At 44.3% G+C, this 60,948-nt stretch overlaps 1 protein-coding gene across 1 annotated transcript; it reads left to right on the top strand.

Annotated features, from left to right (window-relative positions):
• Window positions 1–1,674: 1,674 nt before the first annotated feature.
• On the top strand, window positions 1,675–21,341 carry LOC311060766 (heparan sulfate glucosamine 3-O-sulfotransferase 6-like). The gene is made up of 2 exons (XM_084079091.1): window positions 1,675–2,554; window positions 19,678–21,341. The coding sequence occupies exons 1-2, from the start codon at window positions 2,016–2,018 to the stop codon at window positions 20,294–20,296; spliced, it is 1,158 nt and encodes a 385-aa protein (XP_083935217.1). The 5' UTR covers window positions 1,675–2,015; the 3' UTR covers window positions 20,297–21,341.
• Window positions 21,342–60,948: the final 39,607 nt, after the last annotated feature.

Genomic DNA, 60,948 nt, shown 5'->3' with positions numbered 1-60,948 from the left:
CGAGAGTGGAGGTTAAATGTTTGTGTCATGACTGGCTCCATGGGCTGTGTGGCACAGGAAGGTTATCAGACAGACAGGTGGCTCCGGCCTCTATAGCAGTGGTTCTCAAAGTTGATTCCATGGACACTCTGGGTTGCTTTAGGGGGGTCTAAATTGACCCATACAAGTCCGTAACTCTGACAGTATACAAATGGTTGAGTTAAGGGGAGACCTTGAAATTTGAAGGGTTGAAGAACCATTGCCTGCCATTTACAGCACACAATTAATTTATTTTATACAAATGGAACAGTATACAAATGGAACCAAATTTGGTTCCATTTGTATACTGTGAGAGTTAAGGGGAGACCTTGAAATTTTAAGGTTTGAAGAACCACTGCCTGCCATTTACAGCACACAATTAATTTATTTTTCCACTGCTATTTTCTGCTCACAACATTTCCAAATTCATCTTTTAGAAATAAACCTTGCAGGTGTCCTCCCTTAGTCCTCCATCAACCTTGATGGGGCTTGTTGTTGTGTGTTTACTATTGTTGGTCATTTAGGTCGCATGGTTTGTGAAATGGAAGGGGCGTGTGTTTGATCGACAGGGCGTGGATTGTCACCCAGACGGAAAGGGGTGTGTCTGCTCAGGACTTCCCACGACAGACGTCGATGCCAAGGGAGAGAAGGCACCAGCGTTGCCATGTCCGCTTATTATAAGCGACTTTGGGCTTGTCTTTCTGAAAAGTTTCTTGTACATATTGGTGGTAGTTTCGGGTTGCGTTTGGGCTTGTTTCTAAAGTGTAGTTGCTTATTTGGGCTTGTTTCAGAACCACTGGTTTAAAAAAAAAAAAAAAAAAAAATATATATATATATATATATATATATATATATTTTTAAACCAGTGGTTCTCAAATATTTCCATGAATCCTTACTTTCCTTCAAAACAGCTCTAAAAGAGGACTTACAGGTGGCTGCAATTCGGAACTGGCCCCAGTAAAAAGTCCACGTCTGTCACCAGAAATCCCCTCCAAACTGTTTACTGTACATATTTTTTATTTTTTATTACTTCTGGTTTATATGATGTTTTTGCATAGTATTGTATATTTGTCTGTCATTAAATGTTTGATGAATTGATACACAATACACATGGACACCAATGGAAACAAGCTATAGTGCTTTCTTGGGTTTTAATCCTTTTAGCAGACCTTGTATAGAACTGTAGTAGTCTACTTTGTGCTTTTTCCCCCGCAAATTGTTAATAAAGTATTCAATCAATCAATCAATCAATCAATCAATCAATCAATTAATTCCAAATTAATATGTATGTGTCCCTAAACCCCATCTGAAAATGTTTTGTGCCAGGGAGCCCCACATACTAGATTTGTGTTGTTAGAATGTTTACAAAAAATAATATTTCAAATATTCCACATTTTATTACAAGAGTTTTTGAAAATAGCCGATCTACAAGCTCACAACGCGTCGCATCGCAACACATTGTGAGCTTGTAGATCGGCTATTTTCAAATAGCCGACGCTTTTAAAGTGCTCATGTTGTGGCCTAAGTTGCTTCTTTTGGGCTTGTTTTCCTAGACCTGGTTGCTTATATCTCTCACAAAACCTGGCAACACTGCACGGGAGCGCACAAGTACCCCTCCCTCCCTCGGAGCGCACGCACCAGAATTGACCGCCGGGGGACATAAACTCACTCACACAACAATATATTCTGAGTAACGGCGAACCTGATATGATGAGACTTATTTGATTTTTTCTTTTCTTTTTTACTCCCTTTTTTGAGGAGTTTCAAGACAGGTAAAAACAAGTAACATTTTTGAAGATTTGCTTATAAATATGAGTGGATATTTAAAGCGCAGTGGGCACGTTTTGTGCCACTTGACGCCGTGGCAAGAGCACGGCGAATTCATCATCCACAATGTGAACAACTTTTAAAAATCAATAAGTTTGGAATATATTTTTTTTGGATGATAAGGCTATGCTTCCTAGCGTTGTGTCCTCTAGGCTCAGGGATAGCGACTAATGGGATGTAGTAATAAATGGAGAGCTGGGTTCAACTTTGGACACCTGAAGGTGCAGTCCAGGCTGTCGTTCTTCTTTACCATGATCATCCTCTTCATGTACCTATTCTACTGCCTCACGGGATACTGCGACTCTCTGCCTAGACCCATATATGAGCAGCAAAGCAACTTTCTCAAGAGGATCCTCACAAATGATGGACAAGAAGAGGCATCACAACAGCGTGTGTCGACACGCGCATCGCAGCAGCCCGACGCGCACAAGGACGTTGGCCGGGAGCAGCTCTCGGACTTTTTGGACAATTCAGACAGTGATTCGACGAACGAACTGCTGCAGCCGGTTCCGGTGGGTGCCAACAACAACATCTCTATAGCGAACAACTTCGGGGGTAAAAAGTTTCCCCAGGCGATCATCATCGGGGTGAAGAAAGGAGGCACCAGAGCGCTGCTGGAGTTCCTGCGCATCCATCCGGATGTGAGAGCCGTGGGCGCAGAGCCGCACTTCTTCGACCGCTTCTACGACAAGGGCCTGGAGTGGTACAGGTGAGGAGGATATATAGGCTACCTGGGTTTTATTTTAATGTTGTGTAAAAAATGTTAAGGACCCCTAGCTGAGAGAGAGATTAAGCAAGCAGGGACGTTAGCCCCCCACTACATATTGTTTAAAATTGTGTCGCAGATTAAACTTTTTCATATAGATTTCATAGCTTCATAGACTTGTTTGGCAGCAGTATCATGTTGGATTCATGTTAATGTGTGTTTCAGACATTTAACAACTTAACCCCATCAAACGAATATAGCCGATCTACAAGATCACAATGCAGTGTGTGGCGTTGTGAGCTTGTAGATCTGCTATTTTTGTGAGGAGGAGGTGAGGAGAAGTTTTTTTTGTATGTAGTGTAAAACAGTGGTTCTCAAACATGTTCATGTCTAGGACCCCTAAATTGATATATATTATATTTGGTCGCGGACCCCTATCTGAAAATCTTTTGTGTCAGGGACCTGGCCCCAGAAGAGAAGATTTATGTAAAAGAAATTCAAAATGATTCAAAATGTTCCAAACATTTTTTATATTTTTCGATATTATTCAAAAACCAATGGTTTTACACAATATTTGATATAGCCGCTAAATTATTTATCAAGTGTTATTTCAACCAGACTCATATATGCGTTCCACAAATTTGACCACAAGCGTGTATAGTTTTACTGTGACAAATTAAAAGAAAAATCTGAATAAAATAGTGGAGAAACATGCTGCATAGATCTGCTTCCATACAGGTGGACTGCATGATGCAATTAAGCAATTCATATAATAAAAACTATCATACTCTGGCATACAGTATAATGTTGAGCAAGTCCAGTTGACATCATTGGATCAAGATGGTAAGAGCACAATATCTAAGTGAATGTGAAAAATGGCAAATTGTTGGTGCATGAATGGCAGGAGCTTCAGTCACAAAGACTGCTTAACTGGCCAGTGTTTCAACAGGAATCGTGTCATCTGCATTTGGGAAAGACATAATTAAATACGGTTGGAAATTGTGGTATGAAAGAACACACTCAATGACTGTGATGCTTGTGTATTAGTAAGGAAAAACAGAAGAGCAACTCCTCCTCAGATGACTGAGAATGTCAATGCTGGACATGATTAGACTGTGTCTGCAAGAACGGTTTATAGACAACTACATTGAGGGATGTTAGATAGGGTCGTTGTGCATCAAGCCCAAATGCAAATGCACAGTTGAGAGTTCACTGGTGCAAAAACCATAGGCACTGTACAGAGATGTGGAAAAAGTGATATGGTCAGATGAGTCACCCTTCACCGTATTCTCAACAAGTGGGTGAGTTCATGTGTGGCATAAGAAAATGGGACAGGCCTGAATGCTTGACCCCTACAGTGAGGGGATTTAGTGCACTGTTATGCTGTGGGTGGGTGGGAGGGGGGGGGGCATGGTCTGGGTCCACTTGTCCCCTTCAGGGTAGGGTCACTGTAAATCAATACAAAGTTAATCTTAGTGATCACATTTATCCTATGATGAAACACTTCTATCCTGATGGGAGTGGTCTCTTCCAGAATAATGCACATCCATCATTTTCATATTTCATGAATATGAAAATGACGTGAATCATATGCTATCACCAGATCTCAACCCAATTGAACTGAATTGGGCCATTTTTGGAGGGAATGTTAGACAGCGCTCTCCATTATCATAAAATACCAAACGAGGGACTATCTTTTGTTGGAATGGCATTCCATCCTTCCACTAGAGTTTGAATATATGTCAAGGCGAAATGTGAAATGAAGGTGTTCTGGTGGCTCATGATGGCCCAACACCTTACTAAGATACATTGTTATGTTATTCCTTTAATGTGTCACCCGTTTATATGCTATCCCAATCCTGGTGTGCACAATTCCTATGCGCTCTTCTCCTCTCCACAACTCATCAATATCCCCTGACACCAATAATGAGTGCCACAGAGGTAGAGGGGTATTCAGTCTGCTGCCAATAAAATGCTGTTTATTGAGCTGACACACTCCTTCCCTAAGTGTCCATGTGGGTCCCCAGGGGACTTGCTCCCTTCCTCCCCTGATCGCAGAGAGATGTGCATGTGTGAATGTGTGTGTGCGTATGCGTGCGATGAGGGATGCACGAGTGTGAAATGACTGATCAACGAGTTGGTCAGGCTTTTGGCAGAGGATTAGGATGAGGGTGAGTGAGGAATGTGGTTGTAGGAGGGTGATAGAGGTAGGGAGAGAGCAAAACAAAGGAGGGAAGAAGAAGGGAGAGAGACATAATAAGAGAAAGAGGGGCATGAAGGGGTATGTCAGAGAAAAGACGGGTTATCTGGGACAGTGATGGAGAGAGACTCCGAGAAACAGGGACAGGGAGAGATCAATACAGCCTGTTAATGATGAGTCCACTATGCAGCTCAGGTGTCACACGAACAGCAGTCCTCGACTCCATCAAACCCCAAAGCCTGTGGGTGTGCACAAGCATACATTGGTTCCCTCTCTTTATATAGGTGGAGATCATGTTTTCGCCCCATCCGTCCATGTGTCCGTATGTCCCTCTGTGTACAGCTAATCTCGGACACCCTGTGGGAAAAGGAAAATCCTCCACCCCCAATTTTTCAAATGTCTCAGGTGACGCTATAACATTTTGATACAATCAAAACAATATTTTCATTGGACCATGACAAACTCCCTATAGGCCATGCCCATTTCTGCTAAATAGATTTTCAAAACAAACGTTTTGCAGCTACTCTTAGTCCTTTGTCCAAAACTCACAGAAATTGGCACAGATTATCTTTGGAGTCATCTGATAAACATGTATTATTCAGATGTTTCATATTCCATTCCGATTGGCTACAATTGCGGGAGGGGCCAAAAATCATGCTATTCCACCCCAGGTTCCTCGCACCTTGACGGCCTGGTGGAGATATTTCTGGTGGAGATATTCCCTCAGAGGAGCCCACTTTTCTAGTTGTTATTACTGTGATTGTTTTTGTTGTTGTTTTGAGATGAACGGTTTCCTCTCTTGGTGGGGAAAACGTTCCTCACGTAGAAAGTAGGACTTTTCTTGTAAAACTAAAGTCAATCATTGACTTTGGGACATCCAGATGGTGTAAAGGTAAAACAGACTTAAAGGTAAAACACTCGCCCTCCACTACAAAGGCTCAGGTTCGATTCCCCAATGAACACAAATGGTCTGACTGGTTCAGGGGCAGAGAGGTCCGTTCAGCTGGGAGGGGAACTGCGGAAGATTAAGCAAACATCTGCGAGCGTTATGCTCTCCCTGTGGAACTCCTAACTGTCAGGTGAGGAGAAGCGGTTGGTTGTGTACCGGAGGAGACGTGGCTCTCTACTTCCTCCCCGGGACAACAGCATGGGGTTGGCAGTGACAGGGACCAGAGTGGAGAATTGGCAATGACTAAACTGGGGAGAAGATGAAAACAACTCAAACTTAAAGTCAGTGCCTCATTACTGTGCAGTGGCCATATTGCATTCTCCAATAAATAGAGGAGACAAATCAGAGAGGGTAATAATGGTGCAGGTCCTGTAGCCATTAGTTATCCCTCTCCAAGCTCTCTGTGATACAGTAGCTCTCTATTGAGCAGCGCAGTCAAAAGCTGCATAGTTGACATTTATGCTGTTTTTTAATACTTGCTGCTGATAGGACATTTGACCTTACCCTGTAGTCTTTTGATGTAGATGTGATATACATAGGTTTCTCTCTCTCCCCCTCCCTTCGGTCTCTCTGCCCGCTCCCCATCTCTCATAAAGGCCTAATGAAATGTGTGTTTTGTTCTGTCTTAATCTGCTGACAGCCCGTGTCAACGCTGCGTGGATTGGATCAGAGTAACGACAGGTCAGGCATTAAAGTGGACAGCTCAGGGACATGTAAAAGGGCCGAGAGGGATTAGAGCCCATGCCATGGTTAAATAAGGCCTTATGAAGTGTTGGCCGGGGCACAGGAGTTTATTTTCTCCCCCCCGAGTGCTATGATGCGCAGGCCAGTGGTTCTCCTTCCTTGGTGGTGTTATGGTTTGTTGGAGGAGAGCGCTCTGTAGTTCACTGGCGTATGGACAAGCAGTATAACGACAGTTATAGACAGTTTTATGGCGTAGCGCTGAAGACGCCAGCCGTCTAGAACAGGGTTAGTCTGTATCTCTGTCTTTATGTCCCTACAAAAGTAGACCAATCACAGGGCAGCTAGCTCTGCCACGTGCATACAGGGAACCACAAAGCTCAGCTGACACTGCTACAGCAATCACAGCTCAGTAAAATAAATTCAGCATCATTGGTGTCACCAAGATATTATTTTAAAGATATAATGTATATCACTGTAGCCCAATGTAAAAGGATGAATGAAAGCAAATCTCCCACTACAGTAAGACTGAAGACTGATTTTTTAAATTGCCATTTTAAAACATAGGCTATTGGGAATTCAAGACAGTTTATCTAGCTAGCTGTCCTTTTCAATTTCACAGGGAAGCCACACCATTAGTAGACTCTGTGGCTTGTTCTATGAGTGCTCCAAATATGACTTTGTTCGTTCTGTGCTCCCCTCTTATCTCCAATTACGTTCTTTTTCTTCTCTTTTCACTTGCCTTTTCATTCCCCTCTACCTCACCTTCCCTCCCCTGTCCTTTCTGCACATACAGTACAGTACATACTGTATGTAGTTACTAAAATATTATTCATTTAACGTAATTACACGTTAAGTACGCAGTAATTCACATATATCAATTTGAAACGGGACCTCGCTATGAGAAGCCAACAAAAATCATACGAGACTGGACTGGAAAGTATCACTTAAACATTCATCCCCTTGACAGAGCTCTTCATTTCAAAGCAGTCTCCATGTCTTTGAGCTTGGAAAGAGCCTTGGCCCTCTGTCTTCAGCTGGTAACCAAGTAAAACACATGGACATGCTTAAAGGAAGCATTTGGCAAATTGTTTTAGAAAAAATGCTTATATGTGGAAAAGTCTTGGCTTTGCCATCCACTGGAAACCATTCTGTGGTTGTATGGTGGAGAGCGAGCATTTAGACAGGCAATAGTGTGTGTGTGGCGTGTGTCCATACTGTATATGTGTGTTTCTGTACACGCAAAGTCATATGAATGCACGTGTGTTTGTGCGTGCGTGTGCGTGTGCGTGTGCGTGTGCGCGTGTGCGTGTGTGTGTGTGTGTGTGTGCGTGCGTGTGCATGCACATGGGTGTTTCAGGTATATCTGATCATTCAAGCTCTACCAAGCTTTCTCTGCATCTTCCCGTTGAACCGCTTCTACACCTTTCCTTGACACCATAAATATTCCACAGATATAAATGTCATTTCCCATATCGATCAGCTAAAATAGGTTCTCTCTATTGATTGCTTGTTCTCTGCCTTTATCAGGCCGTTGCAGCAGAAGTTAATTAACTCTGAATATTCAATCTTGTTGACATGGTGCTGTTACTGCCTTAGTGCCTTCCACCCATGACATTGATGCCCCACACTCCCCATGCGGCTCTAATGGATTTATGGGCTCAGTCAGGTCTTTAAAATAATGTAATGTACAGCCATTAGAGATCTTTTTTTATTTATTCTTACATTTCTCTCTTCTCATAGCCTCCATCCCAATCAACCTATGGTTGCATAGTTCAGTAGAGTGCTGAACACAGTACGTAGACAGGAATGTCCAGCTTTTATTTCCTGCTCAGCTTTTCTGCCAATCATCAGAGGGAATTCTCTTGGATGCACATTTAGGACTCTGTTCAATGTTAGTTTTTCTTTCTTTCTTTCTTTCTTTTTTGGCCCAACGAAAAGGTTTTTGGAAAAGAGCAACCTTTGGAATGGCCTTTGGAAAAATGGAAATGATCAAATGTATAGAATTTGAGTGAATCAAAGAGGGCTTTGTATGGTGTACACTAGAGTCCAGTGGATTTTCCAGTCTTTGTATAGCTGCATCATTGACTTTGTTCAATGACACAAACAGCAATAACTACCAAGTATGTCTGCCAAAAGCAATCTGCATCAACATGGCATTTAAGGTACTGCTATTTACATGTAAAGGGATTTTGGTTAAAACTGATACTGATATGGAAACTAAGCTGAAAATACTACATGAACATAATCAAACATGACTTGACTGATGAATTGGTTTGGGATAGATATGGATTTTTACTCCACAGAAAACAGGCGCGATCCAACTCAGTCATCTATATTTTGACAGCTCATCATTGAAAGACCTTTCCCCCTCACAGCACAACATGTCTTATCCAATCAGATCACAGCTAATTAAATTTTATGGAATATTAAGCCAGGCTAGAGTTGTGAAATAACAAGAGTGGTGGCATATAAAACCTCACCACAATCCTATCACAGATACTTCAGGTGCTATAGAAAGAGAAACACTTGTGCACGCCCGCACACACGCCCACACACGAGCACACCTACCTACACACACACACACACACACACACACACACACACACAGACACAGACACAGACACAGACACAGACACGCGCACGCGCACACGCACACGCACGCGCGCGCGCGCACGCACGCACGCACGCACGCACGCACGCACAGTCAAATGACATGTTTTACCGCACGCATTCCAGAATGAATATAATGAATATTGTTACTTTCACTATTAAATAAGTAGGAGTGAATTAAAGCAATTTTCAAATTTAGTGTATTGTGAATTAAAGTCAAATACTGAGACCTTCAGTCTAAAGCAGTACACGGTAAAATCATCAGTGTTAATTTATTTGAGAGAGAGTAAAAAATAAATGAACACTGAGGATTTTACTGTGTACTGTTTAACTTTAACACACCACTTCAATCGAGCCACATGCACACAGTTTACCATTTTCACAAGCCTGTCTGGAGAGCCTGGTAATCATTGACTGTGTGTGTGTGTGAGTGTGTGTGTGTGTGTGTGTGTGTGTGTGTGTGTGTGTGTGTTTGCACTTACTGTACAGTACATACTGTATGTGGGTGCGTGTGTGTGTGTGTGTGTGTGTGTGTGTGTGTGTGTGTGTGTGTGTGTGTGTGTGTGTGTGTGTGTGTGTGTGTGTGTGTGTGTGTGTGTGTGTGTGTGTGCGCATGTGTGTGTGTGTGTGTGCGCGCGTGCGGGTGGGTGGGTGGGTGGGTGGGTTGGTGTGTGTGTGTGTGTGTGCATGTTTGCACCTCCATCTGCCAATGTGCTGCTGTCTCAGCTGCAGACCCCACTGCTGTCCTTCTCTGTTTAATGTCTGACCGAACGGGTGAGAGGTTGAGAGAGGATGCGAGGCCAAGAGGAGAGAGAGAGAGAGAGAGAGAGAGAGAGCGCGTGAGAAGCTCTGCTCACCCAGGGGGATTCACTCAGAGGAACACACCTTTCTTTGTCCATCAGAAATTTAGAGGAATTGGTTAATTTGTGCGCACGGTCTGAGTGGGGGGGGGGGGGGGGGGTGACGGCTGTGCTCATTTTGTGAGGAAATGAGATTAATTAAGCCTCAATGAGAAGAGCTGGGGAGGGAGGAGGCAACTGCTCAAGTCGAGGGCGAGCACAGCTTCAAACATAAACAATGATGGGAAAACTCTGAAAACCAATACCATCGCCCGGCAGTATCCTGTCAAGAACTATTAATCTCTCCCGTCTTCTTCTATTCCCTCGCTTTTCCTTTTTTAAATTTCAATTTACGCAATTTCCTTTAACATTATTTTGTCGTATTTTCCTAAACAGTGTTTCTGTTTATTTTCTCAGCTAACCAGTTCAGCTGTCTTACTCATGGTCATCCCTATTTAATTTCTTGTTTATCTCTTTTATTTCCGCTGAGGTGAGACGTAATTTGTTTACGTACTGTCGTATATTGGTCCATTGATCAGACAGGAAAAACACTATTCCATAACTATTCCCTAAGTGCAAGAAGAACAAGGATCCAGTTCGAAAAGAGGGTTTGTCCACAGAAATGCTTTTATTTCCACAGACGTTGACACCTGCATTGCCAATCACAGAGTGTACCTGAATCACTAAAACATTGTACTTTATACAGACAGACATTTGACTTAGGACCATCCTACTATCTCTTTCTTGACCACTCACAAACTGATTTCCAGGAACAAAAGATTTCTTGGGGTGGACCTTCTCAGTCACATAATGGATTACAATCTGTCTTGGTTTTAACACATAACATGTATCTATCAAACTGTACTTTTACACAAGCTCATATTATGAAATCATTGTTTATCATCTTATTACCTTCAATATAAGCCCACACATGTATGTATTCAACCTTGTATGAATGAGTTAAAAAAGAGATGATTTAAGAGGATTTGACATTTTCCTTAGATTCAAGAAGAAAAGTTTACATGCAACTATAACTGATTTCTTCCACAACCACATTTGTTCACACTTGTGTACTTACAACAAAATAAGCTTTTACCTAGAGATAAGAATAATACAGTATGACTTCAATCTGAGTCTGCATGACTTTACCACAGGTTTTTTGAAGAGAGAGAGACAGATGCATTTCACCTCTGCCATCACCCTTGCATAAAGACAATAGTATTGAAATCAGCCTCTTGGTCACAAAGAACTTGGCTCTGTGATTTGTTTTGAGTTCACACTCAAGACCTGGGATCTCCTGTTCAAGGACAAAAGGCAGGATCTTCAGGGTGTGACTAATTTAAATCAAAATGCAAACTCAAACCTTGCTTTCTCAGCCTCATCTCCAAAAGGTCACAGCTTTCACCTGAAAATCTCATACTGTTATTAACTAATAATACATTATATAGTTCTGGATATACCATAGTACGTCTTTATCTCACAGCCCATTTTGTCATTGTGTTGTGTTTAATAACCAAATGTTACCACACAGCTTTTATCTTTTACAGTATCACTGAGAAAATCAACTGGACTGAACTGACATCTCTGTCTGTTAAGTCCACACTGAAGAGTCTAGTGGATCGTGCTATATAGCAGACCACACCATGGACCACTTCCAACCATAAAGTCTGCTTCCAGCAGCACTGATTTCCTCTCTCTGTGCTTAAGACACTGTTAACAATGAGCTAAAAAACCACAAGGAGTGGCTGACGGTAACCGGCTCAGGAAGTGGGTTTTCATGATAGGACAGTATCGAGTGTTGTCATTGGTCGAGACTTGGGGCGTTGCCAGACGAGAAGAGCTTCCAAGTCCATGTTGAGACGATTACAGTGTTTTCTGAGGTGTGTGTGTGTGCGTGTGTAAGCACGCGCGCACACACGCATCTGAGAGTGCGTTATTTAGAAAAGATGTTTAATTACTGGAAATGTGGGTGTTTTCTTTTCCCGTCTCTGCGATGAGGCTAAACGATACAGTATGGGATGTCTTGGGTTTGATCTTTAACTGGACTGAAGGCAAAAATGGATAACTGCACATCAGAGGAAAGAAAAACAGCTCTTTACAGTATAAAGTTCACCCACCCCCCCAAAAAAGGAAATAGAACACCTTGTCAAAAGTACAACGTGTAAAATATTAATCTGAAACAGCATAATGCGTGAAATGACTTTACCCAAAGACCCAATTTGTGAGGCCTTTACCGCTTGAGATGAATTTGAACTGAGCCAAATTTCAAGAGACTGCCTGGCAAACTTACACTCCTGAACCCCCCCCCAATCTGAACGACCTCATTAGGCAGCTATGAGGAGGAAGTCGTGACATCACCGGGGTCAGGCTGAGGCAGAAGGAAGGAAGTGACCCCCCCCCCATGCAATCTGTCCATCTCGCCACCCCGTCCCCAACTATCTGCCCATCCTGTAGTCAGGAGATCAGATGATGGCAGGGTGTGGGCTAAGGACCCTGGTTACCCCTAGAGATAAATCTACACAAGTAGCTCCACTGTGGTCCCGGCAGGAACTCAGCGTGAGATTTTCCCATTTGATAAGGCGATGAGGATAAGGATAATTAGCATGAGTACACATGCGCGTATGTATGTACATACTCTCATTCTGTCTCTGTCTCTCTCTCTCTCTCTCTCTCTCTCTCTCTCTCTCTCTCTCTCTCTCTCATACACTCCCACATGCATAATACATATCTCTGTCAAATAACAGCAACGCCCACGTGTGCACTTGCATACATACGCTTTGCTCTGCGTCTGAGGTTTCTGTCACTGTAAGACGAATAGAGTTGGACCATATTTTCTGCACTTCCTCTCTTCATTCACCAGTCGTTTTGCTTTAGCTGGAATGGCTTTAGACAATCTAGAAATACATTATGTTCATATGCACGCACATGTACACATGAATGAACACACACACACACGCACGCAGCCACGCACGCACGCACACACGCGGGGGCGTGGATCTCCCTCTGCCATTAAGTGGTTCCTGGTTTGTCAGAGGAAACTTTGACTGACCACTTCTCACTCACTCAGACCTGCACCCAGGCACTCCAATAGGTCCTCTGATGTCTCTATTAACTGCCCCGGGTCCGTTTTCCCCTCTGCTAGACACATTCTTTCAGCCCTTTCCTACCGACCTACCCCAGTGATGTAAACCTTCTCAATGAAAATACCTCTCACCACTCTGGTGTGTGGGAGCCAGCCACACAGTAACCTTCAGGCCATGCGCGTCGTACGCCACACACACACACACACGCACACACGCACACGCACACGCACACGCACACGCACACACACACACACACACACACACACACACACACACACACACACACACACACACACACACACACACACACACACGCACACGCATGCGTGAACATATACAGTCAGCCACAGAGCATACTACACATACTAGTACATGAACGCACGCGCTTGCATAGATGCCTACTGCACTGCTTCCTTCTTATTGAGCCGCTTGTAGTGTTCGCTGTCTTCTAATCACTCCCTCGAAGCGCTTCAGGCCTCTATTTACTGTCAGTAATGACAAGCCTCTCTCTCCACTCAGTACTGTCGTCACCAGTTAGTTAGGATTTGACTGGGACGAGACAGACACAGCTTAAGTCCAGCAGATCAACAGATGTATGTTACTAGTGGTCAAGTGTAGAGTTTGGTGGGTTTGCGGTTATTTTGATGTCTCAACTATTTAGTGTGCATAGTTACAGTACATCATATGCATTGACCTAATCGCAATGCTGTAGATTTGAAGCATACTGTATTGTCGCTGTCAGATGGAAACAAGAACCTGTCCCAAACAAGAACCTGTGTGCCAATGAATCCAGTGTAGTTATTATTTAGTAACAGGCTCTTGTTAATACTTTTCAGTGGTTAAATATTTATAAAACCCACGTACAGACTTTCAACCTGGCATACCGAAAATAGTGGAAATAGCAGATCTACAAGCTTGTGAACTATTAGATCATCTATCTTCACTACATTTGTGCTACACTTTAATACGATTAAGAAAATAGGGCATTCATTTTTTAAGGAAAAAAAAGAAAGATACAAGGCTTCTGCCTGACAGCGACAATGTTGTCTTTTGATACTGTACTAGCTATGCTATTACAAATAAAAATGAGGTCTGTTTCATTTTATCATGAAAATAAATGAAAGCGGGGATGAAGAGCGCAATGAGAAGGAAAAAACATCTGATATTGGAAGAAAAAGTAAGAGGGAACAGAAACCAAACAATAGTTTTTTATATATATCATTTCTTATATACTGTATATTTTGGTTTGTTTTGCAACACAAATGAGTTAAATAACGTATGGCATGCCAGCAAAGCACAGTGAAGTTAGAAATTTAAAATTTAAAAGAGAGAGATATCCACAGAATATGACTTCACATGACCCCCTCCCACTTCCAGTGATCTCTGGTGGTCTCACCCTGTGAATCATAACCATCTGCTCTGACCTTCAGGGTGGAAGAGACCATATCCTCCCAGCAAGGGGGGTTTGGGTTGGGTTGGGTCGGTGGGGGGGGGGGGGGGGTGGTTTGTCCTGGGGCACGGAATAATCTTACATATAGAGTCTGTATGGATCACGGCACTGAGACCTGGGGGACACTTCCTTCCTATAACCTAGAAGAAACACTTCTCTCATCTTCTCCATAGCTCATATTTGTGCTCGCACACACAAGTGTGCAGAAAATGCGCAAACATGAATGGATACACCCACACATACACGCACACACACTTCATTGCTCCCAGATGTGCGTCCACCCTGTGCTGTCAGTAGTCATGTTTTTTGCATATATGTGTGTGTGTGTGTGTGTGTGTGTGTGTGTGTGTGTGTGTGTGTGTGTGTGTGTGTGTGTGTGTGTGTGTGTGTGTGTGTGTGTGTGTGTGTGTGTGTGTGTGTGTGTGCGTGCGAGACAGACAGACAGACAGACAGACAGACAGACAGACAGACAGGCAGGCAGGCAGGCAGGCAGGCAGGCAGGCAGGCAGGCAGGCAGGCAGACAGACAGACAGACAGACAGACAGACAGACAGACAGACAGACAGACAGACAGACAGACAGACAGACAGACAGAGACAGAGTGAGAGAGATGGTCGTATAAACAGAGCTGAAAGCAGCAGTTAGTTCACAGTGTGTGTGCGTGTGTGTGTGTGTGATCTAGTCTCCTCTCCTCAGTGGACCAGCGATAATAGCCACTGTGTTTACACTACCTGCAGGTGCCCTTTTTGTACTGAAACACACACACACACACACATGGTTTTTTATGGGCGAGTCCTCTCATTTACCACAGAGATGGAAAATGCTGTGTAAATATTTTTTACTTGTCTACTAATTCCACAGTTAAGTGCCGTTGTGATGTTCTGGTGATTCTAACGTATGTCGGTATATATACTAGGTGACTCATACATCCACAGAGTTGAGTCATAAACAGTAGCCTATTAGCCTCTAGTTGTTTTACCAAGACCTAATAAACCTTAGGCCACCCATACCGCCATGTACGTGTGCACGTTATGTGCGTCCGTACCGTATCTGAGAATGGTCTTCACGTGTTTTCTGTGCGCGGCTGATAAACGCACATCTGCGCAATTTCAAGTCCTCCACATTCCTGTGCCAGCTGCTAACGCTAAAGGTGTGATGAAAACAAACACAGGGTCGCTAGGGTTTTGCCAGCCTTTCTTCTGGAGGCTTTGCAGGGGCCAGTGTTGTTGGCTTCACACCCACAGCCACACGCAAGCAGGCACGCACACATACGAACACGCGCGCGCGCGCACACACGCACGCACGCACGCACGCACGCACGCACGCACGCACGCACGCACGCACGCACGCACGCACGCACACACATACACACACACACACACACACACACACACACACACACACACACACACACCAATGGCATCAGATAAGAAGAACAAACAGTTGGTTTTAACAGTGTCTTTCATCTTATGAGAGAAGATAGATTTCCATCAGGTTTTTGATTCCTGTGTTCAGGTTAAAAGCAAGGGGTGGGCAGGGGGGGCTCCTGTCTTGTTTTCTTTCTGTTCTCTTCTCACTCAGGTGGACAACACTCTAGCGTTGTCTCCCCTGTTTCTTTCTCCAAGCGTGCTCCCTCGTTTCTCCATCACATCGTCCCTTTTTTTCTCCTCCACACCTCTATGCCTGCATGTCTCTCCCCTCTCTTCTTCTTCCCTTCCCTCTGTCTTGACCAGTGGTGGAAAAAGTACTGAAAATGCTTTACTTAAGTAAAAGTACCAATACTGCAATGTAGAAATGCTCTGTTACAAGTAAAAGACCTTAATTCAAAATGTACTTGAGTAAAAGTACAAAAGTATTGGCATCAAAATGTAATTAAAGTACCAAAAGTAAAAGTACTAAAATATTTGAAAATAGCAGATCTACAAGCTCACAACGATTTCAAATAGCCTATGTATAAAATAGGGCTGAAGTGTTCAATGTATGTTTCATAATATAATAATTTATATCTGACAAGTAACTAGTAACTAAAGTTTTCAAATAATTGTAGTGGAGTAAAAGTACAATATTTGCCTCTGAGATGTAGTGGAGTAGAAGTAAAAGTATCGGCAATTGGAAATAGTCAAGTAAAGTACAAATACCTCAAAATTGTACTTAAGTAAATGTACCTAGTTACTTTCCACCACTGGTCTTGACCCCACCCTCCACTCAACCCCACGCTCCACTCTACCTCCTCTCTCTCTCTCTCTCTCTCTCTCTCTCTCTCTCTCGCTCTAGCAGTGTGTGGCCTGCTCCTGGGCCCTGTGTTGTAGCCAGGCAGCTCTGTGATTACAGGCCAGCATTCCAGAATGTAAACACGATGTCAATGGAAGGCCGAAACGGCCCAGCACGGGACAGCATGGCTTCCATTAGACTGATTGGGCTAAATTAAACATCCACAGTGTCACACACACACACACACACACACACACACACACACACACACACACACACACACACACACACACACACAGCAAGAGCAAGCCCCATGGTGCAATTACTAGAAAGCATAAAACATTGTTCAGCAAGTGCAAGAAAAAACTAAACAGGATGTTGTGTCCCAATATAAAGCCAACTCTACACTGTTAAAAAGTAGGCTAGGAATGAAGTACGATCAGGCACCTGAGAAAAATAATGTCTCTGCACCATGAGTAGGAGAGAACTATTACACGGTTATAGTGTTTTTAATGAATACAAGTTATTAGACCAATCTGTATGGCAGAGTATATTAATACAATATACTTAACACAACTGCGGTGGTTGCTGTTGCTCTCCCTACTCTTCTATTAACCCATTAAGACCTGAGGCGATTCTTACAAATGTTTACAAACAGTTTTTTGAGGAAAAATATGTATATATATATATATAATCAAGATTTTTCAAAAATAGCAGATCTACAAGCTCATAGCACGGCACTCGGTGCCGCGCTATGAGCTTGTAGATCTGCTATTTTTGAATAGCCAAAGAAATCTAAAGTGACACAGATGCGTTCCAGGTCTTAAAGGGTTTTAAGACATACTGGAGACCCTGTGATCAGGTAGGAACACTATTGATTGTGGTATGATTTGACTTCTTGCCTGAAGCTCAAAGAGTAATATCTCCCCTGCCCAGGTGGGCGTTCTGTCTTAGTTCATCAGTAGAAATTTCAGCTTCCTTGCAGGAGATCTGGGTTTGAATCCCGGGTAGGACATACATCTTATGGATTGCAGATTTAAATACAGGGGTCCTAAACTCAGGGGCCCAAATAAGAAACGTACCCTCTTGTCCTAGGATTCAGACATACCGTATATTGCTACTCATGTCTTGTGGGCGACCCGGCAGACAAAGACCCCACAACCAGTTGTTTTAAAACATTTGATGGGTTGTAGTTACTTACTCTCTTTGGCCTGTGACACTCATTGTAAAACATCATATATATATATATACATCATCCTGTTGAGACTGGCCATAGAAACAATAGCGTTTTTCATAAACTTCTCTCCCGAAGATATTTGTCTCATTTTCCCCCAAATTGTGTTTTGTTCCCCAGCCCTGTAATAGAAGTCAGAGGTCTTTTATGAACACCATAAGTTATGTTTCTGGTGTCACCCTCTTAGCTTCATGCCAGGAGACACGCCAGACTTGAAGCCGAGTGTGGTTGCGGTCGTGTATATATCTACGTGTGTATATGTGCTCATGGTTGTGTGTGTGTGTGCTCGCGCGCACATGCATGCCGCGAGAGTCCTTTCCATGCCTCTGCTACAGAGCTAAGAGCCCCATAAGCCCTGAAGTTAAAGACCAACCACGACGACTTAGGCCCAACCATTGCCACATGGCTACCGAGGGGGGGTGGTGGGGGTTTGCATGGGGGGGGGCGGCATGGAAATTACATGAGGGAACTTTTTTGAAGACTTGGAACATTCCACTGCGCTTAGATTTCGAAAACACGAAGCCAGCGTGAGATTTGAATCTGCTCTTTGTAAATTAAATGAAGAGGGGAGGGGGGGGGCATATTTTGCGTGTGTATGTGTGTTTTTTAGGCAAAAGGAAAGTTGGAGGGATATATTTCACCACTTTGTATTCCATGATGGAAGTTATTAGATTCCATTTTGGAGCTAACAGTAGCTGCGATGGAATGAAATAAATGATACGAGACAAATGGCTTTTTCGTTTCCTTCCCCGGATTTCATATAAAATGTCTTCTGGCATGCTATCAGGATTTTCTATTAGGGCTGCGGATTTAATCAGAAGAGAAATCAAAAACACAATATTAACAAATGTATATTCCAAATTGCATGAGGCTTTTTTTAATCCAATGAAAAGTGCACAAATCAGCTTCCCAAATAATTGACTGTATTAACATGCCATTTTGCTCTTATTTCTAAATCGGGGGATGGGGAACCCCCAATTATGAAACAGGGGATTGGAAACCCCCAATTATGAATCAGGGGATGGGAAACCCACTCGAATGAAATAAAATACTAAATTTGACCCATGTGTGAATATGGTATAATATATTCTGCTGAATCTCTTTATATAAATCAAGTTGCATCAAATATTTTAATGTGTCCAGTCAAGCTCACCCTTATCTATTTGTGTTCAACAACAGTTAGAGAGAAATTTTGTTTGAAAGTTCATGACAAAAGTTCCTGATAAGATGAAAGTGTTCATGGCATCATTATGATAAACTTTTCAATGTTTCAAACCAGTGTTAATTTTGACAGCAAATTTTGAATAACACACCATTTAGTGTTAATAATCTTTCTGTTGAGTGTCATCCCGTTCCTCTTAATGAACGTTGTTCTATGCACTGCCAGATCTGAATACAATGGCCAGCCTACAATTAAATGTAAGTTTATGTAAACATTGACCAGCCTTGAATCACATGCAGACGTTGCAAATGTATGCAGAAACTGTATGAAGAGTGGAAGTGGAAGGCATGGTCCAGGCTGTGATGAGCCAGTTTGGGAGTAGGCGGATGAAGGGAAATGAATTCTCTCTGTGGTTAATACAGCCTTGTGGGTTCTCCTGGTAGACATAGACGGTCCTAGATTCCCTCCCTGTCTGGTCGGGCATGACTGCTTGACCATCGCCAGCACCCAAAGTCATGTTTATGTTCCCCTTACACAGAGATTGACGCCACTAATTACAGAGCAAAAGTCAAAAAACCTTCATGGCATCATCAAAGGGTATAATCCCCCGATAACTGGAATATCAGGGGGAAATATTGCCGTCTTTATAGTATATAAATGTCCTTTTTTTAATGGTACTTTCTCTCTCTCATTCCCTTCCTCCAGGAACCTGATGCCTCGCACATTAGACGGCCAGATCACCATGGAGAAGACCCCGAGCTACTTCATCACCAAGGAGGCCCCCCGCCGCGTCTTCTCCATGAGCCGCAACACCAAGCTCATCGTGGTGGTCCGCGACCCCGTGACCCGGGCCGTGTCCGACTACACCCAGACACTGTCCAAGTCCCCGGGGCTGCCGTCCTTCCAGAGCCTGACCTTCCGCAACTCCTCCGCGGGCCTCATCGACACGTCGTGGAGCGCCGTGCGCATCGGCATCTACTCCAAGCACTTGGAGAATTGGCTGCGGTACTTCCCTCTGTCGCGCTTTCTCTTCGTCAGCGGCGAGCGGCTGGTCACGGACCCGGCGGGGGAGATGGGCCGCGTGCAGGACTTCCTGGGGCTGAAGCGCGTGGTGACGGACAAGCACTTCTACTTCAATCAGACCAAAGGCTTCCCCTGCTTGAAGAAGCCCGAAGGGAGCAGCAGGCCCCGCTGCCTGGGGAAGTCTAAGGGCAGACCCCACCCTCACATCCCCAACGACGTCCTGCTCAGGCTCAGAGACTTCTACAGGCCCTTTAATCTTAAGTTCTACCAGATGACTGGTCATGACTTTGGCTGGGACTGAAAACGCTTAATCACCTAAGCTCTTAAAGGCTGCTGGAACCACAGTTGTCCATATATCCATCTGTTCTTTCTGGAAGCCTCTGTGGAGTCCTTGTTCTACCCCAATGACGATGGAATGGAACATATACGGTGTTACCAAAGCTTTTGCTGTACAGAATATGCCTTCCTTCATGTCCTCTGGTGTATCATTTCTGAAACTAGTAGAAAGCTGTTTTGCCAAAGCTTTCCCTGCCAGAGCTTTCATTTAATAAAAAAAAGTCTACCAATCACCAATGTCTCCATGAGTGAACTGTGAGACAGCAGCTAGCTAACCAAGCTATTAGAGCTTTATGGTTGACCAGTCTTACCTCAAGTTAAAACCAAATGACAAGCCTTGAGACAGGTACGCCTTGAAAAAAAGGTGAAGCTTTGGTAAACCAAATGACATATTGGACCTGTGAGTAAGAGGCAGGGGCTCTGCTACAGGGAAGGAGCTAACGACCAGATGTTGCTGTATTATGCACAATAACACAATCAGAATCCAGGAAATTAACATGTAATGTCCATTGTTGAGATGAAATGATTTCAGTATGATGTAAGGAGTAGCTCATATCAACCTTGTTCTGTCATTAATCAGCACACAATTGTAATCACCACTTGAATACATGTCTGGATCATTCTTGTACTTTTTATGAATGGTGTTTTTCTACTTGCATAAATTGTAGTTTCTACTTAGAAAAAACAAATGGAATGAATACAGATGTAAATTTTGTCTTATACAAAACAGGCACCAGAGCAAAACAAAAATGCTGGATCATGCGCTGTAAATTTGCCATTATTTATACGTTGCCAGTGTAATGATTTTTTGAAATGACTGTATACAGGCCATATCTGTATCTGTGATTGTTTTCTACTTTGTTTGATTGATACTGAAACTTCATAAGCTGTACGTCCATTCAACTGTATATTTCTGAAATCCTAATTTATGAGATGACAAAATATTGTTGAAATGTTTTTTCTCTGACACTTTGTATTTGAATATACTGATATCCTGACTAAAGCTTTTATTCAGAAAAATGCTTTTGTTAATGAAATATTTCATTTTATGAAATCAAGTCATCAGTTATGCACGCACGCACACACATGCACACACCATTTTAAATCCTCCAAACCATAATGGAGAAGAAACGCTCTTCATATTAGGACCTTCAGTCACTATAAATGACGGTGAATCAATCAGTGGGTCCATAGTGGAGTTATGGAGGGAAGGAAGCACTGGAGATGTGGGGGGTGGAGAAGGGTAGGGTCATGTGACCCCCAGCCCCTCCAGGGCTAAATTTGAAGTTAACGCAGGGAGGACGCTTTCCTGATGTGTAAGCAATCAATTCACTGGGGTGATTGGAGACCTTTTGGGGGATGGCAAATCTTTGACCTCTTCACTCCCAGCCCTCGACCTGTGAGCCGGCTGGTCATAAACTGCTGACCGCTACCACCATATTGGTTAATGGAGCCACCCTGCGAGGGCTACACATGCAGAAGTTACATGGTCACGCGCATGCACACACGCGCATAAGTACACACACACAGACGCAAATACACAACACACACGCGCATGTTGACATGGATGAACACGCACACATGCACACGCGCACACACGCACACGCACACACACACACACACACACACACACACACACACACACACACACGCACGCTGAAATGGATGAACACGCACACATGCACACGCGCACATGCACTCGCGCACACACACACACGCGCGCACACACACACACACACACACACACACACACACACACACACACACACACACACACACACACACACACACACACACACACACACACACACACACAGAGAGAGAGAGAGAGAGAGAGAGAGAGAGAGAGAGAGAGAGAGAGAGACACAGAGAGAGAGAGAGAGAGAGAGAGAGAGAGAGAGAGACCTTTAACCAAGCCTTAGCCCTGAGCGTTAGTGAGTTCTCTCTAACGCCCTGCCAGGCGCTGGGCTCTGCACTTGTACAACTTGGAATTCCACTGCCCTGCGAGGGCTCCAACAGTAGTGAAAATAAACAAAACCATTTCGCTACACACCTAAACAAAGGCTGTTGTGTTTGTGCAAGACACCTTCTCTGTATAGTACACTTTTTGGCCAGAAAAAAAAATGTCACCGGAAGGAAAAAATGTTTTTGGTTGCTCCACACGGGCGCCGCTCATAATTTACTCAAGTACTTCAGTACAATTTTGAGATATTTTTTACTTCACTTGAGTATTTCCAATGTTCAGTACTCTTACTTCTACTCTCCACTACATCTCAGAGGCAAATATTGTACTTTTTACTCCACTACAAGTACTTGTAAGCTTTAGTTACTTTGCAAGGCTTAAATTATTATATTACAAAACATATACATTAACCACTTAAGCCATATTTCATACATGCTATTTGAACATAACCATGCAACGCATTGTGAGCTTGTAGATCTGCTATTTTCGAAAAAGACTTGGCGAGAGAGTATGTTTTGTACCCTGTCCGTCCTTCCGTCCGTCCGTACGTACGTGGACAGCTAATCTCCGGCACTGTTGGCATGATGGCAGCGAAACTGTGCACACACACTCCCTGGATGCCAATTCAGAACCTCTGGCCCAAATTTTTTACATGGGCCTGTTATAGCACCACTAGGAGGCCGCTTTTAGCAAAACACATATTTTGACAGTACTCCTACAGATTTTGTCCAAACATCACGCAAATCGGTACACAGTATCTCTGTAGCCCCAAAACGAAACGGGTATTTCAGATATTTCATTTTCCATCCTGATTGGCTAAGAATGGCTTCCAAAGTTTGCAGGAGTGCTCCATTTTGAACAAAATGCCTCAAATCATGAACACAGCATGCAATTTCCGTGAATTCTTTTTGTTTTCAAATCAGCCTCATGGTGGCGCTTTAACAGGCCAATCTGTGTTTTTACCTATAACTGCACCAATCTATGTAAAACTTTGTATGTACATTCCCTAGAGGCCAAGGAAAAACCTTTGCCCTGCATTTTTCACATATGCCCTTCATAGCGCCACCAGGAGGCCGACTTATGTAAAACACATTTTTGGATATTACTCCTTCAGATCTTCTCAAAATTGTATGCAAATCGGCACACACAATCTCTATAGTCATGTGATCACGACGGATCTTTTAGATACTTCATATTCCATCCCGATTGGCTAAGATTGATATCTAACGTTTGCAGGAGTGGCCCGTTTTGAACAAAATAACGCAAATCATGAACGCAGCGTCCGATTGCGGTGAAACATTGCACACACATTCGCACTATGTTGAGGAACAAATGCCATCTTTTCAACATTGCCCTATTATAGCGCCACCATGAGGCTGATTTTGGTGCCTTTGAGGCTGATTTTGGTGCCTTTGATGAGCCCCGTATTGATGTTGTCATCAATGTTTGTTTATTGGACAGACATACATACATACATACGGACACACGGACAAAGTCATGTATAGGAGTGGTTGGCACCACTCAAAAATGGGCGTGGGCGGTGTGGTCATCACAGTGGTCATCACAGTGATGGAAGCTCACTTAAAAAAAAAGTTTTTTTTTAAAGTGCATAGTCCTATTTATAGGTTATTAATTTCATCATGTGTCTCGCTAGCCAATCACAGTGCTGAATAGAGTCAGCCAATAGAGTCAGCAGATCACAGTACAGCTAGGGGTGTACTAATGTAGGGGTGTACTAATGTATGAGCTAATCACAGTACAGCAAAGGGTGTACTAATGAGGTGTCCCAACCCCACTTATAGGGGCGGCTACACCGTAGTAACTCTGCGGACCCCTGTTGAAGAGTTCTTCTCCAATAGAATAAAACAAATATATAAAAAATATTTATTTTATGCCGAGTCCTCCAATTCTCCATCAGTCATGGCTGCCAGTTCCCACCTGATGTTGTGTGGGAGTTCTGACTGCTCCAGACCGTACTCAATAACCGCTAGCTTGCATCGCGTCTTAAGACTAGGACTTAAGTCTAAGATGTACAGATGACTATTGGGTTTGTAATCTTTAGATCCTCCAAAGACGATGACACGATCTCTCACCATGCAACATTTGCCGTCAGTCATAAAAAACTGGTCATTCACCTTGGGCTTAACCTCCTTCCAGGAAAAGGTCTCTGGACTGAATCTCCACATATCATTGCAGGAATAACTTTTATAATCTACTTTACAGTTCTGACCACCAAATATGTACAGCTCTCCATTGTAGGCAAAGGCTGAATGCCACGCGCGTCCTTTTGGGTGAAGCTGTGCAGCAGGTGTGCTCAGCCAGCAGTTGGTCTCTGTGTCAAACACACTGATATAGTTGTAGTTCACCCCTTCCTCATAGCCCCCAAACGCAAACATCTTTGTCCCGAAGATGGTGGCAGAGTGACAGTATGAAATAGGTGGCAGAGTGCCTCCGGTGTTAATTGAAGACCAGACAATTGTGGTGGTGTCCAACTTGTAGAAGTCATTACTGCCTTGCTGCTGCTGGGTCTCTCCTCCATAGACATACATGACCTTCCCCAAGGCACAGGCCGAGTGGTTCCGCCTCGCCTCTGGAACGGTCCCAGAAACCTTATGATTGAGCCATCTGTGGGTGTCGACATCAAAAGCATAAAGCACGTTGGTGAAACGTCCTCTATGCGTACCTCCCCAGATGTAGATGATATTTTCAATGAGCACAGCTGTATGGTGCCAGAGACTACAGGGTACCTCAGGGGGAAGTTCTCCTCTTGTAGTTGTCACTGGCGGCAACTTCATCCATCTCAGAGACACTGTGTAGAAGACGTACACATTGAGCTGGTTTCCTGGATTACTTCCAAAGGCGTACACTTTGGGTCCAACTGCTACAGGTGCATGTGGATTGGTGATATTTTGCGGAACCCTTAACTTCACTGTACAGTCCTCGAAGTGGACTTTCTTCGATTTCTTCTTCTTGGTTGGAAACATGAGATCAACGGTTTCCCCCTCCATAGCCTCCGTCTGCTCATCTTCAGTGATATTCAGCTCTTGTATTCCCTCCTCAACTTCGTTAAACACCTTTGGTTTCTTCTTTTTTTCCTTCTGATTGAAAATGTTCAGATCATCCAGATCCAGCTCATTGTCTCCTCTCTCTGGTTCCACCTCCTTTGCCTCCGTCATCTCCTTGGACTCCTCTCCTTCGGTCATCCCCTCTCCGTCCTCCTCATCCAGCATGAAAGGCTTCTCCATTTCGTTGTTGGTCATGTTGGGATGGAAATTCATCTCGTCTCCTCCTTCTCTACTATCGAGGAGTCTGATGCATGGCTCTCTGGAAGGTGTTAATGTCTCTCTGGGTCGCTGTTGGAACTCTACCCTTACCAAGGCAAGTCAAGCCTTTTTATTCTGTTGGCTGCGGCCATGTCACTACGGTGAGATCAGGTAGTGTCGGGCATCTCCATATATGGAGTGGCCTATGTTAGTTATGCCCAAATCTGGGACTATGACGTCAGTCCTAGACGTTTCGGTTATCTCCATATATGGAGTTCCGGGCGGGGTTCTCAGATGTCAGAGCTAGGTATGCCAGTTATCTCCATGTATAGCAGTCTAGGGAGATTCTATGATGTCAGACTTGGGGAGGTTGGTTGTCTCCATCTATGGGGATCTCCATATATGGGAAAGTTGGGATCGACTGGGTCACTAAAGGTCGGGACTGAATGGGTCATTCATCCCCTTATATAGGTTTCTGGGCATCGTGCCATGATCCACCTTGCGGTGTTATCCATCTACTGTATGGCTAATACTGGCAAATATGCTACAACAGCTCTGACAATCATTATGGACATCTGTGCATTGATAAAGATCACAAAGGCTATTCAATGGTTCTAAGCTTTTCTATTTATTGTTTATTTGAAAACTGTGTGAAATGAGTGATTGTTTGTCACCTGTCTCTCCTCTGCAGTACTGGCAATCCTGCTTGCTTGTGAGGTGAGAGAGAGAGAGAGAGAGAGAGAGAGTGAGAGAGAGAGTGAGAGAGAGAGAGAGAGAGAGAGCACACACACACACACACACACACGCACGCACGCACGCACGCACGCACACACACACACACACACACACACACACACACACACACACACACACACACACACACACACACACACACACACACACACACACACACACACACACACACACAGAGAGAGAGAGACAAACACACACACACACACACACACACACACACACACAACCTCCCGTGCCGCGGGAGGTTGTTGTGTGTTGTGTGCGCTATGAGCTTGTATATCTGCTATTTTTGAATAGCCAAAGAAATCTAAAGTGACACAAATGCGTTCCAGGTCTTAATGGGTTAAATATTACTCCTACAATGGTGTTCAAACATCATGCAAATCGGTATTAACCCTAACCCTAACCCATACTTTTTCTCTTATTCCAGCCTGATTGGCAAATTCTGAACATTAACAGAATGAACACACTGACCTACCTGACCTGGCAGAGACCTGTGCTCCGAGGAGCACTTTTCCTAGTTATGTGTCGAAATCTTGCATATTTAAAAATAAAATGTAGTAACTCTGCGGACCCCTGTTGAAGATTTCTTCTCCAATAGAATAAAAAATATTTATTTTATGCCGAGTCCTCCAATTCTCCATCAGTCATGGCTGCCAGTTCCCACCTGATGTTGTGTGGGAGTTCTGACTGCTCCAGACCGTACTCAATAACCGCTAGCTTGCATCGCGTCTTAAGACTAGGACTTAAGTCTAAGATGTACAGATGACTATTGGGTTTGCAATCTTTAGATCCTCCAAAGACGATGACACGATCTCTCACCATGCAACATTTGCTGGCAGTCATAAAAAAATGGTCATTCACCTTGGGCTTAACCTCCTTCCAGGAAAAGGTCTCTGGACTGAATCTCCACATATCATTGCAGGAATAACTTTTATAATCTACTTTACAGTTCTGACCACCAAATATGTACAGCTCTCCATTGTAGGCAAAGGCTGAATGCCACGCACGTTCTTTTGGGGCAAGCTGTGCAGAAGGTGTGCTCAGCCAGCAGTTGGTCTCTGTGTCAAACACACTGATATAGTTGTAGTTCACCCCTTCCTCATAGCCCCCAAACGCAAACATCTTTGTCCCGAACATGGTGGCAGAGTGACAGTATGAAATAGGTGGCAGAGTGCCTCCGGTGTTAATTGAAGACCAGACAATTGTGGTGGTGTCCAACTTGTAGAAGTCATTAGTGCCTCGCTGCGGCTGGGTCTCTCCTCCATAGACATACATGACCTTCCCCAAGGCACAGGCCGAGTGGTTCCGCCTCGCCTCTGGAACGGTCCCAGAAACCTCATGATTGAGCCATCTGTGGGTGTCGACATCAAACGCATAAAGCACGTTGTTGAAAGGTACATGCATTGTCTCACCTCCCCAGATGTAGATGATATTTTCAATGAGCACAGCTGTATGGCGCCAGAGACTACAGGGTACCTCAGGGGGAAGTTCTCCTCTTGTAGTTGTCACTGGCGGCAGCTTCATCCATCTCAGAGACACTGTGTAGAAGACGTACACATTGAGCTGGTTTCCTGGATTACTTCCAAAGGCGTAGACTTTGGGTCCAACTACTACAGGTGCATGTGGATTGGTGATATTTTGCGGAACCCTCAACTTCACTATACAGTCCTCGAAGTGGACTTTCTTCGATTTCTTCTTCTTGGTTGGAAACATGAGATCGACGGTTTCCCCTTCCATAGCCTCCGTCTGCTCATCTTCAGTGATATTCAGCTCTTGTATTCCCTCCTCAACTTCGTTAAACACCTTTGGTTTCTTCTTTTTTTCCTTCTGATTGAAAATGTTCAGATCATCCAGATCCAGCTCATTGTCTCCTCTCTCTGGTTCCACCTCCTTTGCCTCCGTCATCTCCTTGGACTCCTCTCCTTCGGTCATCCCCTCTCCGTCCTCCTCATCCAGCATGAAAGGCTTCTCCATTTCGTTGTTGGTCATGTTGGGATGGAAATTCATCTCGTCTCCTCCTTCTCTACTATCGAGGAGTCTGATGCTTGGCTCTCTCGAAGGTGTTAATGTCTCTCTGGGTCGCTGTTGGAACTCTACCATTACCATTTTTATACTGTTGGCTGCGGCCCTAATGTCACTACGGTGAGGGTGGGGTTCTCTGATGTCAGAGCTAGGTATATCAGTTATCTCCATGTATAGCCGTCTAGGAGATTCTATGATGTCAGAATTGGGGAGGTTGGTGGTCTCCATTTATGGGGATCTCCATATATGGGAAAGTTGGGATCGACTGGGTCACTAAAGGTCGGGATCGACTGAGTCACTAAAGGTCGGGACCGAATGGGTCATTCATCCCCTTATATAGGTTTCTGGGCATCCTGCCATGATCCCCCTTGCGGTGTTATCCATCTATGGCTAATACTGGCAAATATGCTACAACAGCTCTGACGATCAGGCTGAGCCCAGCGCAGTAGGTTGACCATTTGACGAGTGGGAGTGTCACGGGGCAACCCGTGACCTATAGACAAGAACAGTAACTTTGCATGCACACAAACTATATAACTGCTTCCAGTTAACATCAAGCCGGCTTGGAAGTGTCTTAGTTTTGTATTGCATTGCGTTTTCTTTCAGCCATTATGGACATCTCTGCATTAATAAAGATCACAAGGGCTATTCAATGGTTTTAAGCTTTTATATTATTTATTTGAAAACTGTGTGAAATGAGTGATTGTTTGTCACCTGTCTCTCCTCTGCAGTACTGGCAATCCTGCTTGCTTGGGAGGTGAGAGAGAGAGAGAGGGGCAGAGAGGGAGAGTGAGAGAGAGAATGAGAGAGAGACACACACACAGAGAGAGAGAGAGAGACACAGAGAGAGAGAGAGAGAGCGAGAGAGAGAGAGATAATCCCGACCTCTCCATAGTTCGACCTCCCATAATTCCAAAAAATACCCATATTATCGACATCCCATCCGACATGCCATTTTCCCGACTATATAGGTTAGCCAACCCGGACTGGCGGAGATCTGCACTCTGAGGAGCACACTTTTCCAGTTGACTTTTTTCAACCCCACCCCCATCACTGTGATTGGCTAAGACAGTGGTTCTCAAAGTGAATTCCAGGCACTCTCTGGGTTCCTTTAGGGGGGCCTAAATTCACCCTTACAAGTCTGTAACTGACAGTATAGAAAAATGGAACAAAATGGACCCATTAGTTACATTTGTATACTGTCAGAGTTAAGGGGAGACCGTGACATTTAAATTGTTGAGAACCATTGGGAACCATGCACAGGCCCTGTTTCACTAGGAAATATAATGTCACAATAAGGACCATTTCAGTTCGTCTTTAAGGATAACTAACTTGGATAAAGGGGAACATTGTACCTAGTCTAGTAATGATGGGGTCATGATATCATGGAGAAAAACGGGGGTCCTGAGCAAAACCAGTTGAGAGAAAGACTAGAGTTAGAGTGATTAGAGTGTTGGTGTGATGGGATGAGACCTTCAATCTGTGAGAAGACGATGTGATTTGAGGTTGACTGATTGATATCCGATGTGGTATTCCCTCCCGAACTTACATTGTACTGTCGTGGAATTCTGGACCAATCAGCAATCGATAAGGCACATAGGAGTCGAGACAATATTCTAGGTGGTGGATATGCCGTACATGATATCATGGTCAGAAGTCCTCAAGCACAGGGCAGAGATCATAGTTATACTGTAGCTGAACCATAACAAGATAGGCTGTACCAAAACAATAGCTATTAGGCCTATAGTGTAGACATCTAGGCTCTTACAAGCTGTCAAATATCGTAATGTAATATAATTTCTTCCTCAGTACCAACTACATTTGTTGGCTAGTTTATTTTGCACTACTCTTTAAGGCTAACATCGAGAACGACTCTTAATCCTTTTTCATACATTGGCTATTCAAAAATATCAGATGTACAAGCTCACAGTGCGTCACTTCGTGCCGCGCTGCAAGCTTGTACATTGATATTTTTGAAACAACGCTTAAGCACAAGGAAAACTATAAGTGAGTGTTGGCTCACTCTATTGAGACACTCTTGATGTTGCCAAGGTCGTGGGTTCAAACGCCAAGTTTGTCCTATAGTCTTTGCACGTCCAGAACACAGTGGTGGAAAAGTACTAAGTACATTTACTCAAGTACTTCAGTACAATTTTGAGGTAAATATTGTACTTTTTACTCCACTACAAGTACTTGTAAGCTTTAGTTACTTTGCAAGGCTTAAAGGGTAAGACCACTTTGGTAGAGGTTTGGGTTGTGTAGTTACCTTGCCATGATGTAACTCCAAAGGTGGACAAGAAATAAAAAATAATTGCTCCATTGATTAGAAATTGATAATTCAAAATATGCTCCTCATTGACTTACATTGTATGGTAAAACAGCTCTCAAAGTCATTCTTTTAGCACATAAATGAACCCAAACATAGCTGATTCAGACAATATAGAACATCACCAAACCCAGTACTGTTTTTTTTTTTTTATAAAAATGTCAACTTCCTGTTGATTTTACTATTTGAAGATCTGGATCCGGATCCGCGGATCCAGTCCAGGTTTTCTACTTATTAAAAATGGCAAAATCAACAGGAAGTTGACATTTTTATTTAAAAAAAAAACAGTACTGGGTTGGGTGATGTTCTATATTGTCTGAATCAACTTTGTTTGCGTTCGTTTACGTGTTAAAAGAGTGACTTTGAGAGCTGTTTTGCCGTACAATGTAAGTCAATGAGGAGCATATTTTGAATTATCAATTTCTAATCAATGGAGCAATTCATTTCTTGCCCACCTTTGGAGTTACATCATGGCAAGGTAAATACACAACCCAAACCTCTACCAAAGTGGTCTTGCCCTTTAAATTATTATATTACAAAACATATACATTAACCACTTAAGCCATATTTCATACATGCTATTTGAACATAACCATGCAATGCATTGTGAGCTTGTAGATCTGCTATTTTCGAAAAGGTTTGTTGAAAAATGTGAGGACTTTTAGTTTTGGTGCCAGGCCGAAAGGCTTGGCGAGAGAGTATGTTTTGCACCCTGTCCGTCCGTCCGTCCGTCCGTCCGTACGTCCGTACGTCCGTACGTCCGTACGTCCGTACGTACGTGGACAGCTAATCTCCGGCACTGTTGGCATGATGGCAGCGAAACTGTGCACACACACTCCCTGGATGCCAATTCAGAACCTCTGGCCCAAATTTTTCACATGGGCCTGTTATAGCACCACTAGGAGGCCGCTTTTAGCAAAACACATATTTTGACAGTACTCCTACAGATTTTGTCCAATCATCACGCAAATCGGTACACAGTATCTCTGTAGCCCCAAAACGAAACAGGTATTTCAGATATTTCATTTTCCATCCTGATTGGCTAAGAATGGCTTCCAAAGTTTGCAGGAGTGCTCCATTTTGAACAAAATGCCTCAAATCATTAGCCTGGTAAACCCTCCCTCCGGAAATCTCATTTCCATTCGATTTCAAGAAGGAGTCTGGTCTGAAACGCCTTTCTGCAATAATCGCTGTGGGCTGGAGTTGGGCGGGAGTAATACCGTTGACTGACAACCCCTTCAACCAATGATCGTTTTTCCCCTTCAGCCAATGAGCAGTTCATTTTGACGAGCTCCAGACTATGTGACGCAACGGGACTTTTGGGACGGCCATGCCGAAAATAGGTTGCCTTATTGGGATACATGCGTGTCACTCCCCGCCCCTGACGGTTCTCTAAATTTATATTTTTAAATAGGCTCTGTCATGATTAATTGACCACATATATGAAGTTAAACAACTAAATTCTATCCAAACGATATGTTAATAGTAAATTCCGTGCCTCAAAAAAGAAGTTTGAGAGCGTTTTAAAACCGAAAGTAAGAAGTGAAGGCACTCGCACAAACAACAATGGCTGCCGTTCGTGTTTTGTCGGCGGCTCTCAGGCTGCACTCGGCTTCATTCGGGCTCACTCGAACTCGCCACCTGATTGGCCAACTGTCGCTGTCAATCACAGAACAATGAGCGACGACGCTGATAGGCTCGTCGGCTCGGCGAGCAGAGCGATTATTGGAGAAAGGCGTTTCAGACCAGACTCCTTCTTGAAATCGAATGGAAATGAGATTTCCGGAGGGAGGGTTTACCAGGCTATCAAATCATGAACACAGCATGCAATTTCCGTGAATTCTTTTTGTTTTCAAATCAGCCTCATGGTGGCGCTTTAACAGGCCAATTTGTGTTTTTACCTATAACTGCACCAATCTATGTAAAACTTTGTATGTACACTCCCTAGAGGCCAAGGAAAAACCTTTGCCCTGCATTTTTCACATATGCCCTTCATAGCGCCACCAGGAGGCCGACTTATGTAAAACACATTTTTGGATATTACTCCTTCAGATTTTCTCAAAATTGTATGCAAATCGGCACACACAATCTCTATAGTCATGTGATCACGACGGATCTTTTAGATATTTCATATTCCATCCTGATTGGCTAAGATTGATATCTAACGTTTGCAGGAGTGGCCCGTTTTGAACAAAATAACGCAAATCATGAGCGCAGCGTCCGATTGCGGTGAAACATTGCACACACATTCGCACTATGTTGAGGAACAAATGCCATCTTTTCAACATTGCCCTATTATAGCGCCACCATGAGGCTGATTTTGGTGCCTTTGAGGCTGATTTTGGTGCCTTTGATGAGCCCCATATTGATGTTGTCATCAATGTTTGTTTATTGGACAGACATACATACATACATACATACGGACACACGGACAAAGTCATGTATAGGAGTGGTTGGCACCACTCAAAAATCACACCCAGTGTGAAGTGGGCGGTGTGGTCATCACAGTGGTCATCACAGTGATGGAAACTCACTTTAAAAAAAAGTTCTTTTTAAAGTGCATAGTCCTATTTATAGGTGTGTCTCGCTAGCCAATCACAGTGCTGAATAGAGTCAGCCAATAGAGTCAGCAGATCACAGTACAGCTAGGGGTGTACTAATGTAGGGGTGTACTAATGTATGAGCTAATCACAGTAATCACAGTACAGCGAAGGGTGTACTAATGAGGTGTCCCAACCCCACTTATAGGGGCGGCTACACCGTAGTAACTCTGCGGACACCTGTTGAAGAGTTCTTCTCCAATAGAATAAAACAAATATATAAAAAATATTTATTTTATGCCGAGTCCTCCAATTCTCCATCAGTCATGGCTGCCAGTTCCCACCTGATGTTGTGTGGGAGTTCTGACTGCTCCAGACCGTACTCAATAACCGCTAGCTTGCATCGCGTCTTAAGACTAGGACTTAAGTCTAAGATGTACAGATGACGATTGGGTTTGTAATCTTTAGATCCTCCAAAGACGATGACACGATCTCTCACCGTGCAACATTTGCCGTCAGTCATAAAAAACTGGTCATTCACCTTGGGCTTAACCTCCTTCCAGGAAAAGGTCTTTGGACTGAATCTCCACATATCATTGCAGGAATAACTTTTATAATCTACTTTACAGTTCTCACCACCAAATATGTACAGCTCTCCATTGTAGGCAAAGGCTGAATGCCACGCGCGTTCTTTTGGATAAAGCTGTGCAGAAGGTGTGCTCAGCCAGCAGTTGGTCTCTGTGTCAAACACACTGATATAGTTGTAGTTCACCCCTTCCTCATAGCCCCCAAACGCAAACATCTTTGTCCCGAAGATGGTGGCAGAGTGACAGTATGAAACAGGTGGCAGAGTGCCTCCGGTGTTAATTGAAGACCAGACAATTGTGGTGGTGTCCAACTTGTAGAAGTCATTAGTGCCTTGCTGCTGGGTCTCTCCTCCATAGACATACATGACCTTCCCCAAGGCACAGGCCGAGTGGTTCCGCCTCGCCTCTGGAACGGTCCCAGAAACCTTATGATTGAGCCATCTGTGGGTGTCGACATCAAACGCATAAAGCACGTTGGTGAAACGTCCTTTATGCGTACCTCCCCAGATGTAGACGATATTTTCAATGAGCACAGCTGTATGGTGCCAGAGACTATAGGGTACCTCAGGGGGAAGTTCTCCTCTTGTAGCTGTCACTGGCGGCAACTTCATCCATCTCAGAGACACTGTGCAGAAGACGTACACATTGAGCTGGTTTCCTGGATTACTTCCAAAGGCGTACACTTTGGGTCCAACTACTACAGGTGTTTGTGGATTGGTGATATTTTGCGGAACCCTTAACTTCACTGTACAGTCCTCGAAGTGGACTTTCTTCGATTTCTTCTTCTTGGTTGGAAACATGAGATCGACGGTTTCCCCTTCCATAGCCTCCGTCTGCTCATCTTCAGTGATATTCAGCTCTTGTATTCCCTCCTCAACTTCGTTAAACACCTTTGGTTTCTTCTTTTTTTCCTTCTGATTGAAAATGTTCAGATCATCCAGATCCAGCTCATTGTCTCCTCTCTCTGGTTCCACCTCCTTTGCCTCCGTCATCTCCTTGGACTCCTCTCCTTCGGTCATCCCCTCTCCGTCCTCCTCATCCAGCATGAAAGGCTTCTCCATTTCGTTGTTGGTCATGTTGGGATGGAAATTCATCTCGTCTCCTCCTTCTCTACTATCGAGGAGTCTGATGCATGGCTCTCTGGAAGGTGTTAATGTCTCTCTGGGTCGCTGTTGGAACTCTACCCTTACCAAGGCAAGTCAAGCCTTTTTATTCTGTTGGCTGCGGCCATGTCACTACGGTGAGATCAGGTAGTGTCGGGCATCTCCATATATGGAGTGGCCTATGTTACTTATGCCCAAATCTGGGACTATGACGTCAGTCCTAGACGTTTCGGTTATCTCCATATATGGAGTTCCGGGCGGGGTTCTCAGATGTCAGAGCTAGGTATGCCAGTTATCTCCATGTATAGCAGTCTAGGGAGATTCTATGATGTCAGACTTGGGGAGGTTGGTTGTCTCCATCTATGGGGATCTCCATATATGGGAAAGTTGGGATCGACTGGGTCACTAAAGGTCGGGACTGAATGGGTCATTCATCCCCTTATATAGGTTTCTGGGCATCGTGCCATGATCCACCTTGCGGTGTTATCCATCTACTGTATGGCTAATACTGGCAAATATGCTACAACAGCTCTGACAATCATTATGGACATCTGTGCATTGATAAAGATCACAAGGGCTATTCAATGGTTCTAAGCTTTTCTATTATTTATTTGAAAACTGTGTGAAATGAGTGATTGTTTGTCACCTGTCTCTCCTCTGCAGTACTGGCAATCCTGCTTGCTTGTGAGGTGAGAGAGAGAGAGAGAGAGAGAGAGAGAGAGAGAGAGAGAGAGAGAGAGAGAGAGAGAGAGAGAGAGAGAGAGAGAGAGAGAGAGAGAGAGAGAGAGAGAGAGAGAGAGAGAGAGAGAGACGCGCGCGCGCGCGCGCACACACACACACACACACACACACACACACACACACACACACACACACACACACACACACACACACACACACACACACACACACACACACACACACACACACACACACACACACACAGAGAGAGAGAGACAAACACACACACACACACACACACACACACACACACACACACAACCTCCCGTGCCGCGGGAGTTTGTTGTGTGTTGTGTGCGCTATGAGCTTGTATATCTGCTATTTTTGAATAGCCAAAGAAATCTAAAGTGACACAAATGCGTTCCAGGTCTTAATGGGTTAAATATTACTCCTACAATGGTGTTCAAACATCATGCAAATCGGTATTAACCCTAACCCTAACCCATACTTTTTCTCTTATTCCAGCCTGATTGGCAAATTCTGAACATTAACAGAATGAACACACTGACCTACCTGACCTGGCAGAGACCTGTGCTCCGAGGAGCACTTTTCCTAGTTATGTGTCGAAATCTTGCATATTTAAAAATAAAATGTAGTAACTCTGCGGACCCCTGTTGAAGATTTCTTCTCCAATAGAATAAAAAATATTTATTTTATGCCGAGTCCTCCAATTCTCCATCAGTCATGGCTGCCAGTTCCCACCTGATGTTGTGTGGGAGTTCTGACTGCTCCAGACCGTACTCAATAACCGCTAGCTTGCATCGCGTCTTAAGACTAGGACTTAAGTCTAAGATGTACAGATGACTATTGGGTTTGCAATCTTTAGATCCTCCAAAGACGATGACACGATCTCTCACCATGCAACATTTGCTGGCAGTCATAAAAAAATGGTCATTCACCTTGGGCTTAACCTCCTTCCAGGAAAAGGTCTCTGGACTGAATCTCCACATATCATTGCAGGAATAACTTTGATAATCTACTTTACAGTTCTGACCACCAAATATGTACAGCTCTCCATTGTAGGCAAAGGCTGAATGCCACGCGCGTCCTTTTGGGTGAAGCTGTGCAGAAGGTGTGCTCAGCCAGCAGTTGGTCTCTGTGTCAAACACACTGATATAGTTGTAGTTCACCCCTACCTCATAGCCCCCAAACGCAAACATCTTTGTCCCGAACATGGTGGCAGAGTGACAGTATGAAATAGGTGGCAGAGTGCCTCCGGTGTTAATTGAAGACCAGACAATTGTGGTGGTGTCCAACTTGTAGAAGTCATTAGTGCCTCGCTGCGGCTGGGTCTCTCCTCCATAGACATACATGACCTTCCCCAAGGCACAGGCCGAGTGGTTCCGCCTCGCCTCTGGAACGGTCCCAGAAACCTCATGATTGAGCCATCTGTGGGTGTCGACATCAAACGCATAAAGCACGTTGTTGAAAGGTACATGCATTGTCTCACCTCCCCAGATGTAGATGATATTTTCAATGAGCACAGCTGTATGGCGCCAGAGACTACAGGGTACCTCAGGGGGAAGTTCTCCTCTTGTAGTTGTCAATGGCGGCAGCTTCATCCATCTCAGAGACACTGTGTAGAAGACGTACACATTGAGCTGGTTTCCTGGATTACTTCCAAAGGCGTACACTTTGGGTCCAACTACTACAGGTGCATGTGGATTGGTGATATTTTGCGGAACCCTCAACTTCACTGTACAGTCCTCGAAGTGGACTTTCTTCGATTTCTTCTTCTTGGTTGGAAACATGAGATCGACGGTTTCCCCCTCCATAGCCTCCATCTGCTCATCTTCAGTGATATTCAGCTCTTGTATTCCCTCCTCAACTTCGTTAAACACCTTTGGTTTCTTCTTTTTTTCCTTCTGATTGAAAATGTTCAGATCATCCAGATCCAGCTCATTGTCTCCTCTCTCTGGTTCCACCTCCTTTGCCTCCGTCATCTCCTTGGACTCCTCTCCTTTGGTCATCCCCTCTCCGTCCTCCTCATCCAGCATGAAAGGCTTCTTCATTTCGTTGTTGGTCATGTTGGGATGGAAATTCATCTCGTCTCCTCCTTCTCTACTATCGAGGAGTCTGATGCTTGGCTCTCTGGAAGGTGTTAATGTCTCTCTGGGTCGCTGTTGGAACTCTACCCTTACCAAGGCAAGTCGAGCCTTTTTATACTGTTGGCTGCGGCCCTAATGTCACTACGGTGAGATCAGGTAGTGTCAGGCATCTCCATATATGGAGTGGCCAATGTTAGTTATGCCCAAATCTGGGACTAGGACGTCAGTCCTAGATGTTTCGGTTATCTCCATATATGGAGTTCCGGGCGGGGTTCTCTGATGTCAGAGCTAGGTATGCCAGTTATCTCCATGTATAGCAGTCTAGGAGATTCTATGATGTCAGACTTGGGGAGGTTGGTTGTCTCCATCTATGGGGATCTCCATATATGGGAAAGTTGGGATCGACTGGGTCACTAAAGGTCGGGACTGAATGGGTCATTCATCCCCTTATATACTGTAGGTTTCTGGGCATCCTGCCATGATCCACCTTGCGGTGTTATCCATCTACTGTATGGCTAATACTGGCAAATATGCTACAACAGCTCTGACGATCAGGCTGAGCTCAGCGCGGTAGGTTGACCATTTGACGAGTGGGAGTGTCACGGGGCAACCCGTGCCCAATAGACAAGAACAGTAACTTTGCATGCACACAAACTTTATAACTGCTTCCAGTTAACATCAAGCTGGCTTGGAAGTGTCTTAGTTTTGTATTGCATGTTTTCGTACAACCATTATGGACATCTGTGCATTGATAAAAATCACAAGGACTATTCAATGGTTTTAAGCTTTCTATTATTTATTTGAAAACTGTGTGAAATGAGTGATTGTTTGTCACCTGTCTCTCCTCTGCAGTACTGGCAATCCTGCTTGCTTGGGAGGTGCCAAGTACTGTAAAGGAGGGGTCTTTGTCCATGTTTAAGAGTACTCTGTTTTAAGTTTGGGAATAAATCGGTGCTTGGGAAATTCCTTATGTAATTGTGTAAGTAACTCATGGCCCATAATGTAGCGTTATTTTAGTTAATTGATTACCAATTACCGGTCATTGTCTTGGTAGGATCCACCTGGTATAAATGGCAGGTTGGGATGAGCCAAGATTATTAAGTGTTTGGCTGGCTACAGACAACAGTTAGGGGAGAGAGCTGCAGGGCCTTAGATAGAAGGTATAGCCTGGTATAGCACTGCCTGCATTGTTTTGTCTTTCTGTCTGCAGTTATCCATTGTTTCTATTAGTCTACATTTTGACGTCTTTATTATTTTGTATTCCTTTCGGTTAACCTATGAATTTTGCTTAGGCCTGCACTGTAAATACTGCACAGGACTGTTGGTGTTTGTTGTTTTGGGTGAAATAAATATACCCAAACCTACATTCTGGACTTTGTCGACCTTTTTGGAGCCTTGAGCCATCGGCCAACCTTCACAGGGAGACAGGCGTTTCGAACCCACCTCGGCACGAATCACTAAATGCGCTTATTTGACTAACCTAACTGACGTTACCTCCTCTTTAAGCTTACAGCACCTGGTATTCCTAGGCGGTCTCCCATCCAAGTACTAACCAGGCCCGACCCTGCCTAGCTTCCGAGATGCTTAGCTTTCGGTGCTAGGGGAGCGATCCTCTGTCGCCTCCGCCAGCTCCGGTGAAGATCTCCTCCTCTTCCTCGGTGACCCGTAAATGAGGCCTGTGGCCACTAGATTCAGGTGCGAATCCCCCGTCTGGGGGGAGAGGGAACCGGGGGAAAAAGCTTCCCTGCTCTCCATGCAGGGAGTGACAATGTCATTTACCCCTCCTGGCACCGCAACCCTTGTTGGAGCATCTCTGGCCGGGCCTGTTCTGCGGGGGCCGTGGGTGGTCGTCCTCCCTCCGGTCCCGCTGTTCTCTGTCAGCAGGTGGAGCGGAGGAAGAGGTGGCCTGGTGAGCTGGGCCGTCCTGCCGGTTCAACGGCCTACCTCGGTCTGGCTGTCGTGCAGGACGGGACTGGGGTCTGGGGGAGGCGCCCTGGAAGGGGCTTGGATGCAGGACAAGGCAGCCTCATCCTGAGCATTCCGCGCCGTGTGGCTGTCCTGCAGGTATCCCATGGCGCCCTGGAAAAGGTTTCCTGGGGTGACTTTGAGGTTTAGGAGGTTCTTTTTATCGTCGGGGCCGCGAAAGGTGACGTGGTCGAGTCCCAGCACTCTGCCAGTCCACTCTGTGGAGTGTTTATTCAGGCTGATCATTTCTTGAGTCAGGCACCGCATCTCGGCCAGCTGCTTGGGTGTCTCCTGCCTCGCTCAGAAGCACCTTCAGGGAGCCCTGCAGAAGAGCGGCGGCATTGAGAGCCCTGTTGCCCGACGTCGATGCCTTGTAGACGGCTTTAGTGGCCGCGGAGCCAGCAATGTCCTTCTCGTTGGTGAAGACAGGCGGGTCTTTCACCGTGGAGAAGGGTGTCTTCTGGCCACAGGGCTGGCTGTGGAGAAGGGAGAGGGCCAAGGTGCGATGCATGGGTGGGGGGGGGGAGGGACCTCCTCGGGCGGAACCGAGACCTGTTCTCGGAAATCCCCGGGTGGACCAATATTATCCACCATGACATCCACACCAAACCTGGCACAGTGGTGCGCCAGCGGCCGTATCGCATCCCCGAGGTCAGGAGGGTGGCCATTAAAGAGGAGGTGGTGAAGTTGCTGGAACTCGGGGTGATAAAGGAGTCCCACAGCCCGTGGTCGAGCCCCATTGTCAAACCAGACGGGTCCCTCCGGTTCTGCAATGACTTCCGAAAACTAAACAAGGTGTCCACCTTTGATGCATATCCCATAATTTTAATTCAAAAAAGTTAATAGAGGGCCTAGGACCGGCACGCTTCGTCAGCACCCTGGATCTGACCAAGGGGTATTGGCAGGTCCCGTTGACGAGCCAGGCTAAGGCGAAGACGGCCTTCTCCACGCCAGAGGGGTTATTCTAGTACACGGTGCTGCCGTTTGGTGTCCATGGCGCCCCAGCCACCTTCCAGCGCCCGATGGACCGGGTGCTGAGGCCGCACCACGACTACGCCGCGGCATATCTTGACGACATCGTCATCCACAGCCCCAGCTGGACGCACCACCTGCAGCACATCAACGTGGTACTGGAGCCCTCCGACAGGCCGGGCTCACCGCCAACGCAAAAAAGTGCCGGGTCGGCCGGACGGAGACGGACTACCTCGGCTTCACGATCGGGAGGGGATGTGTGAGACCCCAGACCCGGAAGGTGGAGCGTGTCCGAGAATGGCCCCGGCCCCGAACGAAAAAGCAGGTTAAATCATTCCTTGGCTTAATTTCATAAAAATGAAACACACCAATGCCCTGTCAAGAATGTATGAGGAAGAGGATGCTGAAGCCCCCGACCCAGGCGGCGGGCTTAGGGGGGGATATATGGAGTCTCGCTAGGGGCCCGCCTATCAGGTAATCGCCGCACCATGGGGAGACAGTGGATGAGAGACAGAGAGAGGACCAGGAGACAGCGCTGCAGCCTACGCCACGTCATCGAGGGGCGGTACCTTCCAATCTACCTCCTGGATCAACCCCAACTCAGCGCACCTGCGTGACTGGCCAGGCGTCGGCTACAAACACTCTCTGCTCTCTCTCAGTATTCACTGACGACTGGCCGTCTGTTCATGGTGAACAGACGTCGCTCAGGCGGTAAGCGATACACTCCACTATTTCCCTTCTAAAAACTGTGGTTGTTAAGTGAAATTATATCTAAAAGCCTGTGTGTTTTATATTATAGGCAGCCGTATGGAACATGTGTAAACAGAGACGATAATGTGATGAATGGACTGGGCCTCCTACCAGGGAATGGACCTTCCCGTGAAATGTCACTAAAAGTGTAAAACAGTACCTTCAGAGTGTGAGGAGCGGGCTGGAGCCCCAGTGGCCTCCTCTGAAAACCTCTCAAACAATACCTGAATAATTGACGAATGGACTGGGCCCCTAACCTGGGACCTCTGTTATGATTATTCATTATTATTAGATACTTACCTTATGATGTGAACGTAGACCAGTACCTCTGTGCAATTTCTAAATAAATACCCATATATGGGCTTGTACCACCACTGTCTGACTGTGGTGGTACAAGCCCTTTGATCAATACCCCACAATATGGTGAAGTATTGTAGTGCAGGTCATTGCAACAACCACCGATCTTGCGAAAAATTAAGACGGCACCGCCAAATATTCTAAACTTTCCGCGATTCTGCCAACAATCATGACTGTGCTGGGTCAAACAATGAATCATGTGACGTTGATCCTCTTCCCCTATTCGCTCATACTAGGACATGACGTATGTGTAGGCAGAAGAATAGTGTACAACCATCACAACCATCCTCCCACCTCCATAATTGTGGCCAGTAGACCACACCCATATTGCACCATAGCAAACGACAGAAAAGGAGGGGATAAAAGAGAAGAAAAAAACACATCAGCTCATCATTACGATCCTCCCAGATGGAGATGGACCTGTCAACTGTTGTTGACAAATCCAGTTGTCCAGAACTGCCGATCCAACCAATACTGTATGCCCATATATGGGCATTTCAATATAAGGGCATAATACTGATGACATCAGGGATCTCCATACACATACGTCATGTCCTAGTATGAGCGAATGGGGGAAGGGGATCAACGTCACATGATTCATTGTTTGGCCTGGCAAAAACTCGGATGTGCGTCATGATTGTTGGCAGAATCGCGATTGTTGGCATTATACTACTATTATTGTCTGAATCTTGTGTCCATGTCTATGTCTTGTTTATGTATTGTGGGACACTGATCAAGGCCAAGACACAGAGAGGCAGGGTACAAACCCAATAAAGGGTTTTTATTGGATTCTCTCTTCACAGAGCATTGTTTGTACGTTTGTCTTTAAATCAAATCATAAGGTAAGCAAACAGTAACACAGGTTCTTCCCGGGGTCAGGGTTTCCATTCACATTTCATTCCATGCATTTTGGTACGTTCCGCAGGTTGCCTATAAAGTAAAAGAGACATTCTTTTAGTTTTCAATTTCACTAACAATGTCACATTGGTAAAGGGAAACAGTGCAGTTCTCGCTTACCACCCGAGAACCTGTCCATTCACCAGGAGAGCCAGTGGAGACTGAGACAGAGCGGCTGTGTTTTGTAGTTTGTGTGCCATACCTAGTCGGTCCTCGCAGGTGCGCTGAGTTGCGGCTGATTCATGATGAGGAGAGGTAGGTACCGCCCCTCGATGACGTGGCCTAGGCTGCGGTGCTGTCTGCTCTCTGTCTCTCTCCCACTCTTTCTACCTGTCGGGCAGTTTCCCAGCGAGACTCCACAGTATGTTTACTGTGTTTTAGAGTTTTTTATGATCTGCTGTAACATAAATGTCCCAGTTGGGGACTTATTAATAAACTTGACCTTGGATATTCAAACTACCCGGCGGCAGGCGTAAAAAATCTTCTCTTATGGAGTCCCTGGCTTATCTTTTCAAATGGGGGTCCGTGGGCTAATAAGTGTCAATTTGGGGGTCCTTGACATGAAAAAGTTTGAGAACCACTGTTGTAGGACACACGCATACACTCAAGCACCATAATGCTTGAGACACACACTCACAGTACAATGAACCTACGTTTCAGAGATGAGTTAATTTGATTGATTTTTAAAGGTCTGGTCTATAGAGAAAAATACAAATGTTTATTTGAAAAAGGGTGATATTTCTCTTATATTACCAGAGATAAGATGAGAATCAATCTGTAATATACAGTAAATTATAGATTTTTAAAGGCCTGATCTAAAGCGAAAAAGACAAATGTTTATTTTAAAAGGGGTGATATTTCTCTTATATTACCAGAGATAAGATGGGAATCAATCTGTAATATACACACTAATAAACACACTCAAAGCCTTTGATTAAAAAAATATACAAATATTTAATTCTGTCTGTCTACCTGTGTCCCTTTAATGCCCATATATGGAGATATCTGTATCTGTTAGTACTTGTCCTTTTTATGCCCATATATGGAGATCCCTGATGTCATCAGTAAATGCCCATATTTTTGAATGCCCATATATGGGAACATTGGTTGGATTGGCGGTTCTGGACAACTGGATATACAAACTACTCGGCGGTGGGTACCGCACTCCCTCGAGCTGCACGCACAGAGTTTGAAGAATGTCTAGAAAAGGAGATTCCTATCATACCTAGCTCTGACATCGGAACACCCTTCTAGAAACTCCATATATGGAGATAACCGAAAACATCCAGGACTGACATCATAGTCCCAGATTTGGGCATAACTGACATAGCCTGCTCCATATATGGATATGCCTGACACTACCTGACATCACTTTAGTGATGTCAGGGCCAACCCCAGCAATATAAAACACGCTGGATGCCATTATTAAACTCTCTCATCATCGGCACTAGGAGCAGTCTTAATTCCAGAGTAACCAGCATCGGCACCAGCAGCAGTCTTAACCCTTCCAGAGTAACCAGCATCGATACAAGCAGGATTAGTCACCTGACAAACCAGCTGAACATAGATCCCCGATCCAAGGACGAGTAGCTGGCATTACAACCCAGTGAAGCCTCACAGCAGCTCCTGAGTCCGGTTTCAAACAACCAGCCAATTAGCGTGCTCAGGTGTTTGTAGCACAGTTAAACAAACCTTTGACCTGTTACATGAAGCTCCTGGCTATGGCATTACTTCTGTTGGCACTCTCCATCAGCCTGGCTGACGGTAGGGTTTCATCATTTGCAGATTGCCATAAATTCTTTCGGGACAATTTCGTCCCAACCATCGTAAAGGACCCTGCTGGACAAACTCGCTATGCACAAATCTGTCAGTTTTATCAAGGAGTTCACAGATTTGCCACTCTCTATGACACAGTGAATAGGATTCCGGTCTATGTTGCGTACACACGCAACCCAATCCTTAAAGGACGTAAAATAAAAGATCTAGACGACAGATGGATGGTGGAACCACAGCTTGCTTTTCAGCATCTCAAGCCTGACATGATGGTATTTGATGACATAGAATGTAGCGAGGCACAAAAAAAACATCTTGGTGATAAACAAGCCTCCAACCTTGACTACGATGGCCAGGAAACATACACCAGAGGACACCTGTACCCCAAGTCTTTTGCTACTTGTGACAGTGAGCCAGAGGCCATAATTCAGCAAATGAGCACCTTTACCCTTACCAATTCCGCCCCACAAACACGGGTTAATAATTTTCAGTGGGCCAAGACAGCTGAGCAGCCCATGTTTAAAGAAACTGCTGACAAGTGCAAAGAGATTGTCTATCACGTGACTGGGGTCGTGCCATCAAAAGATCTCCTGAACGACAGAGTCAATGTGCCCCAGATCTTCTTTAGCGCGTGGTGCTGTGAAAATAAATATAAGAAAGGAGGGAAATATATTTCCAAGGCATATATTAGAGGTTCTGAGGGGACTGAGGAGTTAACTGTCCCTGGATTGGAGAGGAAGCTTAAGTCAGTTCACCCCCAAGCCGCAACTCGCCTTGCAGTGTTTGGAGACGTCCGTGGGTGTGGTGGGGAGGAGAGGAGAGCCCACAGACCACCACGGTGGTTGTGGGTTCGAATCCACCGTGGTGCATCTGGCTTTGCCTGGCGTCTAGGGTTGCCACCTTTCAGAAAATGAAATAAAGTAGAGCGCTCGGGTGGCACAGTGGTAAAGTCCCTGCCCACCACCATGGAGGTTGATGGTTCGAATCCACCGTGGTGCATCCGGCTTTGTAGAGCGTCTACACGAACACAATTGGCACGTGTTTGGGGGAGGGAAGCCGGGTGGGGAGGGTGATATTGGTCATTGCACGTACTCCTACGGGCTGGGGCGGCACCTGTCAGCGTGGAGTGTTGGGCAGGAGGAGTAGGACGAAGGCTCTATGTCCTCCTGGTGGGGGATCCTCACTGGCAGGTGAGTCAGTAGGATATAACAGCAGTGACAACACAGAAATGTGTGTGGGGAGGAATTAATTGGCATAACGACTAGATTGGGAAGAAAAAGGGGTAAAAAATTATTGGCTACTCTAAATTAAAATAATAATAATAAATAAATAAATAAGGGACACACAAAAAAAGAGATTAGGGAGCCAGCCCCCAAAACCCCTAAAATGCATAGAAATCTATGAAATCTATATAAAAAAAGAATCTATGAAATCTATATAAAAAAATAATAATCTATGAAATCTATTAAAAAAAAAGAAATTGTGGAGCCAGCCCCCCAAAACCCAGAACAGCCTATAACATTGGTTCTCAAAGTGGGGTCCGGGGACCCCCAGGGATCCTTGAGGGGGTTCCAGGGGGTCCCCAGCTAAATGATAGATAGTTAGGAACCAAATCCCGTACGGGTCTGTAACTCAGAGAGTGTACAAATGGAACCAAATGGACCATTTGGTTCCATTTGTACACTCTATGAGTTAAATTAACATAGATTTTATAATCTAAATTGGGGTCCCAGAGATAGAAATGCCATTAAATGGGGGTCCGTAGCCAAATGCATATAAAACTGGGGGTCCTTGAAATTAAAATGGTTGAGAATCACTGCTAGAGCCGTAAAAATCTTCTCTTATGGGGGTCCCTGGCATATCTTTTCAAATGGGGGTCCGCGGACTAATAAGTGTCAATTTGGGGGTCCTTGACATTGGCCTATAACACCACAATAATACAAATACAAGTCCTATTCATACCATAATAATCACAAGGAAATGCAATTCTTCAGCCATACACCACACATGTATTGTGTATGTATGTGTTGCATTTTGAAATTGGCAATTGTTTCCAAAATATGAAAAAGTAAATAAAATAATGCAATAATACATAATTCAATTTATTGTTCATACCATAACAATCTGAGAACCCATCGTCAAAAAAAAATCACACCTTGTGTGAAGGTAGCGGCGCCTTTGATACATTTTGTCATCAATATGTGTTTATAATGTGTTTATAGCCACGTGTCACGTGAAGCTTGACCAATCACTTTGTTGACGGGTCTGACCAATCAGAACGTTGACGGGTCTGACCAATCAGAACGTTGACGGTGAACACGGACAAAGTCAGGTATAGAGCAGGATCCGCTCTATACCTTTAGGTATAGAGCGGCTAGCGCCGCTAAAAACTTACCTAGAAGGAGACTTTAGCCAAATGAATAATAAAATGAAATTACTAAATATTTCTAGATATTACTCATTGTTTATTTAGTCATTGTTTATATAGACATCTAATTCTATATTCATGACATCACAGTGATGTCATGAATAGTCCCCTTGCCTGACAAATCAGAACCTTGACGGGCCTGACCAATCAGAACCTTGACGGGCCTGACCAATCAGAACCTTGACGGGCCTGACCAATCAGAACGTTGACGGACCTGACCAATCAGAACCTCGACGGGCCTGACCAATCAGAACGTTGACGGACCTGACCAATCAGAACCTCGACGGGCCTGACCAATCAGAACGTTGACGGACCTGACCAATCAGAACCTTGGCGGGCCTGACCAATCAGAACGTTGACAGACCTGACCAATCAGAACGTTGACGGAAAAGCCAGGTATGGGCGCCAGCGCCGCTAAAAAGAGGAAAAAACAGCGACCTCTGCTGTTTCCGCCCCATAGAATGTTGATAGCAGGATGTTGGCCCTCCTCTTCCGGTGGGGCGCTTATATTTTCATTCCCACTAACAACATTTCTCCCAAGGAACACTAAATAAATAAATGGTAAATGGTGCATTTATATAGCGCTTCTATCCGAAGCGCTTTACATTGATTGTGCCATTAACCCATTCACACACACATTCATACACCGATGGCGGAGGAAACCATGCAAGGCACCAACCTGCTCATCGGGAGCAATTAGGGGTTCAGCGTCTTGCTCAAGGACACTTCGACACTAACTCTAGGGGAGCGCCCCAGCCCGGGATCAAACTGGGAACCTTGCGGTTTTCCAGTTCACTCTACCCGGCCACTCTACCCCTGAGCCACTGCCGCCCCACACTAACAACACTGCCGCCCCACTAACAACATTTCTCCCACGAAACATGGATGTTATAGACGACAATTTTTTTTGCTAGCGTACTTACGAGAGTTGCTCAATTACACAATATTGAACATGTAAAACCTCTTCAGCACATTTGTTTGAAGTATTTCATAGATTGGTTTGTTTCCAGTGGGAACATGCACATTAGAAAGCGAATGCACTGAAACATCACTCACCACCCTTGAGAGAGAGAGAGAGAGAGAGAGAGAGAGAGAGAGAGAGAGAGAGAGAGAGAGAGAGAGAGAGAGAGAGACACACACAGAAAGACACACACACACACACGAACGCGCACGCACGCACAGAGAGAGACACACACACACGCGCACACACACACACCCAACGCCGATCCATTAATATTACATTCTCAACCTTTGGGACCCCCACTGAAGGGACATGGGCCGAATCAATAACTGCCTGTTTAGTTTATAGGCGGTGGGGATGTGTGCTTCTACGTACCATGTCTCCCTGTCACCGTGATTTAGCTCAGGGGTCGAACTCAGGTCGCTATCACACGTTTGTAAAATATTATTTAACACGTGATTTATCTTCCGTACATATCGAATCGATGGCGGCCCCCGAGTAGGAATGCACAAGGGCATATTCATGTATATTGGATCAGGATATGGTTTCACAATTTCCATGGTGATGACAGTGTCTATGACGCCTGTTGGTGGTTTAGATATTCCATTCACCTACTGCCTTATTTATGTTGTCGTTAAAGTTCTTATTCCATTTCATTAGAAAATCACTGATAGTATCAATTTGATTAGATTCCCTTATTGTTATTCCCCACCAGGTCTATCCGTGTAAAGGTCATATAGTAGCAGATCACTTCCAGAGATGCAGGAAACAGCAAATCTATGCATATAGATGGGTTACACCCGGGGGCTGCCATCGTAAAAGTTCTACCCTATTGCAACAGCCAATAGAGCAAATGTTGTAGGTGGAATTGCATGAGGCGTGAATTTGTAACACAAATATATTTTTGGAAAACGAATCCACCAACCACTCTTTGCGACAGCTGAAAAGAATTGTGTAAAAAAAAAAGGTACAGGTGGAGCAACAGCGCAGTGAGCAAGCAGGGCCACAGTAGCTACATCTGTGGTAGAACAATCGCCTTGTGGAGAATAGCAGGAATCTATCCACATACTGTAGATGGAACCGGAAGGAGACAAAATGGCTCACATCCTATTGCTCAGCACACAGATGCGTGTGCAATAATCATAACAGAGTAGCCTAATTGAAGGAAAATGAAACCGGCAACAGACAAACAACACTGAGAGTAAACAAATTCTACTTAACTGCCACAGTTGGTTGGTGCATCCCGCAACACTAAATGACCATCCAACCACATTGTCAAAATAGACTAGTGCCCTCAGAGAATAGGTACATTTTAAGCTAAAATTCACTTGCATTTGCACTGGTGACCAGTGTTAATTTCCCACCCGGCATACTTCTTCTCAGTCATAGAATTTTTTAAAGGCACACAACCCCATTCATGGATGAAGGCTGAGTGAAGGGAGCCAGCCAGCTATGTCGCCGAGTTTCAAACTCGCTGAAAAGTTCCCTTTATGCCTCGCTCTGCACCAGGGAGCCCTGAGACCTGAGATGGCAGCACATCTTTCATTCACCAGCTGACTGCAGTCATTCAGGCCTGAAGGTATTGATATGCAAACAAGCCGCACAGGCCAGCCAGCCAACAGGTCTGTGGAACAGGCCTTTATATCCATGAGCACCTGGCTCCATTCCTAATACATTTTCTGAGCTGCTCACCAGTGGTGGAGAGTAACTAAGTACATTTACTTAAGTACTGTACCGGTACTTAAGTACAATTTTGAGGTACTTTTACTTTACTGGAGTATTTCCAATTGCCTATACTTTTACTTCTACTCCACTACAACAAAGAGGCAAATATTGTACGTTTACTCCACTACAATGATTTGAAAACTTTAGTTTTGTTACTTTTCAGATATAAATTATATTATAAAACATACATCAATCACTTTAGCCCTGTTTTATACCTAGGCCGATCTACAAGCTCGCGACGTGTTGTGAGCTTGTAGATCTGCTATTTTCAAACAATTTAGTACTTTTACTTTTGGTACTTTAAGTACATTTTGATGCCAATACTTTTGGACTTTTATGCAAGTACATTTGGAATTCTGGACTTTTGCTTACGTAACAGAGTATTTCTTTATTGCAGTATTGGTACTTTTACTTAAGTAAAGCATTTGAGTACTTTTTCCACCACCGCTGCTCACACATAATGGCCACCCCTCCCTCCATCAATGGCCCGCAGGAGAGCATGGCTCCATAGAGGGCGAATGAGATCTGAACGGCCGTAGATTAAAACAAACCCGGATATGAGGGTGAATGGGTCTGATGCCGCTTACTTTGGGATCCTCACACGCCCCTTAACGAAAGTGATTGGTGACCCTTTGCTGGTAAGGTCAAGTGTCCATATTCTGGGAGACAGGGGAATGGCTACTTCAGGGCTGCCTGCTGGTTTTCCGGCATGCCTGTGATGACACTGCTCGTGTTAAATGAACAGCTGTTGTAGGGATAGAGGAGAAAGCAGGAAGAAAGTTTTCCTTCCAGACCAGAGGCAACACTGTGACAGAAACTGCACTAATGAACATTATCCTACTATTAAATGAACAAAAGTCTGTCAGTCCGTCCTCATCAATTTCTCTCCTCAGTGGGTTGACCAATCAATTTGAATTTGATATGCAGGGAGAGAGAACGCAAATTTATCACTTTCCCCAAATTTAACCTGTATATTAGCATTTTTGTCACGGGCTATGTGATCTGTACTCAACTACTCATGGTCGTGGGCCCCATAGGCAATGCAGCTTCAGTCCTATGGCCTGGATGGACGTCAACACTGTGGTTTTATTGGTTGTTGGTTGGTAGTCTTACGACCAATTGTGACCTGGCATCATCCGGTATGCACTAGTGCATAGTAATGAGTAGACAGTAAGTAACGGTAACAAACACAATCTGGGATTTATTCCCATCCCGTGAGAATACACAGAATATATTGATTCTTGATTCTTCTCCTTCTGTGTAAAAGCACCTCACAATACAATTAGTCAAGTCATATTTATTTGTATATCCCTTAATCACTGTTACAGGCTCAAAGGGCTTAAATACAGGCCCACGTTTAACAAAGGAAACAAATGACATCCCATTATTTATTAGACCCTCAGTCGGGCAAGGAAAAACTCCCAACAAAAAAAAACCCTAGATGGGAAAACGAAAGGAAAAAACCTCGGGAAGGATCAAAAAAGAGGGGACCCCCTTCCAGGGCGAACACAGGCATGCGATAGGTGCCGAGGCCAGTGGGCAAAATGCAAATGCAAAACAAACAAAAAAAGCTAAACTCTTATCTGTCTAGATACAATTAAAATGATGGGAATTGTAAAAAAGTAAGTAGTATATATTAATAATAAGAAATAAAACACAATGAGGAATGTGCAATGAGTAGATGCATGTTCAACATAGGTGGTGCAGGCAGGAATGAAACTTCTATCCTGGTTTTATGATCTACCCATTGAGTTGTACTGGACCACAGCAGTGACCAGGGTATGTAGACAGTCACACCCACTGACCAAGAGAAAGGAATAAAATGTCACACTTTCACTGAGACAATACGAGTCTATATTCACATCCAAGGATCTGCCTGCCACCCACAGCCTCCACCTCTCGTCCACAGTCTCAATCACTGACTTGAAGGACATTCCCTGTCCCTTCTGAACAGAGTTGAACAACTGTCCCTGCTCCACTCCTCTATCGGCAGCTCTCCATGGGGGTCAGGATTGGCCGTGGCCACCCAAGAGGTCAGAGTTCACAGTGCATTCCAACACCAGGGTCATCTTTGGCCATCTGACCCTCATACACAAGAAGGCTATTCTCAGACTAATGAGGGGAAACGGAGGCATAATCTGTTATGGGTGTCCTATAATGGACGCATGTACTGTGAATGATGGAACTAAATTACTCATTATTGGGCAAATGGTCGAAAGTGAAACCCATTTTTCTATGACATGAGTATATATCATATGCAATGCCTTGCTGGCCCCCTGCTGAGCATGAACACATGACGTGTTCTTTAGTATTTCTTCCATCAGTCAAAATAGTACAACATTGATTTAATGTAGATACGGTATATTGCACAAATATTGAATCTCAAATTAGGTATACATCTGATCATATTATGGTTGTGGGATGAGTTTAGCCTGGTGGTGCTCCAGTGACAGAGGGGTCAACTAAAGTACGAGTGTCCTGTCAGCCAGACATACCCGAGGATGACACTCTATCACGTTTACACTCTCCGAGCATCACTTTATGAACATGTCAGGCATTCTGTCTCCATCTCCGTTTCCCTGTCTATCTCCATCTATATATATCCGTATTGGTCAAACCGATCTCAGTTACAAATGCAACACACAAGAGTGTACATAATTTATACTGAGGCACTACATTGGGGAAAGAAACAAGCACACAATGAACCCATGGCACAGTGCTGGAGTGAGACACGTCTGGGCAATCTTGATGTCACTATGCAAACAGAAACTTCCACAGTAAAATGAAGTCAAAGAACATAAAAAAGTCCACACTAACTAAGCTCTCTCTCCATCGCGCTGTTCTCTATTCATTATAACTAGAGCTTGTTTGAATGCATGCCAAATCATAGAGCCTCAGATAGGTTTAATATGAGGCCTCTCTCCAGTGACAAGCCACTCTCTAATTATGAGAGAGTACTTGGCGCTAGCTGCAACAGACGCATTCCTCCACTGAGCCGAAGAGGATTTGCACCCGCGTTTCCTTTCTAATTAGCTGATCAAAAGAGGAAAGTAAACATGTGCCGTACAGTAATTACAAATCACTGGGAATAAAACCAAATTCCTGTGTCACGTGCCGGTGTCTTGCACTCCATTTGAAAGGAACTCCTGATGACAGCTTTTTGTAATGAATTGGCCCTCTCATTGATTCCACCATATGTTCAGCACGGGCTAGTTCAGTGGGGTTTTGTCGAGTTTGCAGGCAAAATTTCCGTCAGTCTGTTCACTAGACTCGAGGCTTCAAAGGGAAGAAAACTTAGAAAGAGAGAAATAAAATTAGCAGGGAAAGGGCCAGATGAATACTATACTTTATTAACCCATTAAGACCTGAGGCCAATTCTACAAATGCCTTCTAAATCAGTAGTTCTCAAACTTTTTCGTGTCAAGGACCCCTAAATTGATATATATATATATATATGTCCACAGAACCCCCTATCTGAAAAATGTTTTGAGCCAGGGACCACCAAAAGAGAAGTAACTTTACCAAAAATATTTCGATGTTTTTCAAAAACATTCAAAAATAGCAGATGTACAAGCTTGCAGCGCTCACAGCGCGGCACGCTGTGAGCTTGTATATCTGCTATTTTTGAGAGCCACTGTTCTAAACCAATGTTCTAAACCCTAAGAGTTTTCTGAAAAGCCTAAATCTAAAATGACACAGATGCTTTCCCATCTTTAATGGTTAAAGATGTACATAATGCTTTGTTCATGATTATAATGAATGTTTTATCCTTTGATACTGAGAGAAAAGATGTGGGGTGGGTAAAAGAGAGCAGGAAAAGCTCTGCAGACAGCTTTGCCTTGGGGAGGGTCATTAACACTTAATGATGCTGACCTCACAGTGGATATCTATGGATGACCTTTGACCCTCCAACTGCATATTAAAGCTCTCCCTCCCAAGTGACCCAACTCCCTAACCAGCTTAATGCTTAGAGACAGGGCAGTTGTCCTATTGGGGATATACAGTTATCATAGTTAATTGCCTATGACAATTAAAACTTTTACTAAAACTGTGCAGGTATGAAAAACAATAACACCACACTGGTCAAATAAATAAAAACAATGCGATCTGAAACTCAATGTCAGCATTAGTCTTTTGGTCAAATATGAGTGCATGTATAACAAATACTGTCGCTTAACGTAATGTGTGCTTGTCAATTTTTCCTTTAGTACTAAAAACAAACACAAAGATTGCTACAACTGCAACTCCATAACAATGAATAAACCAGCCAACAAACAACATTGAAAGTAAGTAAACTAAAACAGACATGGGCCCAGGTGCACCAAATTTGTCCACCTTTATTTTCCTATTCAACAGCCTATTCAACAGTCTCTGTGTGTCTGTCTGTTCACACCGCTGATTACACAGCTGTTTCTGAAATCTGTACCGTCATCACCTGTAAAACCTCATGACAGTCAATTTCGTTCATTAAATGCTCCTTCACAGAGAGCAGCAGTGAACATGGCAGATGCTTCAAATATAGGATATACCGCACATATACAAAAAAAATCCCAACGCCTGATTCTGTACCATCCCCCCCCTCCCCCCCTCCCAACTCTCCCCTTTTCTTCCCCTTTTCTTCTGCACCAAAAGGTAAATTAGATGCCGGTCCACCTAACAGATGTCTAGGGAGTCAGGTCTCCTCTTGTGTATTGGGGCTACTTCTCTTAAAAAAAGTCACTGAGGGTCGGATCGGATGGAGTCTCCAATTCCCTCCTGCTGCTGCCGACGCTGAGGAGAAGATGTGGCGTCTTGGGGGGGCACGATCGTCTTTCAGCCGCTCAGGTTCATCTAAAGCAAATGATCGATGTAAAACGACCAAAGACAACTTCCCTGTTCCGGGTAGAAAAGTGATCCCCCCCTTAAAATGTTCAATTGCCTTTCTCTGTACTTTGTGACCTTTTTTGGTTGTCGTCATCTTATGAAACCAACCTCGTGAGGAGCGATGAGCGGCTTGCAAGACCCTGGCAGTGACAGATGCCCCAGGCCATCAAGATGCTGGCTCTGTGTTTTTCTCTCTCTGAATGTTATCCCTTCGGTATGAGGGGGGGAAGGATGGATCATCGTGCTACATTATCTCCAGTGATTACCGGGAGCAGATCGGAGACAATGTCTCTCTTCCTGTGTACTGGTGGGAGAAGAGGCTGCAGTTAATTCCCACATTGGACTCTGAGAGATGGGAACATAATATCACATCTCGGCCCTTGGGGGGGTGGGGGGGGGGGGGGTGAGGTGGGCTGGGGGGGAGCAGAGGAGCAGATCACCTCCCCAAGTCTCATTATTTAATATCAGAGCGCTTTGCAGAGAGAGGCTGCCGGGGGGGTCAGAGATTTATGGTCAGCGTTCAATAAGAGCTGTGGTCACACGCACGAAAACACGAACACCCACGTGCACACAGTCTTGGACGGTGCGATGTAGGCATGTTAATGTAGATGTACGTGGAGAGACAGACAGAGAGTGTGACACATTGTGAAAGGGAAGGAAAAGAGAGTTGGAAAATGACAGAATCTGAGGGAAAGAGAGAAAGACAGAAACACAGAGATGGGGAGAGACTCCAGTGTCCAGCTTAAGACATTGTCTTAGAAGATACAAAGAGATGAGAGGAGATCCAAAGAAAATGGAAGATCAGAAACATGTACAGTATTACAGTATGTTGTTTGCTCTTCCTCAACACTGAAATACAAAAACATCTTAGAACATCTCTAAAAAATTGCATTACCAATCAAAAGTGCTGAATTTCAGCATACTGACAACATAATCAATATAATGTATCTCGTATTCCAAAATATCTCACATTTGTCCAACCATGATGGACATCATTTGGAAATATTATTTGTCATGGTGAGACAGATACCCTGACTAAACAGTACATCACGTTGACATGCTGTAGTTTGGGGATTAAGATGAACCATAAACTGACACATTTTATTTATGCCATTTCTCCAAATGATTACATTAGCACACATCACATGTTAAAGCACTGGAAAGCAAATCATTACAATGATATTGCCCATTTATTTTACAAACCACTGCACTGATGTCACCGATATACAGTACATACCTTGTGGTCAACTGGGGCAAGTAGGCATACAGTACAGTATGCTCATACTGGCCTGGCACGTATACTTAAGACTAAGGCCAAGAAAAATGCATTGTAACTACTCATGAGTGCTTATAAATAAAGTGGTGGAGGCATCTAAACTTATTATAAATGAAGTAGAAAAAAGTTGTTTCAAATGGACCTTTTTACTTTAAGATGTTATCTTAGGGAAACAAACAGAGAACCCTTTCCTACAAATCCAGACCAATCCTCTATGATGTACCCAAAGTAGGGATGGGATGATAATCGTTATGGTTTATTATAATAAAAAACGCTCACAATAATCGTATCGCAGATATTTTAATTTATCGTGAAATTGTCCTCTGTCGCACACTAGGATGAATTATCTTTTGTTGAGCTGCAAGTTCAGTACAACTTAAACCTTATACTTGATAAAACGGACCTGTAAAGAGCACATTTGGTGCGCTCTTATTTCACTCTACACAAATCGATTCGCCAAAAATAGCAGATCTACAAGCTCACAACGCGTTGCAACGTTCTCCCCAGAATAGGGATGTTGGGCGTTCAAGTGGTTAACAAAAGTGGCATTTTAACTTTTAAGCATATTTTGATTATCGCGATGATTATCGCTACTCGCAATTATTTTTGCCACAATAATCGTGACATGTCATTTTCATATCGTCCCACACCGAACCCAAAGCATCCATAACATCTCTATACACACCACTGTCAAAATGTCTTGGGGACCCAGGGATTTAGATCTGGAAAAAAGGAAAATGCAAATATCTACCTAGCCTACAGTATATCTAAACTACCGTATACTGTTATGGCGCCATGATGGGAGCTGAGAACCAGGACCATACAATCTGTAAGCCAGGGGCCATAATATACTCCATACACTGTATGCAGGCATCCATCTGTGCCAGAGACAGTGCAATCAGACACTTCACACTCGCAGGGATCGATGCCAAGCTTGGATGACCATAATCCTCCCACTATCTGACAGACTGATACTAAGACACAGGTAATAGAGCACGTCGTAACCAGCACATGCACAGCCTTCGGTAGCGTGATCAATAAAGAGCTAAAAGAACAGGTAATATGATATTGATGGACTCGCAAAAGGAAAGGGATTGAGGCGGGTGAGCAGATGCACGTTTGTCTGTATGTTTCAGTATGCATGCGCGCGTGTGTGTGTGTGTGTGTGTGTGTGTGTGTGTGTGTGTGTGTGTGTGTGTGTGTGTGTGTGTGTGTGTGTGTGTGTGTGTGTGTGTGTGTGTGTGTGTGTGTGTGTGTGTGTGTGTGTGTGTGTCTTTTGCGGTCAACCATGCATGCATATGTATCTGGGTTGTAACAGATGCACCTTTTTATTACACGCAAATGTATCTTCACACAACACAACACACCAATGCATGCATAACAGCCACTTGCTCAGCCACAGCTATAACCCAGAGTTCATCAATCTGATTGGACTAGTCATGAAGCCAATTGGAAATCGATAAGATGGACACTATGTTGTCAGTATGAATACTGCAGTGGCACTTACTCAAAAGAGGGTCTCAATGAATACACTGTATGGCTCTCTTAAAATAAATAAAATATGGAAAATTAGTCTCTGTTCACCGCCTCGCTGATATGATGGTTCTGTGTATAGGGGACTTAATGTATTGTCTTGGTGTTATGTTGTTTTGTTCTATATGGTTATGTGTTTTTCTAACAGACTATGAAGATGAATATCCCTGAGGGGATGATAAAGACTATTATTATATTTATTATGGTCAAAAATGTGTTTGTAACAGTATCTTTTGTTTTTACGCCATTTGCCTGCTGTACATATTTTGGATGATGTGATGAAATACGGTACATTGTTCATAGGTAAAAACAGATACAGTACGTTTACAGGGCTTTGGGTGCATCTCAAATGAGTGTCCTAGCAATGAGTATAGAAAGAAATTGGCCTAGTTTTCCATTCAATGCAGAATTTGGTAAATAAATAAGTTGTAAATAGTCATTTTGTATGTATGTATATTTAAGCCTACACAGTAAAATCCGGATTGTTAATTTAACACTAACTCAGAGTTACATTCATGCTCTGGGTTTTGCTGTGTAGCCTTTCTCAAGTCTAAATCAAGCCAGTCGGTCTTCCAGGATTAAAAAGGTCATTCTAGTGACAGCCTTTCTAGATGTAGTCATTCTGGAATGGTCATGGAAGCCAACAGCCAGAGTAGAATAACAGAGGCACAGCGGTGGTGGTCCAAAGTATTAACGTCATAGACAGTAAGGGAGAAAGTGTCCCAAAGGTGAAAGTAAAGTGACCAGATATAAACACGGGAAGATGAGCCCCACGACAACCATTTTAAAGTTGGACATAGAGACGATGACTGGGCAGAGAGGGGTCACATTTAAATGACCAAACATAACACCACCCACAGTCAGAGAGGGTGAAGGTGACTGAGTAATGCATTTTGGTCCAAGAGAACATCTCAAATAGCTTGACACGCAGAAATGTGACTGAAACGGTGGCACCCTGGTCTAGTACGGAGGACCAAATATACCGGACCAGACAGCGCACTTGCTCCGAAGGAGCCGTTAGGGGTTGGTCAATGCTGTAGGTCTAAACTAACCTGTCAGATCCCTGGCAGGGCAGCTGATTTAAGACCACTGCCTTTGCCCACTGACCTCCCACCCACCATGCTTCACTCTCACCACTCTGTTGATGCATCTTTACAAGCCATGTCATTCTTTAATTACCCTTTATTACTTGCTAAAATGAGTTGCTATACTGTACCCAAGAATATTCAAACTGAAGGTTTCAATTCCAGGTGGTCTCACCATGTTGAGAACACTCATCTGAATTACTCATAAAGAAAAATAATGATGTTCATATAAGGCATTTTATTTGCACGTGGCGCAGCGACAACTCAGCATTAACCGATTAACACAACACTATCGACAAAGTACACTGACACACAGGACTCGTAGTGTGAAAAGAAATTGCCGAACATACAGTACATAGAATAAATTAGACAGCAGACGCTGAGTCAAGTTACAGCCTGATTTGAACCCAGTAAAATGTACTGACATACATCGCCTCTCCTTCAATCATTCGAAAATCCTTTTGCGTCACTAACTCATTCAGTCTGTCAGCTATTGAGTACGTCAATCAGGCAACATAAGCCATTTCCCCTGTTTGCCATTCACTGTCTGAGCGCCTCATGTACTAATCCATGTTCTACCCTTCAACCCCCTCATTTAGCTCAACAGAAGATTTTCTGCTTCCATTTTCATCAGGATTTATCATAAGATATTTTGTCAAAGCGCCGTTGACGTTCTGTTCCGTTGGTAGGCTCTGGCTCTGTGGGGCCAAGAGACTAGCTTCTCTCTGTGTGTTCCCAATTCTCCACCACACCATGGATCCCCAAGGGCCTGACTGGTTATTACTGGGGAAGGCTGGCTCTTCCCAGTTACATTCCCCTTGCACTGTGAGAAAACACACACACACACACACACACACACACACACACACACACACACACACACACACACACACACACACACACACACACACACACACACACACACACACACACACACACACACACACACACACACACACACACACACACACACACACACACACACACACACACACACTCTGCTGGTCTGGAATGACTGCTGGGTCCCAGATCCACACTAATGCACAGTATGGTAAATGACAGCCTGGTTGGGACCGGGCCCATAATTCGTTCCATTCCTTTTTATTAAGCTTGTAGCCACACTGTTATTAGTGCTTGGTGAAGAGAGTTGTGCACTGTAACAGCGAAGATGTCTTCCATATGGGATGTTACAGCACTACCCTCCCATGTGAGAGAGACAGAGAGAGAAAGACAGAGAGACAGAGAGAGAGAGAGAACTGGGAGAGGCCGATGAGACAGAGGCCTTTTAATTGCAAGTTTAATTTTAAATGACCTACATTAAGTAGCACCGAATGGGACATGTTGAGTCTCTTGTAAGTATTTAATGCACTGCTACATGATGACTTCCATGCAAGCAACCAAACGTTTCTCTGTGACTTTTCTTTTCCTGCTCCTGGAAGACATCATGCAATGACTCACTTTGGTGTAATACTTTCTGAGGTGCTCTAATTTGAGACTCATGTTGGTGGCAAGTAAGACTGAGGTCAAACGCTTGTTGGGAGGCAGAGAGCGACCGTGAAAGACATGAGACAATAAACACTCAAAAGGAATGGGAAACACTTAAACCATAATACTTCATTGACTGGAGTTCTCCAAGGGTCTATCCTAGGCCGCTCTTTTTCCCCACTTCACCTAATCTTTGCTGGAAATAGCCGATCTACAAGCTCACAAAACATCACGTTGCAATGCGTTGTGAGCTTGTAGATCGTCTATTTCCACAGAATGTTCGCCTCAGAATAGGGATGCTAGGGTTCATGTGGTTAATACAATATTAGTCCTTCAAATGCAAAGTACCGCAGTGTTGTATTGCATGCTGTTTCAGTGCAGGAACCTGTGTCCCTGTCTATTGCGAGCTCCTGATGGGTCACCGGAGACTGCAGCGGATAACCTAGAATACAGATCAACTACACACAGGCTTGCGATGTCTCTCGCAGATTAATGGTGTCTCTGACTTGTGCGATACATCAGCCTGAGCCTGAGGAAACCTAATGACTCTCTGCCAGGACCTCCACAACCTCAGAGGAGCACAATTTATCCCTTCCAGCACTGACAGCAGAGATGTATTGTAAATGGCAAGAGAAGAAATGCTGTGCGTCTGTGTTTGTCTGCGCATGAGACAGACAAACGGGGTTCGATCGGACAAGTGGTTAAGGATACATCACGTTGGCTTTGATGCCTGACAGCGAGTCCCGGGTTCGATTCCCGAGCCCGGCGGCGACCCTGTTTCCTGTCTCTCTCCACCGTCCCAAAAGGGAATAAATTAAAAGTTGCCCATTAATTTTTTCCCAAAATAGGGATGCCAGAGTTATTGCGGTTAACATGCATTTTTTACGTGATGAAACAAAGATCTGCATTTCCCCAAAGTAAACGCAATGCATGTATTTAATTCAGTTTGACAAGAAGGAGGGATAAAACTGATGTCCACCAGCGATAGATATGACTGACCAGAGGGGGGATATCAACAGCCGAGGCATAGATCTCCCTCCCATATTCCCCCAGCAAATCGAACCCATGCAGACAACGCTTGAGAAGTCAGATAACATAAATGCAGTTGACGTGTTGAACATTTTCAACCTACTGCTTCAACCTTGCAAGGGTTGCTATTCTACCATCCCTGTCTAGCATTTACTAATACTTTACTTCA

The sequence above is a fragment of the Gymnoscopelus microlampas genome, assembly GCF_963454915.1.
Source record: "Gymnoscopelus microlampas genome assembly, chromosome: 14".
NCBI lineage: Eukaryota > Metazoa > Chordata > Actinopteri > Myctophiformes > Myctophidae > Gymnoscopelus > Gymnoscopelus microlampas.
This window is presented reverse-complemented; position numbering and strand designations above follow the sequence as displayed.

Bases quoted from the DNA above. Each gene is read 5' to 3' on its own strand.
- LOC311060766 (XM_084079091.1), top strand. From the start codon at position 2,016: ATGGGATGTAGTAATAAATGGAGAGCTGGGTTCAACTTTGGACACCTG. The intron at 2,555-19,677 runs GTGAGGAGGATA...CCCTTCCTCCAG, and splicing joins AAGGGCCTGGAGTGGTACAG to GAACCTGATGCCTCGCACAT.